This window comes from Schistocerca serialis, chromosome 5 (genome assembly GCF_023864345.2).
Source record: "Schistocerca serialis cubense isolate TAMUIC-IGC-003099 chromosome 5, iqSchSeri2.2, whole genome shotgun sequence".
Classification (NCBI taxonomy): Eukaryota; Metazoa; Arthropoda; class Insecta; order Orthoptera; family Acrididae; genus Schistocerca; species Schistocerca serialis.
Genome location: NC_064642.1, coordinates 240,323,088 through 240,395,176, shown reverse-complemented (window position 1 = coordinate 240,395,176; position 72,089 = coordinate 240,323,088). Strand labels below are relative to the sequence as shown.

General features: G+C 41.8%; 1 protein-coding gene across 1 annotated transcript; it reads right to left on the bottom strand.

Annotated features, from left to right (window-relative positions):
- Positions 1–13,862: 13,862 nt before the first annotated feature.
- Positions 13,863–51,726, bottom strand: LOC126481867 (synaptic vesicle membrane protein VAT-1 homolog). Its single transcript, XM_050105825.1, has 5 exons — positions 51,721–51,726; positions 45,265–45,320; positions 19,185–19,259; positions 14,181–14,372; positions 13,863–14,093 (listed from the first exon to the last, which is right to left on the bottom strand). Exons 2-5 carry the CDS (start codon positions 45,301–45,303, stop codon positions 13,863–13,865), a joined length of 537 nt encoding a protein of 178 aa, XP_049961782.1. The 5' UTR covers positions 45,304–45,320; positions 51,721–51,726.
- Positions 51,727–72,089: the final 20,363 nt, after the last annotated feature.

Sequence of the window (72,089 nt, the reverse complement as noted above, 5' to 3'; positions counted from 1 at the left end):
GGAGACCTCACGCCCCACGTGTTGAGCAATTCGGCGGTACGTCCACCCGGCCTCCCGCATGCCCACTATACGCCCTCGCTCAAAGTCCGTCAACTGCACATACGGTTCACGTCCACGGCGTCGCGGCATGCTACCAGTGTTAAAGACTGCGATGGAGCTCCGTATGCCACGGCAAACTGGTTGACACTGACGGCGGCGGTGCACAAATGCTGCGCAGCTAGCGCCATTCGACGGCCAACACCGCGGTTCCTGGTGTGTCCGCTGTGCCGTGCGTGTGATCATTGCTTGTACAGCCCTCTCGCAGTGTCCGGAGCAAGTATGGTGGGTCTGACACACCGGTGTCAATGTGTTCTTTTTTCCATTTCCAGGAGTGTATATAAAACATAAGTAGACGGGTTAGGAATAAAAATTAAGTCATTTCACGACAAATACTTATTAATTCTCAAGATAAATACGGCACCAGTGAAACCTAACTGCAAGCAAAAGCAGCGCACATAATGTAGGCCGTTACATCCAAATCTGGAGACATAACATGGGCGGCAATCTCGATATCCTAAAACAGGATGCTGAGCCAAAGCACGCAACTCGCTAAGCGCTAAGTTAAGTCACAGAGTAATCACTAAAATATATGTAGCTAGGAGAAGAACATCAAGAACACCAAACACTGAGACACGACCACCGCTCGGTTAAAGTTAAGCCCGAAAATATGAGTCCCCATACTTGCTCATTGCGAAGATCTTGTGAGATGTCAGGTGAAGGAAAAGTCCCAGTCTTGTCTGAAGCTCGGGTGGTGCAGCCAACAGTTTCCTCCCAATTGCTCCCCTTTGTGTGTGCCTGTGTCAAACAACTGAGTTACCTTGTCCAGGTCCTCCACGGGAACAGGCGCAGCGTGTTCAGGAGATAAATCGGCTACGATCCATAGGATCCGCAACACGGGGGCCCTCGGCCAGCGCACAAGCTGAGCTTGACACTGGCGCTTCTCGTGAGATTCATCGCGAGCTCTGTCCTCGCCACCGCTGAAGTCGGCCTCCCAGTACTGGGGCTAACGAGATTTACGGGCGATGCAACTAACTTGTGATGTCATACTACTTGGCTTGTCCGCCACACTTCGTGAAACTCGGCTCCGTGCAGTGCCAATGGGAAATCATTTAACTGGAAAGGTATCTACTACAGGTATTAATTATGTCTTGTGCTGATGAGAGGTTGCATGCATTTAAACACAAGCTCAAGATTCATTAAACTCGTCTGAAACACACTCATGTTCATAAATTAAGGATACATGGTGAAACATGGTGAAACAACGCTCTGGTGGGTGGTTTGTGGGTTTAAATCACTTCCGTGTATGACCATGCAGTGCATTTGACCTGCGGTATTCGCACTGTGGCGCTGGCACCAGTCCACATACGCAGAGGTGTGTTGGTGCATGTCAGTGTACGGTGCAGCGAGTAAGTTTTCACACGTGCTAACAGTGACTGTGTGTTGAAAATGGCTCAAAGAACACATATTGATGACGTTACGATGGGTAGAATACTAGGGCGACTGGAGGCTGGTCAAACACAGCAGGTTGTAGCACAGGCCCTCCGTGTGCCACTAAGTGTGATCTCAAGCTTGTGGCAACGATTCCAGCAGACAGGAAACGTGTCCAGGCGCTACAGTACGATACGTCCACAGTGTAAAACACCACAAGAAGACCGATTTCTCACCATCAGTGCCCGCAGACGGCCTCGGAGTACTGCAGGTAGCCTTGCTCTGGACCTTACCGCAGCCACTGGAACAGTTGTCTCCAGACACACAGTCTACAGACGACTGAAGAGACGTGGTTTATTCGTCCGGAGACCTGCAAGGTCCATTCCACAGACCCCTGGTGACAGGAGAGCCCATAAAGCCTGGCGTCAAGAACACAGTACATGGTCTTTGGAACAGTGGTCCCAGATTATGTTCACGGACGAGTCCAGGTATAGTCTGGACAGTGATTCTCGCCGGGTTTTCATCTGACGTGAACCAGGAACCAGATACCAGACTGGCAACACGAATGTGCATTTCGTGGAACTGTTTCAGCGTCACGATCGGCCTCATCTTAATACAGCCGTCAGGCGTAATAACATGAGACTTGGGGGTGCGCTGATAACAGAAGGCATGAGTCACATTTCAGTGGTGTCGGTGGAGTCTATCAGTAGGACGGGTTTCACTAGACATGGCCTGCACCTCAACAGGTATGGGAAGGGGAGGTTGGCAAAACTTATAGGTGACAGCATAGGTGGGGGTGGTGGGATCACTCATGGGAAAATTCCGGTAGTTGTGGGTGTTAGAGCTGTACCTTTTTTAGATTGAAGTCAGCTGATAAGTATTCCTGCTTAAGGGAAGTCTCTCTAACAAAGAAACCACTTTCTACAAAGCTTGGGTATCCGATTAATGATGGAATTAGTATATTTCATCAAAATATACAAGGTATTAGAGATAAAGTTAGTGAACTGCTTATAGATGTTGACTCTGAAATTATTGGTATATCTGAACACTTCTTAAATAAGGAGATAATTCAGAGGCTTCCTTTACCAGGATACAGGTTGGCTGGCAGCTTTTCTAGGAGCTCTTTGCGGTGTGGGGGAGTAGCCATGTATGTGAAAAACGGTATCCCATTTGAGTCAATTGATGTTTCAAAGTACTGCACTGAAAAGGTGTTTGAATGTTGTGCAGGTGTGGTTAAATTTAGTGGAGCTAAACTTCTTACTGTTGTTATTTATAGATCCCCAGACTCCGATTTCACAACTTTTTTGCTAAAGCTAGAGGAGGTTCTTGGTTCACTTTATAGGAAATACAAAAAGTTAGTTATATGTGGTGACTTCAATATTAATTGTATAAGTGATTGTGCAAGGAAAAGGATGCTGGTAGACCTCCTTAATTCATATAATCTTATGCAAACCGTATTCTTTCCAACGAGAGTGCAAGGGAACAGTAGAACAACCATAGACAATATTTTTGTTCATTCGTCATTATTAGAAGGGCATTCTGTTAGCAAAAAGGTGAATGGCCTTTCAGATCATGATGCACAAATTTTAAGTCTAAAAGATTTTTGTGCTGCAACACATGTTAAATATAGTTACCAACTTTTTAGGAAAGCTGATCCAGTTGCTGTACAGGCTTTTGTAAACCTTATCAAGGAACAAGAGTGGCAAGATGTTTATAGTGCTGATACAGTAGACGATAAATATAATGCTTTCCTCAAGACTTTTCTCGTGCTCTTTGAAAGTTGCTTTCCGTTAGAACGTTCAAAACAGGGTACTAGCACAAACAGGCAGCCTGGGTGGCTGACTAAAGGGATAAGAATATCTTGTAGAACAAAGTGGCAATTATATCAAAACGTTAGAAACAGTCAAAATCTAAATGCAGCAGCCCATTACAAACAGTATTGTAAGGTGCTTAAAAAAGTTATTAGGAAGGCAAAAAGTATGTGGTATGCAGATAGAATAGCTAAGTCTCAGGATAAAATTAAAACCATATGGTCAGTCGTAAAGGAAGTGGCTGGTCTGCAGAGACAGGTCGAGGATATAGAATCAGTGCGTAGTGGGGATGTCCGTGTTACTGATAAGTCGCATATATGTACAGTACTTAATAATCACTTTCTGAATATAGCAGGTGAACTAAATAGAAACCTAGTCCCAACAGGGAATCATATAGCGCTCTTAGAAAAAAGTGTTCCGAGACTGTTACCTGAAATGCTCCTCCATGATACTGACAAGAGGGAGATTGAGTTAATAATTAAATCACTAAAGACCAAGAGCTCTCATGGATATGACGGGGTATCTAGCAGAATACTGAAGTATTGTTCCACGTATGTTAGCTCAGTACTTAGCCATATCTGTAACTTTTCCTTTAGGAGTGGTCGGTTTCCTGACCGATTAAAGTACTCGTTAGTGAAGCCAATTTATAAAAAGGGAGACAGGGATAATGTTGACAATTATAGACCTATTTCTATGCCATCGGTGTTTGCTAAAGTTATCGAGAGGGTTGTATATACAAGGTTACTGCAGCATTTAAATTCACATAATTTGCTGTCAAATGTACAGTTTGGTTTTAGAAATGGCTTAACAACTGAAAATGCTATAGTCTCTTTTCTCTGTGAGGTTTTGGACGGATTAAATAAAAGGTTGCGAACGTTAGGTGTTTTCTTTGATTTAACGAAGGCTTTTGACTGTGTTGACCACAAAATATTACTGCAGAAGTTGGAACATTATGGAGTAAGGGGAGTAGCTTACAATTGGTTCGCATCCTACTTTAAGAACAGAAAGCAGAAGGTAATCCTCCGCAATATTGAGAGTGGTAATGATGTTCAGTCCCAATGGGGCACTGTTAAATGGGGCGTTCCCCAAGGGTCGGTGCTGGGGCCACTGCTGTTCCTTATTTATGTAAATGATATGCCTTCTAGTATTACAGGTGATTCAAAAATATTTCTGTTTGCTGATGACACCACCTTGGTAGTGAAGGATCTTGTGTGTAATATTGAAACATTATCAAATAATGTAGTTCATGATATAAGTTCGTGGCTTGTGGGAAATAATTTGATGCTAAATCACAGTAAGACTCAGTTTTTACAGTTTCTAACCCACAATTCAACAAGAACTGACATTTTAATCAGACAGAATGGGCATGTTATAAGCGAAACGGAACAGTTCAAGTTCCTAGGCGTACGGATAGATAGTAAGCTGTTGTGGAAAGCCCATGTTCAGGATCTTGTTCAGAAACTAAATGCCGCTTTATTTACCATTAGAACAGTATCTGAAATAAGTGACATTTCAACACGAAAAGTAGCATACTTCACATATTTTCATACGCTTATGTCATATGGTATTATTTTTTGGGGTAATTCTTCTGATTCAAAAAGGGTATTTTTGGCTCAAAAACGGGCTGTTCGAGCTATGTATGGTGTAAGTTCGAAAACCTCTTGTCGACCCCTATTCAATAGTCTGGGAATTTTGACATTGCCCTCACAGTATGTATTTTCTTTAATGTCGTTTGTTGTTAGCAATATTAGCTTATTCCCAAGAGTTAGCAGCTTTCACTCAGTTAATACTAGGCAGAAATCAAATCTGCATGTGGAATGCACTTCCTTGACTCTTGTGCAGAAAGGAGTGCAGTATTCTGCTGCATCCATTTTCAATAAGCTACCACAAGAACTAAAAAATCTTAGCAGTAGCCCAAACACTTTTAAGTCTAAACTGTAGAGTTTCCTCATGGCTCACTCCTTCTATTCTGTCGAGGAGCTCCTGGAAGAGATAAAAAATTAAGGAAATTCCAGTGTTACATTCTTGATTTTCTTTATTTAAACTAACGACTTGTCGCCTGAATATGTTTCTTATATTTCATTTTATCTGTTTCTACAATCGTGTTATAATTTCATGTATTGACTCGTTCCATGACCATGGAGACTTCTCCTAAATGTGGTCCCACGGAACAATAAATAAATAAATAAATAAATAAATAAATCCCTTAATGACCTTGAAAGGGACGTGTATGGAGGTCGTGGTTTGATGGTGTGGGGTGGGATTGTGATTGGTGAACGTACAGCCCTGCGTGTCTTTGACAGAGGAACTGTAACAGGTCAGGTGTATCCGGACGTCATTTTGCACCAGTATGTCCGCCTTTTCAGGGATCAGTGGGTCCCACTTTCCTCCTGATGGATGATAACGCACGGCCCCACAGAGCTGCATCGTGGAAGAGTACCTTGAAAGAGAAGATATCAGGCGAATGGAGTGGCCTGCCTGTTCTCCAGATCTAAACCCTATCGAACACGTCTGGGATGCTCTCGCTCGACGTATCGCTGCCGTCTTCAAATCCCTAGGACACCTCAGGAGCTCCGACAGGCACTGGTGCAAGAATGGGAGGCTATACCCCAGCAGCTGTTCGACTACCTGATCTAGTGTATGCCAACCCGTTGTGCGGCCTGTGTAGGTGTGCATGGTGATCATATCCCGTACTGATGTCGGGGTACATGCGCAGGAAACAGTAGCATTTTGTAGCACATGTGTTTCGAGGCGGTTTTCTCAACTTATCACCAATACCGTGGGCTTAAAGATTTGTGTCGTGTGTGTTCCCTATGTGCCTGTGCTATTAGAACCAGTTTTGTGTAGTGCCACACTGTGTGGCACCACATTCTGCAATTATCCTTAATTTATGAGTATGAGTGTAGTTAGTCGCTCCCCACCGGAGACTGCTGCAGGCACTCGTACGACCTGCGGTGTGACGTGTTGTGACGTACGCGCCGTAGCCCGTCTTTCTCATGGGCCTCGCCCAGTACCAAGTCGCCGCCTTCTCACTCCGCTAGCCACGCAGCCCGCTCTCCAAAAGTAGACCTGTATAGGGAGCGGCGCGACATATCGATTCGCGCAACATTTCACTACATAACATTCCTAAATAACAGTTCAAATGTAAGGACACATTCTGTTCTCCATTTCTCAAGAGTAAAAAAGTTATTGTTATTTTTTTTTATATTCTTCCTACCTCAGTGTCAAGTGCATAAATACAGTAGTGTCATATCTCAGTAATCAATTTTAAATGTTTAGCTCCTGACAGGAGCGCGTAGAAGAAACACGGCCCAAGTTTAGAACATTAGTTGACCACGCAATTGACAGACCTGTACCTACTAGAAAAGTTCATAATGGGATAGGCCTTCCTTGGTGTAGAGTCACTGTAAAGGAACTTCTAAAAAAACAGACTACTGCAAAATATGTGCAAAACAAAATATAGGGCTATAGATAATGAGATCCCAAAATAAACGCCATTGGCTGTCAAGAGGGCAATGTGTGAAGTCTTCGACGACCGTAGCAAAATATTATGGAAAGAAGAGTCACAAAACTTGAAGACATTTTGATCACACGCGAGGACTGTTAGTAGTAGCTAAGCTAGTGCTCAATCACTCATCGACTCCGTTTTCAAACGTTTCCTTACAAAGGAAAACTCGAGCGTATTGCCCCAATTTAATTCTTGCACCTCTGCAAATGCTAGTGATATAGATATTGGAGTTGTGATGAGAAACATCTGAATTCGCTGAAATTTGAACATATATATCCAAGGTTCCTCAGTGTCCGTATCAAATTCCCACACGACATCCTGAAAGTCATGGATCAAGGCATTCGGTTGGTTGCAGTATATGTTGACTTTCGAAAAGCATTTGACTCTTGCTACGTTTATTGTCAAAAGTACGGTCGTATGGGGTATCAAGTGATATTTGCGACTGGACAGGATTTTGTCGCGTAGAGAACGGAGCATGTTATCTTCGATGGAGAGTCATTAACAAATGTGAGAGTAACTTCAGATATAGTGCAGGGAATTGTTTGTTGGAACCCATGCTGTTCACGTTTCGAATTAATGACCTTGCAGACAGTAGTAATAGTAACCTCAGTCTTTCTTTAGATGGTGCAGTTGAAGGGTGACAATTATTGAACTATATTAAATAAAATCGTCATAACTTCTGAGCGGTTTGCGTTAGGACGTTCAAAATGCACGGTCGGCCGCGCGGTGTGACGGGAATTGGTATGGTTTGGTTTAGCGACGAAGCCACTTTCATTTGGATGGGTTGGTCAATAAACAAAATTGGCGGATTTGGGGGACTGAGAATCGCTTTCGCAATCGAGAAATCTCTTCGCCCTCAACTGTTTACTGTGTCGTGTCACGAAATAATCGGTGCGGTATTCCTTGAATGCAACGCTGACTACCGAACGGTACGTGATGGTGTTGGAAGATTATTTCATCCCCATTACCAAAAGTGACTCTTATTTTGACAAGACGTATTTAATTCAAGACGGAGCTCGACCCCATCTAAGTAGCAGAGTGTCTGATGACCTGGAGGAGCACTCTGGGGACCGCGTTCTTGCTGTTGGATACCCAGAGGCTACTGGCATGGGCCTCGATCGGCTGCCATGTACTCCGGATTTGAACAGACGCGACTCTTTTTTTGGGGCTGTATTTAACACAAAATGTACAACAATAATCCCAAAACCATTGCTGAGCTGAAAACAGCCATTCAGGGGGTCATCGATAGCATCGATGTTCCGGCACTTCAGCGGGTTATGTCGAGTTCCGCTATTCGTCTCCGTCACATCATCGACAAGGATGGCAGGCATATCGAATATGCTATAACCTAAATCCGAATATCTGTGGTGACGTTTACATGTTGAGTAAAGTGTGTGAATGTTGTAGTTCGTAACTAATTTACGTTTTTTTATACAGTTCAATAATTGTCACCCTGTGTCTGTAATAAAGTTTTGTGTGAAAAAATTGAGTTAGATCTTAATGAGATATCGAAGTGATGCAAAGCTTGGCAACTTGCTTTAAATATTCCGGAATAAAAAGCTGTGTATTTCACAAAACCAAAAAATGTAGTATCCTGTTGTGTTGTTGTGGTTGTCAATCCAGAGACTGGTTTGATGCAGCTCTCCATGCCCTCTATCCTGTGCAAGTTACTTCATCTCCGAATAACTACTGCAACCTACATCCTTCTGAATCTGTTTAGTTTAGTCATCTCTTGGTCTCTCTTCCAATACGATTTTTACTCTCCGAGATACCCTCCAATACTAAATTAATCATCCCTTCAAGCCTCAGAACGTGTCCTACCAACCGATCTCTTCTTGTAGTCAAGTTGTGGCACAAATTCCTCTTATCCCCAATTCTATTCAATACCTCCTCATTAGATACATGTTCTACCCATTTCATTTTCGGCATTGTTCTGTAGCAACACATTTCGTAAGTATCTATTCACTTCTTGTCTAAACTATTTATCGTCCTTGTTTCACTTCCATACATAGCTACATTCCATAAAAATACTTTCAGAAAAGACTTCCTGACATTAAAATCTGTACTCGATGTTAACAAATTTATCTTCTTCAGAAACCCTTACCTTGCCATTGCCAGTCTACATTTTATATCCTTTCTACTTCGACCATCATCAGTTATTTTGGTCCCAAATAGCAAAACTCATCTGCTACTTTAAGTGTCTCATTTCCTAATCTAATTCCTGCAGCATCACCTGATTTAATTCGACTACATTCCATTATCCTCGTTTTGCTTTTGTTGATGTTCATCTTATATCCTCGTTTCAAGACACTTTCCATTCCGTTCAACTGCTCTTCCAGGTCCTTTGCTGCTTCTGACAGAATTACAATGTCATCGGCGAACATCAAAGTTTTTATTTCTTCTCCATGGATTTTAATACCTACTCCGAATTTTTCTTTTGTTTCCTTTACTGCTTGCTCAATATATAGACTAAATAAAATCGGAGATAAGCTACAACCCTGTCTCACACTCTTCTCAACCACTGCTTCCCTTTCATGCCCCTCGACTCGCATGATTGCCATCTGGTGTCTGTACAAATTGTAAATAGCCTTTCGCTCCCTGTATTTAACCCCTGCCACCTTCAAAATTTGAAAGAGAGTATTCCAGTCAACATTGTGAAAAGCTTTCTCTAAGTCCACAAATTCTAAAACGTAAGTTTGCCTTTCTTTAATCTATCTTCTAAGATAATTATTGCCTCACGTGTTCCAACATTTCTACGGAATCCAAACTGATCTTCCCCGATGTCGGCTTCTACTCGTTTTTCCATTCGTCTGTAAAGAATTCGTGTTAGTATTTTGCAGCCTTTACCTTTTAAAATGATAGTTCGGTATTTTCACACCTGTAAACACTTGCTTTCTTTGGTAATGGAATGATTATATTCTTCTTCAAGTCTGACAGTATTTCGCCTGTCTCATACATCTTGCTCACCGGATGGTAGAGTTTTGTCAGGTCTGGCTCTCCCAAGGCTATCAGTAGTTCTAATGGAATGTTGTCTACTCCCGAGGCCTTGTTTCGACTTAGGTCTTTCATTGCTCTGTCAAAGTCTTCACGCAGTATCATATCTCCAATTTCAACTTCATCTACGTCCTCTTCAATTTCCATAATATTGCCCTCAACTACATCACCCTTGTGTAGACTCTCTATATACTCCTTCTACCTCTCTGCTTTCGTGGTTCTCTTCTCTCCAAAGGTCTCTTCAATTTTCCTGTAGTCAGTATCGATCTTACCCCTAGTGATATATGCCTCAACATCCTTACATTTGTCCACTACCCATTCCTGCTTAGCCACTTTTGCACTTCCTGTCGATCTCATTTTTGCCTCCTTCATTTATTGCATTTTTATATTTTCTCCTTTCATCAATGAAATTCAATATCTCTTCTGTTACCCAAGCATTTCTACTAGCTCTCGTCTTTTGACTTACTTGATCCTCTGCTGCCTTCACTATTTCATCCCTCAAAGCTACCCGTTCTTTTTCTACTGTATTTCTGTATTTCTTTCCCTCATTCTTGTCAATCGTTCCCTAATGCTCTCTCTGAAACTCTCTACAATCTCTGGTTCTTTGAGTTTATCCAGATCCCATTTCCATAAATTCCCAGTTTTTTGCAGCTTCTTCAGTTTTAATCTACAATTCATAACCAATAGATTGTGGTCAGACCTCACGTCTGCCTCTGGAAATGTCCGACAATTTAAAACCTGCTTCCTAAATCTCTGTCTTACCATTGTATAATCTGTCAGAATCCTTCCAGAATCTCCAGGCCTCTGCCAAGTACACAGCCTTCCTTCATGATTCTTAAAATAAGTGTTAGGTATTATTAAGTTATGCTCTGTGCAAAACTCTACCAGGCGGCTTCCTCTTTCATTTCTTCCTCCCAATTCATATTCACCTACTACGTTTCCTTCTCTCCTTTTTCCTACAATCGAATTCCAGTCACCCATGACTATTAAATTTCCGTCTTTCTTCACTATCTGAATAATTTCTTTTACCTCATCATACGTTTCTTCAATCTCTTTGTCATCTGCGGAGCTAGTTGGCACACAATCTTGTAATACTGTGGGAGGCGTGGGCTTCGTGTCTATCTTTGATACAATAATGGGTCCACTATGCTGTTCCTAGAAGCTTACCCGCGCTCTTTGTTTTTTATTCATTATTAAACCTACTCCTGCATTGCCTCTATTTGATTTTGTATTTATAACCATGTATTCACCTGACCGAAAGTCTTGTTCCTCCTACCACCAAACTCCACTAATTCCCACTATATCTAGTTTGAACCGATCCATTTCCCTTTTTAAATTTTCTAACCTACCTGTCCAATTAAGGGATCCGACATTCCACGCTCCGATCCGTAGAACGCCAGTTTTCTTTCGTCTGATAACGACGTCCTCCTGAGTAATCCCCGTCCGGAGATCCGAATGGGGGACTATTTTACCTCCAGAATATTTTACTCAAGAGGACGCCATCATCATTTAACCATACAGTAAAGCTGCATGCCCTCGGGAAAAATTACGGCTGTAGTTTCCCCTTACTTTCAGCCGCTCGCAGTACCAGCACAGCAAGGCCGTTTTGGTTAATGTTACAAGGCCAGATCAGTCAATCATCCAGACCGTGGCCCCTGCTACTACTGAAAAGGGTCCTGCCTTCTTCAGGAACCACACGTTTGTCTGGCCTCTCAACAGATACCCCTCCGTTGTGGTTGCACCTACGGTACGGCCATCTGTACCGCTGAGGGACACAAGCCTCCCCACCAGCGACAAGGTCCATGGTTCATGGGAGGATCCTCTGATCGTAATATCAGCCAGTTACAGTTGGAATCGGTCAGCGCATACTTTTACGGACAGGACATTTAACAATGACATAGGTTCAGTTGTAGGTAAGGCAGGCAGCAGATACAGTCAGTCAATAAAGGCGATTGCTTACAAATCACTTGCGCAACCCATGCTGGAATATTACGCAAATGTGTGGGACCATACCAAATAGAGCCGCCGGAAACCAAGTATATATTATGTAATTTGGTTTCTGTGGCCGGATATAAAATATCATGTGTGTAATTTTAGTGTAGAGAAGGAGGAAAACAGTTGAAGAACAATAATGTAAGTGGTTTTATGGAGTTGTTTTAGCACGCGGTGTTTGAGGTTTTCTGTGAAAGACGACGTGAAGGTGTCTTAGATCAGTTATTCTGTGTGTAAGAGTAGGGGTGTGGAGATCAGATGGTACCGTAAATAATCAAACAATAACAATTTTTGAAACTTCCACAGCCAAGTACAGAAGAGCTAAAGAAACTAGTACACCTGCCTAATATCGTGCATGACTCCAGTGAGCACGCAGAAGTGTGGCAACATGACGTGGCACGGACTCGACTAATGTTTGAAGTAGTGCTGGAGGAAACTGACATCATGAATCCTGCAGGGCTGGCCATAAATCCGAAAGAGTACGATGGGGTGGAAATCTCTTCTGAACAGCATGTTGCAAGGCGTCCCAAATATCCTCAATAACGCTCATGTATGGGGAGTCTGGTGGCCAGTGGAAGTGTTTAAACTCAGAAGAGTGCTCCTAGAGCCACCCCATGGCAATTCTGGACGTGTGGGGTGTCGCATTGTTCTGCTGGAATTGCTCAAGTCCGTCGGAATGCACAATGGAAATGAAAGGATGCAGATGATCAGACAAAATTTGTTATGTAAAATACATAGTGTTGAGATATGAGCATAATGCTATTCATTGGAAACAAAGAAAATGAAAATATGCACAGCTGAACAACACACGTTATATTACTTTCATGTCCAAACCGATCCCAAACCTTTGTTATTTTTTCAATATAAAAATACAGAATAAAACGCATTTCGGCACCGTAAACAAAAGCATCAAGTATATAGATCATGTGGTATATTCAACACTAACATTAGGCATATTATGAAGTGTGCCACAGTAATTTCTTTACAGTATAGGTGTTGTGTGGAATTCAACAACATATACATCGACCTGGAAACCACATGGTCCACAAGAAAACGAATCGCCGTCTACTGAAACTTTCTGTGGGAGCAAACGGCATACCGTCGGTAAAAAACAAATAAAAATATTAGCCCTCTGAACAGTTGAATGGTAGCTCGAAACCGGTTGTGGTACTAAAATAAAACGTTTAAAATGTAGTCGTGATTGGTTGCGTCATTCGCCAACATTTACATTGGCTTTTAAGTCAAAATGTGACAAAGTATTTGTTTAGTAACTATTATTACATGTTGCTTTTTCATGATTTTTGTAAAGTTACTTCCCTACTTTACACGTCACTATTATTGTGGAGATGGTGTGCGGTCAGGAAATTTTGCTCTTAACAGAGGTACCAAAGTGGGCGGGTGTATAAAGGGTTTACTACTTCTGTAGTGCTTTAGTGGCTGTGACAGGAGCGTAATTCACTTTCGGCATATGTTGCACAGGAATGTTGCAACCTGGGAAGCTGGATTTTTCCGCTAAGTATGTATGCTGCAGATCATAGGTCCTATTTTCGGCGTTTCCTTCCGTTGAACAATTCGCGCATTGGACCATGAATGTATGACGAACAATGAACATGTTACATTTTATCTACATCGGTACACTACATACTAGTTTAGTTTGGCGGGTGCATAGCACCCAACAACTAGGAATTTTTTACTCTCCCCCGACGTAGGTTTTTTTTTTTTTTTTAATCTAAGCTCAGTTCAAAGCTTGCGAAACAAGCAGTTGGCGAGGGTTGTATTAACTACAGATATATATTTTTTTTCTAAATATCGGCATCTGTCCTCCCACCTTCTATTATTGTAATCAAATCCAACCTTTTGAAAATACAAGAATTCTAGGTTGCGTTAAATAAGTAGGTACCTTTTGGGATTTTTGCGCTAAAATAGGAAGAATATGCGTTAACTTCGAAATAGGCTGTTTCAGGTGCTATAAAGTTGACGGTTTCGAATTTAAGTAGACACGGAACGCGTAATCACAAGTCTGTCTGCAAAAAGGAACCCAGGTAAAGGATAGAGTTTACCCTAAGGTCCACAATATAATTGTAAAATGTCTAATATTCCGCGTGCCCACCTCCTATGGACTGCATGAACAGGGTCTGATTCTCCCTGAGGCGGCCGGACCAGAAGAGGCAGAGGTACGCCAGCAGGGAGTTGAAGCCGAGACCCGCAGCGTTGACGAGGCTGACGGTGGACGGCAGCGGGAAGCAGTTCCTCGGCCGTACGTGCACCAGCCGCCGGAACAGGCCGCCCTGCATCCGCAGGCACAGCACCGGCTGTCCAATCTGAGCAAAAACACAATAATACCATGCACGTTCCAGCGTGCTGCGAGAAAAATTGACCACCAATGCTTCTGTCTACACCTGGCCTACCTCAAAATTGGTGACTGCACATCCCACACGCCTCACGACCCCAGTACATTCGCTACCCATTATGACTGGGAAATCTGTGCTTCTGACGATTCCCAGGCGCAAGTAGTTGTCTGTGAAATTCATGCCGCAGTAGAAGACCTCCACTTCGATAAGGTCCGCCTTCAGCCTCACTGGTAATGGTGCCTTCTCAAACTGCGAGAAAAAACAGACATAAATACTCTCACAAGAGAGGTTTTGCTCTCTTGCTAAGTTCATGGAAGAAGTGACAAATATTTTTTGAACTGGAATAAGCCTGATAGCGAAACAAAGGACATACTGTCGAATACTACTGGATAACCATCATTACCAAAATGAAGTCTATGCATTCTTGTTTAGTAAGCAGATTATGGACAATATACAGGGTGAATCACCTAAAATCACCACTAGTATTGAGGAAAGGGAAAGCACTATTGAAGTGCTGTTTTCGCAGAATGGATTGGCAGACAGGGGCTCATACTGCTAACCAACCAACACATTCGTTGGTTGGTTCATTTGGGGCACCGGAGCAATGGGAAGGAAGTCGGCCGTTCGCTTTCAAAGGAACCATCCCAACATTTGTCTGAAGTGATTTGGGGAAATCACAAGAGAGAATTAATATTTATGATTAGTGACAGTAATGTACAAATAAATAATATTTTTGATACTCTTTTCTGGTTTTAGAACAGGTTCCAGAGCAAAATCAACGTGCAGTTATAGTGATTAAGCAGTTCTAACGTTTTAGTTTTCTCTTATAGTTAACACATGCAACAAGAGCTCTTAGTTCATATAACGCTGGTAAAAGAAATTAGACGGGTGGAAAGGTAGGAACAGAAGTATGGAAGAAAAGACCGGCCTGAAGACTGCACATTAGCTTGATATCGCAAGTACTTACTAATCCTTCGTCAAAGTTTACTCAGCAAGTAATTGTTAATGAATAAGGTACATCGGAAAAGTCTCCTTCCATAGTACTGAGACGATACAATGGAGAACTGGCAAAAGAAACAACTGAAAAAAATTAAAATATGAAGAGCCAAAACAAACATTTATGTTGAGTAGACGCCACATTTCATCAACATAAATGGCAAATGGCACAATAAGTAACAATGAAGATGAAATTGTATAAACACCCCACCGTTTCGTTGAAGGTTCTGGCTTTCAAGAGATGAATCGCAAACTCAGATAATCATAGTGAAAATAAAATAATTCCGGAATCAGTTCCAGAGAGTTGTATTAAGTTATTCGAAGTGCTGAAAAGAAAGCCATCGAGAGACGATGGTATTCCAGGAAGAATGACTGAAGACAGAACAAAAGTTATACGAAATGAAATAACAAAGTTACTTACAGAACGTTGGCGTGAGAAGGCAGATCTCGAAAATTGATAGAACTTTGGAATTATGCTTCATCACAAGATAAGTAATAAGGCATAAATTACCTGCGAAATATATCTGCCCAGTATCCGCACGGTACAAGACAGACACTTAAAGTGTTGACAAGTCCATAGGAAAAAAAAAAAAAAATGTTAATCAGGAAAACAAGTAGGCTAGATTTAAGAAAGAGTATAGCATAACTGTCCACTTGCAAGTTCTAAATGACATTATAGAACGAGGAAATCTCGATTCTATATGAACCATACCATTAGTAACTGCTCTCAAGAAAGAAGTCATGGATTCAACCAGTACTGAAAGGTGCCGATGTCGTTCCATGAGAACAGTGTGAAATTAAGGACTAAAGGAGCTAGGCATGAGGATTTCATAATTCAAACAGTTCAAGGCGACCCTATAGGAAGTTTTCTAGTTATTAAAATGAGAAAAATGAAGACAGAATATGTGTTAGTGGACAACAAGTGAACCACCTACGGCTCTTTTGAAACTGCGTTGTCTGTTTCTAGCGCAGACAAACTTCAACAGTGTGTCCAAAGATTATATAGACCACATCTGGAAGTATTCATGAAATACATTCTAAAACAGTGTACACTGAGGTGACAAAAGTCAGGGGTAGCAATATGCACATAAGAAGATGGCGGTAGTATCGTGTACATAAGGTATAAAAGAGCAGTGCATTGTTGGAGCTGTCATATCTACTCTGGCGATTCATACGAAAATGGTTCCGACGTGATTATGGCCGCACGATGGCAATTAACAGACTTTGAACTCGGAAATGGAACGCAGTGGTCAACGGTCTTCACATAACTACCGTAGGCAGCGACGTTTGCGTAGAGTTGTCAGTGCTGACAGACAAGCAACACTGTGTGAAATAACCGCCGAAATCAAGGCGGGATCCTAACGTATCCGTTAGGACAGTACGGATAAATGTGGCGTTACCTGGAAATGGCAGCAGACGGCCGACTCGAGTGCCTTTGCTAACAGCACGATGTAGCCTGCATAGCCCTTCCTGGGATCGTGACCATATAGGTTGAACCAAAGACGACTGGAAAACCGTGACGTGTTTAGATGAGTCCTGATATCAGTTGGTGAGAGCTGGTGATGGGGTTCGATTGTGGCGCAGATTCCACGAAGCCATGGACCCAAATTATCAACAAGACATTGTGCACCACGTAGCTCCATAATGGTGTGGGAGGTGTTAACGTGAAGTGAACTGGGTCGTTTGATCCAACTGAACCGACCATTGCCTATGCTCGGCTACTTAGAGACCATTTGCACCCATTCATGGAGTTCATTTTTGTGGATGACAATCCGCCACACCAACAGCCCATAATTCTTCATCTACATCTACATCTACTAATATACTCCGCTAGCCACCAAGCGGTGTGTGGCGGAGGGCACCATTCGCACCAAAGTCATATCCTCCTCCCCCCTCTGTTCCACTCGCGGATCGCGCGAGGGAAAAACGACTGTCTGAACTCCCAGTACGAGCTCTAATTTCTCTTATCTCTGAATGGTGATCACTGCGCGATATGAAAGTTGGTGGTAATAATATATGCTCTACATTCTCGGCGAAGATTGCATTCTGGAATTTAGTGAACAGCCCCTTCCGTTTAGCGCGTCGTCTTTCTGCAAGCGTGTCCCACTTCATACTTTCTATGAGATTTGTAACGCTCTCGCGATGGCTAAATGTACCAGTCACGAATCTTGCCGCTCTTCTTTGGAGCTTCTCAATAACTTGAATCAGACCCAACTGTTAAGGATCCCATACAGACGAACAATACTATAAGACTGGACGAACTGAAGTATTGTAAGCTATTTCCTTTGTTGAAGGACTGCATCGCTTCAGGATTCTACCAACAAACCGCAATCTAGAGTCCGCCTTCCCCTTTACTTGTGTAATCTGATCGTTCCATTTGAGATCATTTCGAATAGTCACGCCCAGATACTTGACGGATGTAACCGCTTCCAAAGACTGGGCACTTTATTTTGTACTCGTACATTAATGGGAATTTACGCTTTGTTATACGCAAAAGGTTACACTTACTAACATCGAGAGATAACTGCCAGTCATTACACCACGCATTTATTTTCTGCAAATCCTCATTGATTTGTTCACAGCTCTCGTGTGATACTACTTTTCTGTAGACTACAGCAACATCGGCAAACAGTCTAATGACGCTGTCAATACCATCAACCATATCGTGTATGTATGAGTAAATACACAAATCACGTAAAAAGCAGCGGACCTATTACGCTGCCCTGGAGCACACCTGATGTTACGCTTGTTTTTGTTGAAGTCTCCTCATTCAGGACGACGTACTGCTCTCTGTGTGTTATAAAACCTTCTATCCAACCGCATATGTCATCGGATAGACCGTAAGCGCGAACTTTTTGGAGCAAGCGACTGTGCGGGACTAAGTTGAACGCCTTTCCAAAGTCGAGGAATATGGCATCAACCTGGGAGCCAGTATCTAGAGCCTGTTGTATGTCATGCACAAAGAGGGCCAGCTGTGTCTCGCATGACCGCTGTTTCCTAAAACCGTGCTGACTTCTGCAGATGAGCTCCTCAGGGTCTAGAAAGTTCATTACGTCCGAACCGAGAGGTCACTTCGTGCACAAAATCCTGCACCTGCAATAATTTCGCAATTGTGGACAGCTGTAAGGATAGCATGGCCCAAAATTTCTGGATGGTACTTCCAGCGACGTGTTGGGTCCTTGCCACATCGAGTTGCTGCAGTACGCCGAGCAAACGGAAGTCTGACACGATACTAGGAGGTAACCCATGACTTTTTTCACCTCAGCGTAAAACGAATATATTTGAAAAAAGTGGAGCAAATTAAATAGCAAATTACGGAACAAGCTGACGATTCACTATATTTAACGCGATTACTTGAAGAAATACAGCAACCAGTAAAAATAATGTGCCCTTCTTCCTATATTCCTTCAAGTAATTTAATCCACCCTGACGGAGCTGAACCACCATTAACACAGATCAATTAGTATTTGATGCTGTTGTAGACAATGGCTGGTTCTACAGGGAAGTAAATTAACAGAAGAGTGAAAATGGGCTGAAGTGCTTTCGGTGAATCAGAATGCCCCGCTGCGTTGAAAAGGTGAGTTAACCATCACTGCGTATAACAGTTTTGGCTTGTGGAAGTGAAGCATTGACTTTTTACGGCGAACAAACACTGTGGATTGCTAAGTGATTAACGGAGATAGCTAAGTTAGATATTGTTAGAACAGACAGGTAAGAAACAAATGCAGCAAGGGAAAGATTGGATAGGAGAAAGTACTTACGACCTCAGTAACAAAAAAAAAAAAAAAAAAAAAAAAAAAAAAAGGAGGGGGACAGTACATACAGGAAGGCGAATGAGTGACTGACAAGCCATAGCGTCTCTTTGGTGGCTCAATATTAGAAAATGTGCAAGAACGGCGAGGTTGCGGCAGGTTAAGACGCGATGAGTGAAAATGGAAAATCATCAAAATTAGTGTGAGGCATCTTTGAGTTAGATTACTTTTTAGTGAACTTGAACTCAGAAATCACGCTGAATTTATTTCGTACGGATCGGAAATGAATTCTGGAGGTGATGCAAGTACTTACCTTGACTTTGTCGAAGTCGCCATGTCCACTCAAGGTAACAGACAGTACCGAACGAGTAGCACTCGTAGCCCGTATCTGTGGATAAAAAAACTATCATCGGAAAACAAATTTACAAACACAAAACCCCCTCCCCAGACAACAAACACACACACACACACACACACACACACACACACACACATATACACACACACCACGCATACATGACCGATGATGATCTTTAACTCCAAAAGCAACAGGGTGAGCCACTAAAGCTGTTTTCATGCTGGAGCTCATTTAACCTGCCATTTCGTTAATTGTCTGAACTGTTTCAGTAGACTATATTGTAGTCTACTACTTTAAAAACGACCTTTGCTAGGTTTAGAGGGGCAGGTGTAGAGTTGTTGCTCAAATTATTGTACATTTATAATAAATTATGTTTTTATTTTTTTGGTATATGTGGCGCAGATGTTTTCTTTTATTCAGATTTTTAAATTTACAGAGTTGAGTGCGTATTTCGTTGAAGTGGATCAGGTGGAATACCCTGTCGGTATAAAACACTTTTGTCTGAGTATTTTATTGATAAAGAAAACTCACTGAAATCTGATGAACGTCTGTACAGATTTAGCGCACTCATTTTCAACAGTTTTGAAATGAGAAACTAAACTTTAATCCAATGGCAACGTTACCATCAATAACATGAAGTACGGAATACGAATCCTTCTTATTATTTACCTTGAAAAACGTAAAAGAATATTTATATGGCTAGTTGCTAGCCATTTACAGATTTTTTCTGGAAAAATTATTAATTACTCCTATTCAAGAATTCCTCTCTGTTATAGAAGTAACTGTTAAGGAGAAATGTCTTTCATCTAAATTTGGAAAAGTTTCCCCTATGAGTAAGATATTTTATTTTCATTGCTAGATTTTCAAAGTTGTATAGCTGCATATTTTACTCCGTTCTGCGCCAAAGTTAAAACGCAGATCAATTTTCTTCTAGTGCTGTACGTTTCAATATCTCTGTTACCATCAAACTCAAATGTTTTGTTGATAACAGATTTCATAAGTGATAAATGTACTGTAGTTAGTATTCCCAACTGTCTACAGAAATTGTTGTGTGAACCACAGTTATAATTCTAATTACTTTTCTTTTGTTTAATGGATACTTCTTGTCTAAATGTACTCATAGTTACTCCAGAATAATATCCCACAATATATCGTGAACGAAAACATGAAAAATGACTGACTTCTAATTTCCCAAATTTCGCAATTATTCTTCTATCAGAAATAGCTGAACCTAAACGTATTAGCATTCTACTACAGTAAATGGTTCTCCACTTCAAATTTAAACCAGTGTGCACATCTAAGGTCTTACTAGTTTCTATCATGTTTACTTTTCCTTTTAAGTGGAACATTTCCGACTGTTCAAAAATTAAATGAGCTTAGAGTCAGCCTATTTGTGCAAACCAGTCAGTAACCTACACAAATATGTGCACATCTAAGAACTTACTACTTTCTATCGTGTTTACTTTTCCTTTTAAGTATACTAGGTTAATAGGAAGTGGGACATTTCCGACTGTTCAAAAATTAGATGAGCTTAGAGTTAGCCTATTTGTGCAAACCAGTCAGTAACCTACACAAATATGTGCACATCTAAGAAGTTACTACTTTCTATCGTGTTTACTTTTCCTTTTAAGTATACTAGGTTAATAGGAAGTGGGACATTCCTGACTGTTCAAAAATTAGATGAGCTTAGAGTTAGCCTATTTGTGCAAACCAGTCAGTAACCTACACAAATACTTCATTTACTATTTTCTCTGTTGATGCTTCTTTGCTCGGCTTGGCAACAGTGTTTGATTCATCAGCAAATAGGGCTAATTCTGCCCACTCATTCAGATCATTAACATAAAGCAAGAATAGTAGTGTGCGAATGATGAAACTCTTTGGATCTCCCATTGTAATTTCTCCACATTCAGGTGAGGTAGCAACCCTATTTTGTGTTACTCAAACAGCCTACGGTAACTTTCCGCATTTTATTTTTAAGGAAGGCCTAAGCCAGTTATTTGCTAGGTCACATATTCCAGAAAAACTTAAATTCTCTAAAGAATATTATGATTAGAGCACTCAAATGCCTGTGATAAGTCACAGCAGGACTCAACTGGAGGTATTTGATGGTTTAAAGATTTTATTCTTTGCGCAATAAATGTGTAAATAGCGGATTTAGTAAATGGCACTTTTGAAATTCTTGTGTAGCGGGACCACCGAAAAGGTCAAGTTCGACACTGTTCCTGGGTGCATTACATGTTCCCACGTCTCGTCATGCGGGTGCATCCAACACTGTCGAACGTGATTATTGTTGTGATCAAGGTGTTATGGTGTGGAGAGGCATATGTTGCATGTATGTGTTGACCTCCTTGTGTTTGAACACGGTAGGCTTACCGGGCAACGTTATTGTGTCACTGTACTCCTCCACCTTGTGCGTCTTTTCAGGGGTGCATTCGGTCCCGACTTTATTTTTAAGGGGGAAATTGTGCAACCGGATTGAATAGCGCAAGTGGAGGAGCTTTTGGAACAAGAGGATAATCAGTGATTGGGCTGACCTGCCAGTTATCCCGATTGAGATCCGACTGGACACGTGTGGATTACGTTAGGGAGACGTATTTCAGCACACCCACGTGCATCAACGACCATCCAGCAACTGCCAACCGCATTGGTGGAGGAATTGAACACCCTAACCCAAGAACTTCTTACCAACCTTCTGACCAGGAAGGGAGCTCGCTGTGGAGCAAATACAGGGTGTCCGAAAAGACTTTCCCTGATTACACAAATTGATAACTCAGGCTAGAAGTAAGATACAAATATGAAACTAGTGTCGAATTTTTTACAACTATCAAAGTTCTTTTTTAGGTTCGCAGTACGTAAGTAGTGGATGAAGTGCAGTGCCCAAGAAGCCATGTTAACCAATCAAGAGATGGCACAGTGTGTCCTGTGGTACCGAGGGACATTATCACCAACCACAGTGCAGAGACACTTCCAGACAACATTTGGAAGGAATCCACCTGATGTCAAGAGCATTAAAGCCTGGTATTAGAAGTTCAAGAACACAGGATCGGTTGCTGACCTTCCGAGGTCTGGTCGACCAAGAACCTCAGCAGACAGGGTGGAAGCTGTAAGGCAGTCTTTTCTGCGAACTCCGAAGAAATCGGTGCGCAGGGCCTCACGTGAATTACAGATGCCAAAAAGCTCTCTCCATGACATTTTAGACAAGCGTTTATTGTTTCGTGTATACAAAGTGCAAATCGTTCAGGCCTTGTTGTCCAATGACTTTGCGGTCGAAATGTTATCACGTATTGAGGACAATGATGGTTATCTCAGACGAATTGCCTTTTCCGACGAAGCGACCTTCTTTGTCAGTGGAGTAGTGTATCGCCATAATGTGCGCATTTGGGGTTCACAACCCCCTGGCGAGGTCATGGAGTGCACCAGAGGCAGTCCAAGGGTGAATGTTTGGTGCGCGCTATTTCACGATCGAATTATCGGGCCATTCTTCTTCGCTGAGGCTACCATCACATCTTCAGTGTATCTGGTCATGTTGCAACTGCATGCTGTTCCTCAGCTGCTTCAGTATCACCCCGATGTCTTGTTTCAGCAAGGCGGTGCACCGCCTCATTGGGGTTTGGACGTCCGTGCCTATCTCGATATGACCTTTCCTGGGCGATGGATTGGTCGTGATGGGCCAACGGTTTGGCCTCCACGCTCTCCTGACATAACCCCATTAGACTTCTTTCTGTGTGGTTATGTCAAGGACTAGGTCTACCGAACACGTGTACCAGATCTTGAAACCCTGCGGCAACGGATAACCACAGTCGTTGAATCGATTCCTCCAGTGATGTTGGCTAATGTGTGGACGGAAATTGAATATCGCCTAGATGTGCTACGTGCTACCAAGGGTGCTCATGTGGAAGTTTACTGATGTGTGAAAAAAACTTTGATAGTTTGTAAACAATTAGACACCAGTTTCATATTTGTATCTTACTTCTAACCTGAGTTATCAATTTATGTAATCAGGGAAAGACTTTTCGGACACCCTGTATTTCCGTCTGTATTGATAAAAGGTCCAGCGGACCATCATGAATCACAGTGGCGTAAGTGTAATTTGTCACATTGAATAAAAGTGTCATTGCTGTTCGTCTCATTCCGTATTTTGTTAAGTTACCTTCTGTGCTGTAATGTAGCAGTTCTTTCTATGTATGGTCCAAGTGAGCCGTGGCGAGCTGGCACCAATGTTATTTTGTTCCTATATCGTTGAGATCCATTGTGGTTGAGCTAAACTATCTTTGCTTTTCGCCTGTCTTATGTTCCTGGTTGGCGGGCGAAGGGATTAGGTTGTTAGCCTTCGACGGGTAACCTTCGAGATTACGTGACATTTCGCTGGGAGACGAGTGTTAACGGCTGCCGAACGAACCTGATGACCGTTGTATGTTGTGGTGTGAAATCGGTCGGGCTTTTTGGCGACATAGGCAGCTTGGAGATACAAGTTCTGTGACTTCGCTGGGAACAAAATATGAAGTGAAGCGGTGAAGCTGTGGAACCCGCTCCTTCATATTGTGTACGTGATACGAAGTAAGTGGTCGTAATTGTGTTTTGTTGACCGACCCACTCAGAGGTACTTATATTTTATTATTATGGTGAGACTTCACAGTCGACATTTAAGATGGTGTGGAAGAGTCCAGTTAGACTAGTTAAATGGTGGTCGTTATTTGAAAGTTTTCTGAGAAGTTTTACCAGTGCTCTGTATTTCTTGTAATCAAATGATTTTATGTTGGCGTTTACAAAGTCTGCACTCTATTAATACAATTGTTAATGTGTAAAATTCTTAAGGTCAAAGTTGCGGATTTGTCAGTAGTGTAACGCCTTCCTTTATACGCTTACCCTTATATCGAGTCAGAGGTTCTGCCGAGTGTTTCTATTTTTCAGAGTTATTGGAATGTCTTTATGATTCGCGCAAAAACATTTGATTGCGCCAGCGCCTTGGCAAGGAGTGAAATGTCATCCGAGATCCGGGCCTGGCAGTGTTTAAGAACCTGGCCACTACCGGGAGTTGATCACATACCGCCTTCCAAAGTTCAGCATTTATCTTCCTTCCGCCAAGGCGGGTTAAACTAGTAGATATATAAATATATATTGTATGTAACTTGTTCTGATACGAACCTGTTTCCTTAAATATTAGGGACTGGCAACTGGCTAAACTTTAAATTCCATAGCATCTCCTGAGTTCCTTGCACAGCTCTTTCAAGTACTCTTTTATTAACACGCCTGAGCACGTTAACATTCATTTTTAAGGATCAGTGTTTCTGTTGTAGTTTTTTTATATAAGTGGTTGTATCATTTTATGTAATTGGATCTTAATTTGTCACTAATGTTGAAGTGTCATTAAGTCACCCTTTATTGGTAACTGTTTTCATTATATGTATTTTGAGGGAAATCCTATATGGGACTTTGAATTTCTGAACTTTGTCAGTAATTCTGTTTCCTTAATAAGGGAAAATAAAGCGAGGGGTGTTAGTGCCCGGCAACATTAAGTTTGTAACTGAGCTTTTAACAAGTGCTTCCTTAACGGAATGAAATAGTATGTTTATAAGGGTATTTTAGTAAAGCATGTTAAGTGTGGCCATCCTAATGTAGTAACTGATTTTAAGGAGTTTGATGAAGTGCCTATGTGAAGTAACTGATAATTGCTATGATGAAGGTTTCTATAAATGCCTGGCACATTAAGTTTGTTATAACTTTCTCTTAAGGGACTGTTTATTTGAGTACTGAGTACGTTGGATTTCTAACCCTATTTGCAAGGCTTTATCTAGTGGCTCGTCCACAATTTGAAATTGTCAAATTCCTTAAAAGTCGTAAATTCAATAAAATGTCTTAATTATTAATTGTGACTACCAACCATGATTCCATCCCGCTTCCCCTTTTATGGTATCTAAGATATGGTGGGTAAGTGTGGCACGAAAAGGGAACCACTTACCACCAAGGTTCATCCAGCTATGTTACTTGGCAGTGACACATCCTAGGGAAGTTATTCTCGTCCTTAGGTTTTGCACACCAGTGTTTTACTTTGTATTTAAGCGTTTCTTTTTCTGTTAGTACTTACACTGAAGAGCCAAAGAAATTCGTACTCCTGACCAATAGCCGGCCGAAGTGAACGAGCGGTTCTAGGCGCTTCAGTCTAGAGCCGCGCGACCGCTACGGTCGCAAGTTCGAATCCTGCCTCGGGCATGGATGTGTGTGATGTCCTTAGGTTAGTTAGGTTTAAGTAGTTCTAAGTTCTAGGGGACTGATGACCTTAGATGTTAAGTTCCATAGTGCTCTGAGTAATTTTTTGAACCAATATCGTGTAGAGCCCCCGCCAGCACGGAGAAGTGCCGCAACGTGACGTGGCATGGACTCGACAAAAGTCTGAAGTAGTGCTGGAGCAAACTGATACCATGAATCCTGCAGGGCTGTCCATAAATCCGTAGGTGCACGAGGGAGTGGAGACCTTTTATGAACAGCACGTTGCTTCCAGATTAACTCAAGAATAATCATGTCTAGGGAGTTTGGTGGCCATTGTAAGTGTTTAAGCTCAGATGAGTGTTCCTGGAGCTACTCTGTAGCAATTCTGGACCTGTGGGGTGTCGCATTGTCCTGCTGGAATTGCCCAAGTCCGTCGGAATGCACAAGGGACATGAATGGATGCAGGTGATCAGACAGGATCCTTACGTACGTGTCACCTGTCAGAGTCGTATCTAGACGTACCATCAGTCCCACATCATTCCAACTGAACACGCCCCCCACCATTGCAGATCCCCACCAGCTTGAACAGTCCCCTACTAACATGCAGGGTCCATGGATTAATGAGGTTGTCTCCATACCCGTACATGTCCATCCGCTCGATGCAATTTGAAACGAGACTCGTCCGACCAGGCAACGTGTTTCCAGTTGTAAGGTGTCAGGCAAATCCAACACCTTCCATAAAAACCCTGACATGATAAGCAAATCCAGTAGTATGTCACATAGCTCCGAATTAATCGTGACATTAAATTAACCAAAGTAATACGAGTAACGAGTGAGCAAATGGAATACCACAGACTAACACAAGAATGCCTAAATGCATGTCATACCTTCTCACCGTGAAACAGACGCAGCTGCCAGGGGAGAAACGAGAACAGAAGCCGAGAGCAGAACCACGTTAAACGAGAAGGCCCTACGATAAGGGACGGACGGACACCCACGTCGCCAGCTAACCGCTACGTCCACACCACCCGCACGTTTTAGCGTGAGACTTTTTCGCGTGTCTGTTACGTTAGGACCACCCCCCAGCCCATGTTAAAAGATAGAGCCCTCCAGAAGAACAGTATAGATCTTACGATAACGCTAAAAGCACCACACCAGCTGCAAGTTTTAGCGTGAGACTTTTTCGCGTCTCTGTTACGTTGCAAACTTTAAAAAACATTGCCCCACCACGAAAAGTATAACGTTTCTCATTGGATAGACAGAAGTTTTCTAGGCGGAGCTTAAGGTTAACATTGACACCCTGATTGGTCAGATGAAAACACAGCCAGATAGTTTTCTTTTTAAACCAACTTCGGTAAATTGTAGTAAGGAGAAGTTAGGGGAGTTGCTTCCGAGAGGGCGAGCTGGATGGAGCTGCGCCGGCCGCCACCCTCTGACGAACACCAACAAGGTAATGAACGCACATGATGCCGCATTTTTGAGCGCATAAGGCTTCCCTCAGAACTGCAGAAGTCTCATCTGTTACATCCCCTTATTACGTAATACTAGTGTCGAACATCAATTAAAGCTCATATTGTTCACATTTGCCACTTGAAGTAAAAATCTGAAACGAGAAGATTTTTCTGTTATATAGTTATTGAGAAGCCACATCAGCCACTGTAATTTATGACAAGTTAGATAAGTAATTAAAGATAATTGAGGGTCACTGTAGACCATTTTGATAGTTTTTTTTCTTTTGTGAAACTTAATTTAAACCTAGATTATAGATGTGATATGGCATAGGTCATCCTTCGATCCATTATAGAACTTGGAAACCCATTCAGGGAATATTCGTTCACATTTTTGTTGAACGCAGTCGGTTTTTACCATCCTGTATTAAAACATTTCCTTTTATCAATAGTGCAATTTATAAACGATGTTTTGTGAGTAGAATAAAATTTCCAATGGTAAACTTAACTGCTTTTTCGACGTTATTTTACCAGCTAACTAAAAATAGGAAAGCCTTGAGCCCCTTCCACTAAATTTAGTTAGTATTAAGATTCTTTTACAGGGAGTGCAGTGGAGCTGACGCTGAGATCATTAAGTATTTGGTTATATCATCGCTAGTGTCACTGAACTCTTCTGAATTCTACATGTCATGTGTGGTCTGACGTCTCCTTACCAGCAACAAGTCCCAGGTTCAAACTAGTCAATTCCCTAAAAAAACACGCTCAGAGCGTCATTGCGTGAAAGTGGTAGGGAGACACGATATAGAACAAACAGACACCATGCAGAATGTTTAGAAAATGGCGACCCGGCCAGGATGGTAAAATGCTATGATTGAAGGTCGACCACATGCCTAACTAGGTCAGAAAAATATCCTGTTGAAACATTTTCGTAGTAAATTTTTTTTCCTAAAGTTTTAAATAGTCGAAAACAGTAGCTGCAGCGATAGATAGTAAGAAACTGTCAGAGACAATAGTATTATTAAGTTAAGAATTTTAAAAATTGTTAGAATTATGTTTTCTCCTCAATGCAAGCGCACAGGTGGCGGATACATCGTTGACAAGTTGGTTCTGACCCAACAAGTAAGTGAATGGTTTGTCAAGTAGTGTGAACAAAAAGTTTATGAACCGCGTGAGATCGTATGAGCGCATGTTGACGCGAAGTAGGGCGCGTGAATTGCTTTTAAAACAGAAAATAAGGGATTCGGAAAGATTAGCAATGGCAGATCGAGACCTTGACTGAATTGAGGTAGAGACCCAGCATGAAAATGGACAGAGAATAGAGGACAGTACAACAGACGATGCAGTATCGCGAGAAATAGGACATATAACGCACCATAACGAGGATAATGTACGTCAAGGCATAGAAAACGTAAGTCAGCATTCGACAGAGGAGCAGGAAAGTAGAGAGACATTCGATGAGGATTATAAGTTGCGTCTTGAATACGTAGAACCCATAGTACAAGTAATCAGAGCTCCCTCACCACAGAGTACAAGGAATGCGAGCAGAAACGTGTCACAGCACAGTTCAATGCAATCGGTTGCAAGCCAACACTTGGGCGAAAACACAGAGTGTACGACATCGGAAGAAAACGCAATAGGACCCACCAATCTGGCAGAATTATTACAATTAATGACGGAAACCATGAGAAGACAAAATAAGGAAACCGCGAACCAAATTAAAATTCAGAATGCAGAAATGACGAAAAAAAATGCAGAAACCACGAGACAAATGCGTGCGATTAAAGAACAAAACAAAAAAATTCAGTTACACCCAAGTCATATTGGAGACGAGGCAAAAGAATCTCGAGAAGTGATAGGAAACTTAATAACAGGTTACAATCAATTGAGAACAGACATTGACAAGGTACAAGCGGACGTACAAACATTGCGCAATGACATTCAGGACGAGGTCAAAACATTACGTAACAACACCCAGGGAGAAGTCAAGAAACTAGAGAAACAGGTAGACGTAATTACTAGACAAGCAGCAGGTACAGTGCGTGAAATTGTTGAAAACAGTGTGTTACACAAACGTATCACAAAAGCAGCGCTGAAAAGATATAACCGCATAGTCAAAATAGAAGCGCAAACGAAGCGACAATTTCAGAAATTGCGAACAGAGTTGTTGCAAACCATTGAAGAGCGTAGTGAACAGGATCGAATAAGCACAGAGTCTGAAACCACATCCGTATCTGTAACAGCACCGGAAAAACAAGCAATTAACGAAGATATTACGCATTTGCGATTCCAATCACAGGCGGAAAGTAACATACGTGACAATGGAAAGCCAGGTCGCGAAGAGTACAGTGCAATGCATTCAGCTACACGTTCACAACCGATGGAAGAAAATTATTGCGTACCACTCCAACGATACTACGCAAGGGTAGGCGAAAGTTACAGTGGACAATATCCAATGGATCTACCACAACCGGAAAGAACGACGGGAGAAATGATCAGAAACAAAAGTGGCGAAGAATCGCGAATTTCATATGGAGCTATGACGAAGTACGACAGCGATCATTTCCTCACAGTCAGGAAATTTCAACACTTTCGAGAAGGAAACTCATTACATCCACGAACTTTCATTGATCAGTTTCGAGTAGGATTACCAGAACACTGGACGCTAGCACACAAATTAGACTTTATATGTGCACACATGTCAGGAACAGTCGCAGAAACCATGCAGAATGTTGCAGCGACATGCCGATCGTACGAAGATTTCAGAGAGAAGTTTGTCTCACGATATTGGTCCAGCGAAGCACAGAACAGAGTGAAGTACGAATTATTATAGAACCCATATTTTGAAAATTCAGGAGAGAAGAGTGCCGTGAAATTTTTCGAATTAATGACAAAGAAAAATCAATGCTTAGATGTGCCATACAGTGACGGAGAGTTGATTAAATTATGCGCGATGAAGGTACCATTGAAATACCAGCAATCATTAGTAGGTCGCGGAGGCAATGACGTCGAAGCATTTAAAGGTATTCTAAGGGAACTAGAGTTCATATTTTCGGAAGATGACGCAAGAAAAAGACGAAGCGCACGTGAAAACGAAAGCAAAAAGCAGTGGAATCCACAAGACACAGTACGAGGAAACTATAATTGCGAACCATGTGATCACTTCGCACCAAGAAATGACAATAGAATTTCTACAAAGAACCGGTTATGGATTTAGAAGAGAATATGGCAATAACTATAATTCACCCAGGAACGGCAACAACTATTACAGAGGAAATGACGACAACCGGAACGGGTACTGGAGAACCAATAGACCGACAAATTATCAACAAAGAAACCACTATCAACAAGCTGAACAAGAAAAGAGAATACAGAAAAGAGAATACAGATTGACCCAGGACAATTCCAGCACCTTGAACAGAGAAGTAAAAATCTTATCACGAGAAGAGAAGAAGGAAGAAAGAAATCCACAGGGACCAGATGAAAACGAAGACAAGAAAATAACAATCTCTTGTTGGGACGAAATTAACTGGGAGAATACTGACGAGGAAGATGAATTACCAGAAGCATGCACAACGAATGTAGGAGGAAAGGGCGAAGTAATGAGTATTGCAGAGCTATTTGAGATGGAAACCAGGGAAAGCGAATTCAATGAGGATAATGCGCAGTCGACAGAAGTTGAAAATAAGTTACGAGTGGGCACACAACCCAACGTATATAATGAAGGAAGTTGTGATGCGATAATTAGAGCATTTAGATGCGATTATGTGGAAGCAGCGACGAAGAAGGAGAAGATAGGCGAGGATGAGAAAAAAGTAGAGGATGTTGAAGAAAGCATAAATGAAGGAAGAAATAGAGAAGAGGAAATAAGAGAGAGATAAGTAGCAGTCGAAGCTTATCCTACAGAAAGTTTGAATTCACAAGGGAAATTCCTAAAAAGACTCATGTATGATTCAGTGGAGGATTCGTTGATGCAAGAAGAAGAAGAACAGAACCAACCCTTTCAAATTCAACCAATTGTGAAGGCCATGGTAAAGCATATCCCAGTCAATATTGTAATTGATAGCGGAAGTGAACTGACTGCGATCTCAGAAAATTTATTCATGCAGTGTGATGCCAATGAGGAATTACCAGTTCTGAAAACACGTAAGATTAAAGTAAGAGGTCCTATTAGAAACAATGCTGCGGAAGTTACGAGACAAACAAGGTTAACTCTTTCGTGTCAAGGTCACAAGATCGAAGCCAACTTTGTGATTATACCTGAACTAACTGTAGATTTGATATCAGGTTCAGATTTTTTAAATGAGAGACGAGCAATGATAGATATGGGGAAAGGTAGCTTAACATTAGGGAATTTCACACTTCTCTTTCAGCCAAAGCTAAAATGAGAAGAAATACCAGTTGTAAACAAACAATTAAGAATGATGTGAGATAAAGAGGACAAAGAATTAGAATTGTATGCACAAAAGGGGGAATCGCCTCAACTCATGTTAGAAGTTCATAAAGAAATCGACGAAAAATTGCAACAAGTTCATGGTATTTCGGAACACAGTAAAAGAGAATTAGAGGGTATTTTACGAGATAAAGCAGAGGTATTTTTACCTAAGACTGGCAGTATTAAACACTTTCAGTACAAGTTTGAAGATTAATTTTATTATTGGTAAATAATCAGCACAATATTTCAAGATTATGTTGCAGATAAGATCGTCAGGAGAAAGAAGAATGAAGAGAGAGGAAGGTGGGAAAAAGAAAGTAGTTTCAATAAAAACAAAAACAAAAATAACACCAATAGTACCATAGATTAAGGTGAAGGGGTAAAGCGTAGATAGTCTAACAGCATGAAATACTAAAATGCTATACACCATGACACTACACAAAAAAAATAAAAAAAACGAATTTGAGGATTTCTTGTAGAAGTTAAGACTCAAAATATCTTAGAATTGTAACATGGAAAGGGTGCCAAAATTTGTAAAGCTTTTTAAGAAGGCGTAAAACAATATAGGTACTAGACATATGTTAGATGATTATAAGTGAAACTTTTTGTAAGAATCATTGTAAAAACTCCAGCAAAGACCAGATGCAACGACCCACAAGTTGCAATGCGAGAAGTATCAAGAAAGAAAAGGACGTAATTAGCAAGACACGATTCCTACAAGGCAGAAGCGTCGAGAGAAGGGAAAGGAGAGCGAGACCAACAGAAGGCCTGTGTAACTGAAGTGGGCAATAAATTTAACCACTAGGCGGAACCCTGCTGCTGGGACAGAACACGGAGCCGCACAGTGACAGAACCCTGCAGAGACGCGACGGGACACTGAACGCCGAACGCCGGAATGGTCTCCGAGCGCCCCCACACAGCAGAGCGAGCAAAAAACGTCCTGACAAGAAGACCGCTTGGGCAAGCCACCACTGGCAAAAAAATAAGTGTAAAAGTCACACTACCGCTATTAAACAGCACGCTGATGCACGAAACTGAAGAAAACGTCCACAAAGTAAAAATGACACACCCAAACAATTTATCAAACCGTTACTAGGAGGAGAACTCAAAGCGACTAGTTATCAATAAATATTTCCATATCCTGCCCAGAGAAGAACCAAGAATCAAGTAGGAAGCAGAGAAAAAGCAGGAAGAACAGAAGTTGAAGATTGGCAAGATTGAGACCAAGAAAGAAGATGGGTGAAGAATAGACCACATACCTTCCCAAATCCTTATTCTATTGTAAACTAGTCGTCTGCGAAGTATTACAACGAAAAACGACCGCTTTCAGCGACACATCACGATGACTTTCACGCATACAAAGCCGGTAAACCACGAGATTCTGCACTCACAGCTCCATTCCATTATGGGACTTCTAAACAGCAACACACACTTGCAAAGCCAACAAGAAACGACAGACGAAGCTGTAAATCAAATACTTGCCCACATCCATTTCGCTCAAGTCCATGACCTTCGTGCAAAAACATTCGCCAACCTCATGCTTAAACACTCATAGGATTGTGTAAATGTGTGAAATCAAATTATATGATGTAGGAATTGCGCAGAAGAAACATGTGAAAAACTAAATAAGTTAAGCACACCAGACAGTTAATAAACTACAAAAAAACAGTCATTGACTATGGACTTAAATAAAAAATAGACATCGATAAAAATAAGTCCTTAGTTCTGAAATGGACAGTATATAAAGAACAAAAGTAAGGCATAATAAACACTAAAACGATATGCCACTTATTTTCTCCTCATAAAAATAAAAGAATAACTATATTTTACTTATTTTCTTCCTATAAAACCAAAGAATAATAAATTATCTTGTTGGATGTTTTCCCTTTTTTTTAAACATTTGTACCATTTGTAATGATAATATCTCAATACTTGTGAATGTATGTTTCTTTGTCAAAGCAATTCTTGGATATAATTCTTATTTGTTAGTGTAACAATGAAGAAATGAGTGTCTAGAAACAAAGACATTTTACTTGTACATGATATTTAGAAAATGTGTTAGGAATAGATTTTACTTAAGTACTACATTTATAAAAAAAATATATTTCTAAGAAAATCGATGTGAAAGACTCCTCACTTTCGATAACAAACTTCTTAAAAAACAAACTCGACACTTAAATAAAGAAAGAAAATAATTAAAAATTAATAATAGCATAAAAATATTCTTCTCTTGTCATTTTTAATTATAATGTGGAAGAATATAAAAATACAAATTAGTAATACAAACTAGCATAGAATAGAATAACGTGGCTGAACAGTAGGCAACAAAATTTAGACAACAGTATAATTTTTGACTGACTTACACAACAATTCAATCATTGCCTAACTTCAGTACAAAAATTAAGTTCGATGGGTGGTGATATGTAAGGTGTCAGGCAAATCCAACACCTTCTATGAAAACCCTAACATGATAAGCAAATCCAGTAGTATGTCACATAGCTCCAAATAAATCGTGACATTAAATTAACCAAAGTAATATGAGTAACGAGTGAGCAAATGGAATACCACAGACTAACACAAGAATGCCTAAATGCATGTCATACCTTTCCACCGTGAGACAGACGCAGCTCCCAGGGGAGAAACGAGAACAGAAGCCGAGAGCAGAATCATGTTAAGCGAGAAGGCCCTATGATAAGGGACGGATGGACACCCACATCGCCAGCTAACCGCTACGTCCACACCACCTGCAAGTTTTAGCGTGAGACTTTTGCGCGTCTCTGTTACGTTAGGACCACCCCCCAGCCCATGTTAAAAGCTAGAGCCCTCCAGAAGAACAGTATAGATCTTACGATAACGCTAAAAGCACCACACCAGCTGCAAGTTTTAGCGTGAGACTTTTTCGCGTCTCTGTTACGTTGCAAACTTTAAAAAACGTTGCCCCACCACGAAAAGTATAACGTTTCTCATTGGATAGACAGAAGTTTTCTAGGCGGTACTTAAGGTTAACATTGAGACCCTGATTGGTCAGATGAAAACATAGCCAGATGGTTTTTTTTTTTTAAACCAACTTCGGTAAATTGTAGTAAGGAGAAGTTAGGGGAGTTGCTTCCGAGAGGGCGAGCTGGATGGAGCTGCACCGGCCGCCACCCCCTGACGAACACCAACAAGGTAATGAACGCACATGATGCCGCATTTTTGAGCGCATAAGGCTTCCCTCAGAACTGCAGAAGTCTCATCTGTTACATCCCCTTTTTGCGTAATACTAGTGTCGATCGTCAATTAAAGCTCATGGTGTTCACATTTGCCACTTGAAGTAAAAATCTGAAACGCGATGATTTTTCTGTTATATAGTTATTGAGAAGCCACATCAGCCACTGTAATTTACGACAAGTTAGATGAATAATTAAAGATAATTGAGGGTCACTGTAGACCATTTTGATAGTTTTCTCTTTTGTGAAACTTAATTTAAACCTAGATTATAGATGTGATATGGCATAGGTCATCCTTCGATCCATTGTAGAACTTGGAAACCCATTCAGGGAATACTCGTTCACATTTTTTTTTAACACAGTCGGTTTTTACCATCCCGTATTAAAACATTTCCTTTTATCAATAGTGCAATTTATAAACGATGTTTTGTGAGTAGAATAAAATTTCCAATGGTAAACTTAACTGCTTTTTCGATGTTATTTTACCAGCTAACTAAAAATAGGAAAACCTTGAACCCCTTCCACTAAATTTAGTTAGTATTAAGATTCTTTTACAGGGAGTGCAGTGGAGCTGACGCTGAGATCATTAAGTATTTGGTTATATCATCGCTAGTGTCACTGAACTCTTCTGAATTCTACATGTCATGTGTGGTCTGACGTCTCCTTACGAGCAACAGGTCCCAGGTCCTAACTAGTCAATTCCCTAAAAAACACGCTCAGAGCGTTGTTGCGCGGAAGTGGTAGGGAGACACGATATAGAACAAACAGCCACCACGCAGAATGTTTAGACAGTCATCAACAGTCCTACGTCGGTGCTGGCGGGCCCAGGTGGGGTGTAAGGCTTTGTGTCGTGCAGTCATCGAGGGTACACGAGTGGGCCTTCGGCTCCGAAAGATGTTTCGTTGAATGGTTCGCACTCTGACACTAGCTGATGGCCCAGCACTGAAATCTGCAGCAATTTGTGTAAGGGTTGCAGTTCAGTCGTCGTTGGTCCCGTTCCTGTAGGATCTTTTTCCGGCCGCAGCGATATTGAAGATTTGAAGTTTAACCGGATTCCTGATATTCACGGTTCACCCGTGAATTGATCCTACCGGAAAATCCCCACTTCATAGCTACCACGGAGATGCTGCGTCCCTTCGTTCGTGCGCCGACTATAACACCACGTTCAAACACACTTAAATCCTAATAACCTGCCACTGTGGCAGTAGTAACCGATCTAACAACTGCGCCAGACACTTGTTGTCTTATGAAGGTGTTGCCGACCGCAGCGCCGAATTCTGCCTGTTTACATATCTCTGTACTTGAATACTCATGCCTGTACCAGTTTCTTTGGCGCTTCAGGGTATGTACGAAGTGTAACGTGGCTATACAAGCTTCAAGGGGTCTAGCGGATGTCTTGAGGAACAAACAGCGGCTATCGGCCCATGTGCGAAATTCTCATTTGACGACGCTACGCAGCGTCGGAGTTTGTGTGCAAAGGCTGCAGTTAGGACACCTCTGGAGCAGAAAACGTGAGTTGGTGGGTTGACCGTGTTTTGCTAATCGTGAAAGCGTTAGACGTTATCTGACGTCCGGAATGGTATCTGGCCCACTGCGTTGAGCTCCGCTACGGGTTCGTCAATATACAAACCCACCGTTGCTGTGAAATGAGCGGTAGGCACCGGCTCCTGTACTTCGATGCATCGTAGCACCGTTTGATGAAGTTTTCGGAACTAGGAGTCTATGCTCAGCTTGTTCCTCGACACAACCTCTACAGCTCCTGCAAATCTATTACTATCGATTTCCAGCACACTGTATATACAGTAAGGTGCAAAAAGTCATAGCTTAGCGAAATGCACATCCACTAATGGCGGTAGTATCGCAAACACAAGCTATGAAGCCGCCATTTGGATTGAGTGATTCATGTGAAAAGGTTTCCCACCTCATTATGGCCGCAAGTCGGAAATTAACAGACTTTGAACGCGGAATGGTAGTTGGAGCTAGACGCATGGGAAATTCCAATTGGGAATCCTTTAGGGAATTGAATGTTCCGGGATCCCCAATGTCAAGAGTGTACCAAGGATAGCAAATGTCAGGCAATACCTGTCGCCACGGACAACACTGTGGCCAACAGCCTTCACTTAACGACCCAGAAAGAGGAGATTGCTTGGAGTTGTCAGTTCTAACAGACAAGCAACACTGCGTGAAATAATCGCAGAAATAAGTGTGGGTGCTATGACGTACGTGTCCGTTAAGACAGTACAGTGAAATTTGGTGTTAATGGCCTATGGCGGCAGATGACTGATGCGAATGCCTTCGCTAACAGCGCGACATAGCCTGCATCTCTTCTCCTGGGCTCGTGACCGTATCGGTTGGACCCTTGACGACTGGAAAAGCTGGCGGGGTCAGATGAGTCCCGACTTCAGTTGGTCTTATGGTTCAAGTGTGGCGCAGACTCCACGAAGCCAAGGACTCAGTTTGTCAATAAGACTATGTGCAAGCTGGTGGTGGCTCCATATTGGTGTTTTTTACAGGGATCATTGACTGAAAGTCGTTAAGTCTGGCTAGCTGGAGATCATTTTCAGCCATTCATGGACTTCGTGTTCCCAATCTACGATCAAATTATTTTTATGGATAATAATGGGCCACAATTATTCATGATCGATTTGAAGAAGATTCTGTACAATTCGAGTGAATGATATGGCCACCCAGACCGCCCAACATGAATTCAATCGAACATTTATTAGACATAATCGAGAGGTCAATTCGTGCACAAAGTAGTGCACTGGCAACACTTTAGCAATGACAGACCGCTATAGAGGGAGCGTAGCTCAATATTTCTGCAGGGGACTTCCAACAACTTGTTGAATCGATGACACGTCGAGTTACTGCACAACACCAGACAATAGAATGTACTACAGGATACTAGGATGGGGCCCATAGCTTTTGTCACCTGAGTATACTGCCATTAATTAAACAGCGCGTCGTAGGCACGTTGCCCTTGCTGGTGCCGTATTCCCTGACTTCTGGAAGGAATTCGATACAGTTTTGCAATGTTGTTTAGTGAACAAAATATGAGATTATCGACCGTCTGACATACTTTGTGATAAGGTTCAGGACTTTGTTGCATATATAAATCAACACATGGCTGTTAACGGAACAAGAACAAATCATGTAACAGTACTGAATGTTGTCATTCCGCTTAGGCTGTTCCAAAAATCTATATATAACGACTGCAGTTTCGACTTATTGTCATAGTCAGGTGATTTAGGGCAATGGTACACACTCAACAGCATGAAGGTACGGCTACATGGCACCGAACATTAAAAAATCAAAAACATACCATTACCCCACGCCACGCGACAATAGCAAATTGTTGAAACTACAATTCTGATATGAGATATCCATTACTGTTCGATTACACCGTAGGCAAAAAATTGCTGGAAACGATAAAACATGTAGGAGTAAGAATCCGGAGTGCCCTGAATGGAGGTGGGTCTAAGTTCCTGTGGGACCAAACTGTTGAGGTCATCGGTCCCTAAGCTTACACACTACTGAAACTAACTTACTAACTTACGTTATGGACAAGACACACACCCAAGGGAGGACTCGAACCTCCTAAAGGGGAGCGGCGCGAACCGTGGCAAGGAGCCTGGGGTCGCACGCCTACCCAGGGCGGCGTCCTTAAGTGGATCAAAAGTGGTTCAAATGGCTCTGAGCACTATGGGACTTAACATCTGAGGTCATCAGTCCCCTAGAACTTACAACTACCTAAACCTAACTAACCTAAGGACATCACACACATCCATGCCCGAGGCAGGATTCGAACCTGCGACCGTAGCGGTCTCGCAGTTCCAGACTGAAGCGCCAAGGACTGCTCGGCCACAGCGGCCGGCCTTGAAGGGGATCGGCTACATAAAACAAATAGTAGAAAAAGCAGACTCCAGCGTGAGATTCATCGGAGAATCTTAAGGAAAGTTTATCATCCACGAAAGTAGTGACTTACATTACACTCTTTTGACCTATTCTTGAGTATTGTCCATAAGTTTAGATTCCTAACAAGTAGGATTAACACAAGAGACAGAGAAGATCCAATGAAGAACCGGGTGCTTCGTCACTGGATCGTTGACCTCGGTGAGAGTGCGTTACGGAGATGCTCAATAGCTTCTAGTGACAGGTGCATAAGGAAGGCGTTGTGCATCATGGAAAAGCTCACTGTTGAAATTTCGAGTGCGTCCGGCTCAAGAAGAGTCGGACAGCATGTTATTTCCTCCCACAAACTGCGAGATCGGCCGTGTTCGTGCCGATCTCACATGACGCTGCAAACGCGCTGCTCCAGAGGCAGTCCAGTATAATTCCAGACTGGCCTCCAGTGGGCACTCGCTCTTTAGTCTCCCTCATTCGCCGCAATGCTGAGGGGTGGGTCACAAAATTATGAAAATAGAGGTAACCACAAGTTGCCACGCCCTCAAAAAAATCAAATGGTATACTTCCGTGCCTCTATATGAGTAGGTGCCGGCAGATATCCGGCAGAAGACACGGAGAACGTACGACCAAATGAGTAAGCCTGTCACCGACGCAATCCCCATACTGCTCAGTTATTATAGTTCCTTCAAATTTTCTTTAGGGTTGACAGTTCGGCATGAACACGGGGAGCCATGGAACAGATCTGCACATACCGCATTGAGCTCGTACGTAATCTTACATATTATTAAAATTGCTGAGACGGCAAACTGTTCGACGTACAAAGATAGAGCTACCCTCAATTTGTTGTGGTAGAGTAATACTAGCCATGTATAAATGTATGTTTTGATTTAGTTTCATCGGTGGTAGCAGATTATGAGGGGCAGTCAAATGGAAATCGAACACCGGCCACTGTGGGACTATGGAATAGTTCCATTCAAAAGTTAACACCACACGCGTTAAGACACTAATCCAATTGATAGACGAGACGGTCAGTTCCCGTTTCGCAGAACGCGGTCGACCGCTGACGGATCCACAACCATATCCATTCTTGCACTTCCTCGTCCATCTCAAACCGACGTCCACGATTGTCTATCATCAGGTCACCCAACATGGTAAAAGATCAGTACTTCACGGAGGGTGTTGCAGTGTTTCCCAACGAAATCTCTGTAGCGTAGTCTTCATCTGAGTGGCAGTGTGGGCGCAAGTGTTCTTGTGCAAAAGGATGATTCCATCCGACAGCACTGCGACAGCTGAGGTCAAACGCCAAAGCCAACAGGGGAAACATCGCGCACATCTCCACCGCCACATATCTACATCTACATCTACATGACTACTCCGCAATTCACATTTAAGGGCTTGGCAGAGGGTTTATCGAACCACAATCATACTATCTCTCTACCATTCCACTCCTGAACAGCGCGCGGGAAAAACGAACACCTAAACCTTTCTGTTCGAGCTCTGATTTCTCTTATTTTATTTTGATGATCATTCCTACCTATGTAGGTTGGGCTCAACAAAATATTTTCGCATTCGGAAGAGAAAGTTGGTGACTGAAATTTCGTAAATAGATCTCGCCGGGACGAAGAACGTCTTTGCTTTAATGACTTCCATCCCAACTCGCGTATCATATCTGCCACACTCTCTCCCCTATTACGTGATAATACAAAACGAGCTGCCCTTTTTTGCACTCTTTCGATGTCCTCCGTCAATCCCACCTGGTAAGGATCCCACACCCCGCAGCAATATTGTAACAGAGGACGAACGAGTGTAGTGTAAGCTGTCTCTTTAGTGGACGTGTTGCATCTTCTAAGTGTACTGCCAATGAAACGCAACCTTTGGCTCGCCTTCCCCACAATATTATCTATGTGGTCTTTCCAACTGAAGTTGTTCGTAATTTCAACGCCCAGGTACTTAGTTGAATTGACAGCCTTGAGAATTGTACTATTTATCGAGTAATCGAATTCCAACGGATTTCTTTTGGAACTCATGTGGATCACGTCGCACTTTTCGTTATTTAGCGTCAACTGCCACCTGCCACACCATACAGCAATCTTTTCTAAATCACTTTGCAACTGATACTGGTCTTCGGATGACCTTACTAGACGGTAAATTACAGCATCATCTGCGAACAACCTAAGAGAACTGCTCAGATTGTCACCCAGGTCATTTACATAGATCAAGACCAGCAGAGGTGCCAGGACGCTTCCCTGGGGAACACCTGATGTCAGTTCAGTTTTACTCGATGATTTGCCGTCTATTACTACGAACTGCGACCTTCCTGACAGGAAATCACGAATCCAGTCGCACAACTGAGACGATACCCCATAGGCCCGCAGCTTGATTAGAAGTCGCTTGTGAGCAACGGTGTCAAAAGCTTTCCGGAAATCTAGAAATACGGAATCAACTTGAGATCACTGTCGATAGCGGCCATTACTTCGTGCGAATAAAGAGCTAGCTGCGTTGCACAAGAACGATGTTTTCTGAAACCATGCTGATTACGTATCAATAGATCGTTCCCTTCGAGGTGATTCATAATGTTTGAACACCGTAAATTCTCCAAAACCCTACTGCAAACCGACGTCAATGATATAGGTCTGTAGTTCGATGGATTACTCCTACTACCCATCTTAAACACTGGTGCTACCTGCGCAATTTTCCAATCTGTAGGTACAGATCTATCGGTGAACAAGCGGTTGTATATGTTTGCTAAGTAGGGAGCTATTGTATCAGCGTAATCTGAAAGGAACCTAATCGATATACAATATGGACCTGAAGACTTGCCCGCATCAAGCGATTTGAGTTGCTTCGCAACCCCTAAGGTATCTACTTCTAAGAAATATATTCACACAAGTTCTGGTAAGCTCATGGTGACCTCCTTCTTCGACTGCAGGAGCCCTCTGCTCGTCGAGTTCCTCGAACGTAGAACCACAGTCAACATCCAGCGCTATGAACACACTTTTCAGAACCTGCGCTTCGCCATAAAGTCAAACACCCAGGAATCCTGTCAAACGGAATCGTCCTACTACACGATAACGCCAGCCCCCACATTGCCAAACGGACGAAGGCTTCGCTTCAGCGGTTTGGTTGGGAAACACTGCAACATCCTCTGTATAACCTGGACTTTTCACTGTGTGGTTTTCAAATCTCTGGAAACCTGAAGAGAGACGTGCGTGGACGTCGGTTTCAGACGGACAAGGAACTACTTGAGTGGGCGGGGTTGTGGATGAGTCAGCGGCCGCTTGCGTTCTATGAAACAGGAATTGAACGCCTCGCCTCTCATTCGGATAAACTTCTTAACGCTTGCGGTGATTACTTTTGAATAAACCATTCCATGGTCCAGTTGCGGCCGATGTTCGGTTTGCATCTGTTGTCCCTTCTATTAAGACGATATATGGGCTGATTAAGAAACTTGCCTTTTCTGACGATGCTACCGAATTTTCTACATTTGCAAATCTTTTTTGTTACTGATATTACCTGAACACATTATGCAAAGGAAATCTGAATAGTAAATTATATATTCATCTTTTCCAAAACGGCAATCTGTCTGAGATCTCTAACGCGAGATAATTTGACGTACAATGGTCCTCTCGAGCGTCATGTAGTAATCGACCACCCGTACGGTTTCGTTACGACGGATGTACCGGCAGGTTTATTTTGAACCTGTTTTTTAAATTTTCTGTTCCACCTACTTATTCTTATCATAACAAAAAAGGATTATGCCTGCTTATCATGGTGGGAATACGCATCTTAAATAGGCTACTGTTGTGAGAAAGTACAATAGCAATACAAAAAAAAACAAGATATCTGTATTGTACAACTTATGTTGTAAGCAGTACAGTTGATTTTGTGTGATACAGACTGAATTCATGAGATAAGCTTCTTCTGGAATTAGCTGCTGATAAGTCCATTTTATTAAAATTTCATATCCTACAATTATATAATTCGTCGTTTTGCAGTACGCTTTTATTCATAACACCAAGTCTCGTCATCAACGACGACTTTTTCCATAAAGGAATTGCCCTCGTCTAGCATTTCAAAAGCAGCACTGTTCAATGCATCGTTGTTTTTGTTGAGCAGTAATGGCGTGCAGGATAAACTCTGAACACTGCTTTCTTTTCTTCAAAACATTCTGGACAATTTGCTGCAGACTTGATTAAGAAATGCTCCTTTTTGATTTGTTGATTTGTGACACAACAACGTTGACACCCTACTGTCGCATTTACACTATTTAACACTGCCTGCTCAAAATGATCGGTCAGATACACATTTTACAGTTGTTATTTCAAACGGTCACCGTAATTATTCAAACTGCCACCGTAATTACTGCGTTGTCGTCGCTGATACGCTAGGAATAAAATCCGTCAGAACTTTTTGGACGGCCGGTGTAGAATTATTTTAATCAGGCAAGACCGTTTTTGTCGTGTAATACTAATTTTAGTGTTCTATATCTAATTTGTGGTTTTGTTGTAAAAGAGATTGCTAATTATCCAGGCCTGAAGTAATTCTTTGTTACATGTTTTATCACTGTTATGAGGTAATTAATTCTGTTGATATTCTCTGTTCCTACAACTACACACATATTTCTTCTTTTCTGACTGAACTGCCAGTTCCCACAGCAATTCGAACAAAAATTTTTAAAAATGTAGGCTTCATAGGATTACAGGCTGAAAAAAGAAATGAAATTGATCAATATTAAAGCATAAATACAGTGAGAAGCTGAACAGTACTAGAAAGTCAACGTAATTAGAAGAAGGGCAATTTTAAAAGCTGATGATACTCGGAAGTTGGACAAATTTAGGAAGTGGACAAAATTTTCATTGGACTCGATTAAATTCGAAAAAAAAATTAAATCCAAAAGTCTAAAAAGAATATTAACACAGATATTATTGAAATTACGTTGTAGTTATTTACAGGTCTTGAAGAGGCAAATGTGACAAAACTATTCTGCTCTTGTTTAATCGTGTGATCAATTTGAGGGTTGTCATATACATATACAGACAAAATGACGTAAGTCGTTGGTTTAGTTAGTTAGCAATCATCTAGTTGTCGATGGGGTGTGGGGTACAGACGTCTGAAGCCGGTTTCTTGAATTCGTCGGCCAGGTGTTTACACGATGTACACATCCATTGTGTTGTGTGCTATTGTCATGGAAGGGTGTTTTTCTCCGGATTACAGCAATAACTCGTCCAAACCGTGGGCAGATTTCGCCCACGCATCCACGCATCTGTGTCAATCATCACTTTGGAGCTTAGATGATAGTAGCGTTGTACATTTCCTGTCTGTGCGAAGTACTGTTTTCCTCCCTGTCTGGACGTTACATCTCGAAGAGGTGCGACTGCGTATATGAAGATGAGCGTGAAGAAGATAACGTAAGTATTAACTACTGTCACCTCTCTACAGCCGTGCACTCCTCCAGACATTTGTAGTAGTAGACTATGTGTGTTCGTTGGGATTTACCGTAATTTATTCTGATATGTCTATTGAAATCTTTAAGTGACATCTGAGTTCTGTGGCCTTGTCTGTCAGCTTAGAATTTACTTTTAAGAGTTCCACCTTTATATTTTTAAGTACAGATACACCACATCCGTCCTTCGAAATTCACCATGCGAAACGTAGTGGAAAGTCTTGCAATATCGCTCCCCCCACCTCCCTCTCTCTCACCAAACCTGCCCTACTTTTTCTACACCATTCTCGGCTGGTAGACGGGAAAAACGACTTTAGGTACCCATCTGTATGGGCTGTATTATCTCTGATTTTACTGTCGTCATCATCACGTGAGCTATGAGCTGAAGGAAGCAATATATTCCTTGAACTAGTTTTGAACATCGGTTCTTGAAATTTTCCAAGTACTGCTTTCTTCAAAACGCAATCTCTCTCTTTTAATGTCGCCCTATGCAATTAGTTCAGCTTCTCTGTTTCACTCTCACAATGACTAGATAAACTTTGAATACGAGGTTATTCATAAACGCCTTCAGGGTTTCAGAAAACGGCTGGACAAAAACTACAAGATATACAGAAGAATGACGCCCGCGAATTACTGTTGATATTTCATACACAAAATTAACAGCTAGGAGTAATCTGTGGCTAAGGGCCTTGTGTAAATTGTTGCATCCAACACTCTATCGTACACAGTCCTAAAAGGACACCTTCGGTGAAATATAACACACCGCTACAAAAGACACTTTTTAATTCTTTTGTTCAGTTAGGTGTTAACAATGACAGTGGAAACGTTGCACTGCCTTGATTCCGTCTGAAGGTTGTTGTTTTACGAAATTTGTGTTTTGTTGGCTTATTGCTTAGCATGTTTACAATTTTACATCTACTAGTAGTTGAACCACGAAAAGTTACGGAATCTCAGTGAACAGGTGAATACGTGTGTGCAGGCCTAAATGCTGTGAAGAAAGTTTTCTAATCATATCCAAACGAACAGTGACCGTCAACACAGATTAAGGCTGACCTTCGGAACCAAACGCTGCGGGCACACTGGAAATTTCTACTCTGGAGATATGTCATGTTAGAAGAGTGTTCAATGCATAGAACTGGAACATCCACTGAGACATTATAGTTATGCTGGGGCTTTGTGGTATGAGCAATAAACACATGTTAAAGGGGAGGCGTTGCGTAAACAGCGTAAAAAATGCCTACGAAGTACCTTTCTTGTGTTTGTGTTGCACTGGTGATTAATATAATACAAAAATAATTTGCTTGGACATTGTGCACGTCACCGTCCAGTGTCGGTAGTATTTTACAAGTAATGGTAGAACAGATTAGAGATAAAGTTTGTGACGTCTTACCACAGAGGGTGCGGTAAACTGCAGGGGTGAAGAATCCATCGCCAGTAACGCAGACGCTGTAATAGAAAAATATAAACACAAAATTGTGTACATGGCTGCACGTTCAGAGACCGTGAATAGTTAAAATTGAAAGAAAACAGCCCTCGGTCATTGTTTTTAAGGAATTAACCGAGTTTCAACACTGCTGGAAGTGTCTTCCTCAGAATTTAAATCAAAGAATGGTCTATGACATGGTCACAAAATTATGACTAAAAATGTATGATACAGTGCACAAGTACGGAATCATCGTGAAAGACTGGCAGTACTTATATGTCATTTATGCAATATTATTTTGTATAGGACATATAAGTACTGCCAATCTTTCACGATGTTTCCCTACTTATACTTTGTATCATACGTTTTTAGACATAATTCTGTGACCATGTTATAGACCATTCTTTGATTTAAATTCTGAGGAAGACACTCCTAGCAGTGTTGAAATCCGGTTAATTCATTAAAAATAGTGACCGAGGTCTGTTTCTTACAATTGAAAATATAAACATTTATCTCAAAATGGGAGTTAGTATCTGACGCACAGTGTTCAGTTCGTGTTTACACGCAGCAAACAGATATTCACAGGACAGTTTTATTTAGAAACAAATAATAACTCTACAAGAAAGAAAAAATTTCCAGTACTTGTGTCAACCAATTTCCCAAAAGTTTTCTTTCTTGTGTCTGAGTTCACAGCTGCTGTTGTTTTCCAGCGTAGAGCGCTTCACATTTAGTTGAAAATAAACACTTTATTTCATTATTTAGGAATTAGGTATTATCAAACTAAATCCAACAAAAATTGCTATGCTTCAAGCATGCTATGATTCGCACATCAGTGTGAAGAAGAAGAACGTTATGAAGGTGTAAAAATGATCGAACTATCAGTTTAATCATTCAGGGTTGCAAAATATTGACACCAATTCCTTACAGAATACTGAAAAAACTGGTAGAAGCCGACCTCGGGAAAGGTCAGTTTGGATTTCAAAGCAAGTAGGTACACGCGAGGCAGCATACTGACCCTACGACTTACCTTAGAAGATAGATTAAGGAAAGGCAAACCTCCGTTTACAGCGTTTGTAGACTTAGAGAAAGCTTTTGACAATGTTGACTGTGATACTCTCTGAAATTTTGAAGGTAACGGGGGTAAAGTACAGGGGGCGAAAGGCTATTTACAACTTGCACAGAAACCAGGCGGCAGTTATAATAGTCGAGGAGCATGAAAGGAGCAGGTGGTGAGAAGGAAGTGAGATAGTGTTGTAGCGTATCCCCGATGTTATTCAATCTGTACACTGAGCAAGCAGTAAAGGAAACAAAAGAGAACTTTGGAGTGGAAATTAATGTTCAGGGAGAAAATACGATGCGATACAAATTTTGATTGTAGTCATTCCATTCTACAGCTCCAGGTACGGCAGAAATTTTCACTGTCGTCATTCCATTTTGCAGCTGATGGTCGTAAATATTCGCAACTGCGAATACGTGTAATGTAAAAATTTTGATGCTTGCTGATAACGTTGTAATGCTATCAGAAACAGCAAACGACTTGAAAGAGCACTTGAACGGAATGGATATTGTCTTGAAAGGATATAAGATGAACATCAATAAATGGAAGACAAGGATAATGGAGTGTAGTCGAATTAAATCAGGTGATACTGAGGGCATTAGCATAGGAAACGAGACACTGAAAGTAGTAAATGAGTTCTGTTATTTGGGCAGCAAAATAACTGATGATGGCCGAAGTACAGAGGATATAAAACGTAGACTGGCAATGGAAAGAAAAGCATTTCTGATGATGGAAGTTTGTTAACGTCGAATATAGACTTCAGTTTTGGGAAACCCTTTCTGAAGGTGTTTGTCTGTAGTGTAGCCATCTATGGAAGTGAAACATGGACTATAAACTGTTTAGGCACAATAAAATTAGAAGCTTATCAAACGTTGCGCCACAGATAAAAGCTGAAGAGTAGATGGGTAGATCATGTAACCAATGAGAACATACTGAATAGAACTGGGAAGACAATAAATTTGTGGCACAACTTGACTAAAAGAATGGGTCGGTTGGTAGGACATATTCTGAGATATCAAGGAAGCACGAGTTTAGTACTGGAGAGAAATGTGAGATGTAAACGTACATGAATACCAAGAGTGGATCACAGTAAGCAGGTTCAGAAGGATGTAGGTTGCAGTAGCTATTCGGAGATGAAGATGTTTGCACGGGACAGAGTATCATGAAGAGCTGTATCAAACTAGTCTTCAGAGCGAAGACCACAACAACAACATTCTGTAAGCACAACACATATAATTGTGATGTAGCTTGACAATGCCCCTCTTGGCGAAATTAGTTATTTGATAAATAATGAAATACAGCGTGTATTTCAAAATAAAACAACTGTCCACGCAAAAAATGACTTCTTTTACCCAAGTACCCAAAATGTTAGTTTTTGGGCGGATTTATTTTTCAGTTCCACGTGACGCAAAATTACCCTGGGCAAGTAATTGCTACAATGCACTTTACGTAACAATCAGGGGCAAGACTACCATAACGCTCGGGTGACACTCTTTTGAGTTTCGTTTTACATCTGAATATGGTTCACGCGTCCGAAAGTCAAACTTAGGAGCGCACAGATCGTCCGGGCAGTAAGAGTGTTTTTTTTTTTTTTTTTTTCTAATTATCTGTTTAAACGTTCACCCAATTTATAAGCAAAATATTTCCCGGTCACTTTGAAGCAAGCAGCCATTAAGCTGATGAGCAAATCCGAGGCGATCGTTCACGTTCCACCTTCTACGGAGACGAGTTACATCAAGAACTTCTGCAGTTCTTGATTCGGAAAATGAATTAGAAAGATTGTTCAGTTTTCTGCAATGCAATGATTTCACAGCGAGTACAATATGCCTGTTTGAGCCTCTGTTTTTATGAGAGGACTGCTTATTATGAATTATCTGTATTAGACACTTAGCAACCATAAGATCTACGCTAGTTCCCTGTTCCCCCATACCAGAAGATAGGCTCCACCGTGCTGTTGTGAAGTCCAATCTCAAAAAAATTGTAATACTGTTATACATTAGACTGCAGACTGAAAATCCGTCTCTAATGACCCCGTCACCGACGGGATGTTATTTGCACTTGTGACTTAATCCGGCAGAATCAACCTACGTATTGTTACTATATGCGAAAACAGGTTTCTTGGTGAATTTCATTCATGAAATCTTTTCTGCTAATCAGACGAGTCATGGCATCGTGTTGTCGCAACGTTTCGATGACTTTCCCAGTTATCATCTTCAGGGGCAACTCACCGAAACCTCTCGACAATATGAAGTTACGACTCGGCAGATTAAACGAGTAGATTTAATCTATGTATTACTGCAATGTACATGTATTTACAATCAATAACAGTCGTACAACAGTATGGGATTTGCTTTAGAAATATTTTTTTCTTTTTCGTTAGATTTATAGTGTTCCAGGATGTTTGGTCTTATAATATGTTTATTGAAGTATAGCTTGTATATATACTTCTAACACAACATTGCATTTAAGAGTGAAAAATAATGGAGACAAAAATGTGTTTCGTGTGCAGCCTTTTACATTTACGACACTGGACCAATTCCTGATTTGATTTTGATGGATTGTATCGTTCCAAGTTGTAAATACAAAGACAGTTTTGGTCGTCTTCATCAGACAGCTGAAGGTTATAACAGAGAGGAAGAGAAATTGGATGGGACATTCTTTGAAACAGGAGCCCTGGCTAACAGACACTTCGGAAGGACTAGTTCGTGAGAGTAGATTGAAAGTAACGAGGATATATAAGATGATAGACGACATAAAGGGAAGCGAAAATTACATGTACCTGAAGAGGGTGGCAAAAGAGAGGAGAAGATAGAGAGTTACCATGTGAAAACCTGCCTTCGGGCAGAACACTAATGATGACATCAAAATTAGGCCTATTCACATTTTTCCTTGTTCTTGCTTTTAGCGGCTTTTTGCCCTTACCTTGCTCTCATAGAATTAATTCTTTCTAACTGAGACTCATTAGGTTCAATTAGTCGTTTTTAGCAATTTCTACATTTTATTTTTCTGTAAATTTATTTCTTTAGATTCCTTTACCAACTGCTGTTGTCCTATAGTTTTCTTGACTCGGGTAATGAAAAACAGTGCGTAAACGTTCCCCAACAGAACTGCATAAACCTGACCCGTCGCCATGTTTGAATTAGTTTCGAAACTACAGTAGCGGCTTTTAGACTTTCAGATTATACAAATGTATCCCTTTAAGCAGGATAATCTCCTTAAATGAACATAATATTTTTCTTTTCCGAAAAATGAAATGAATTCTCCCTAGGAGTTTCAATAATTGAGTAACAAAATTTGCTCAACTTGCACAGATCCACAAATACGTTGTTCACGCTAAGACGTTCACACAGCTGGCGACATGACGTTTGTTAGAACCCTCAGAAGATGGCGGTACTAATCTTCCATTGTCGGTAAAGCTCAAGGAAGAATGGTTCCCGAGAAAAACAGGATGCAGAAAAATAACTTGATAATAGGGTGAGAGCAGAACAGGTGGTGTCAGAATGAGCAAAATTTTTCAGATAACAATAGGTCTGAAATAACGCTGTGGAGCTAGGACAACAGAACGGCCACCAAACAACGAGGAATCCTCAAAAGTCAACACCTGTGAAGAACTGGTGGCAAGAATATTTGACGTCAACGACAATCATTTGCAAAACGCTAGGAATTTTCCAGCTCATGCGCCAAAAATTTCTTCGATGAATTCAACTTTGTAACGTCGTTGAAGGCTGAAATTTCGAGCATTTGGAGTAAAAATATTGTATCTGGGAAAACAGTTTTTAAAATATGATTTCTGTCTCCTTTTTCCTCGGTGCCTTAGCTTACAAGTATTGATTTACTTGATAAATTAGAAGTTTATTCATGCTCTCCGTACATTATCAGAAATTAAAACACTTGGGTTTTTGATATCAATACCACAGACATTGATGGCAACTGTAGTGCTGCTAGTGTAGTGAAGCTAATTGTCTTCACAAACTAGTGGTATTATGGTGCTTTTAGTGTAGTTAATTGAATAATCAGGCTTTACTCAGTGAACATTACAGAAAAATCGCGTGGCGAATTCAGCCGACTGTAGGAATAGAAAGGTTCCCCACACTTGACAGTCCAACGTAAGCAATACAATTCAGTTAAATTTACCAATAACTGTGGAAATAATCAGGATTTATCCAGTAAAGATCACAGAAAAACCGCGTCTCATGAAACCAGCCATGGATAGTAACATAAAGTTTGCCTATCTTGATTGCTCATCCTAAGCAGTTGCCTTGACATAATTTGACCAGTAACCATTTCACCACAACAGGTATTAGCTGAGCCGAGGTAGGTTAACTGCACAGTGTCTTGACTGGGTGCCGTTTAATAGCCAAAGCTCCACAGCGACACATTTCCGTCTGCGACTTGCGACTTCAGGTAACCCCAAATCCAATAATCGCGCGGACTGAGGTCTGGGGACCTGGGAGGCCAAGCATGACGAAAGTGGCGGCTGAGCGCACGATCATCACCAAACGACGCGCGCAAGAGATATTTCACGCGCCATCTCTCGGACATTCTGTGAACTTTGTATATTTTTTTTTATCTAGTGAAACCCCATGTCATTTCAAGCATGCGTGTCGATTTGTACCTCTCTATCTACATTATTTCGTGGTTTACTAAGTTTTCAAATTTATACTGACTTTTTGATCACCCTGTATATAACACAGCTTAGATATAAGTGCATACATTATTCTGAACACTGATCAAGAGTTAGAAATGGTGATCGATGCTGTAGCTGCAAAAAGATATAACTTTAACACTCACTGTTTCACATTTTGTATTATCCATAAAATATATTCGGAAAATTCTTCTTCTGTAGCGTCAACGATAAACAAAATTCGACTTCGATCGCAGTCACTCTGCTCAAAATAAGATAAGCTGAAGTGTAAAGTTACTTAGAATTCAAATATACATCGGACAATCCTCGACCTCTCCGTTTCGTAAGCGAGACAATGACGAAAGGTAATGGAAATGTCGTGTGGCTAGGGCCTCCCGTCGGGTAGACCGTTCGCCTGGTGCAGGTCTTTCGATTTGACGCCACTTCGGCGATCTGCGCGTCGATGGGGGTGAAATGATGATGATTAGGACAACACAACACCCAGTCCCTGGGCGGAGAAAATTTCCGACCCAGCCGGGAATCGAACCCGGACCCTTAGGATTGACAGTCTGTCACGCTGACCACTCAGCTACCGGAGCGGACGGTATCTCCAAATATGAAACGTCAATTCATGTATCAGCTCTTGGGCCGCTGTTTACTCCACGCTACCACTGGTGATGCAAGATGATAGCTCTCTACACGTAAGCTACTGATAGTGCGACAAGGAATAACGCAACAGTACCTCGGTTAGCTGCACCAGCCGGACATACACGGCACCTCTGCAGCACTGTGCAAGAGCTGGGCGCCAGCTAACGTGACGTGCGGGAGTGGGAGGGAGCGGATCCGTGGTCGCCCAGGCGGAACGACGCGGATTGGTGGTCGGTGCGTCACGTGACGCAGGGCTGCAGACGTTCTGTTGCATCAGAGGGGCTGCTGAAGGCGAAGACGTCGCAGAGCAGTCGCTCGAATGTAGCACACAATCATGAGCCGAACGTCAGGCTCTTGCAAAATTCTGGAACACGTTTAATTCTCGTATATTATGAAGCATCCAGAGTAATAAACTTTCCTTTATAGGAATCAACGTGGATTCCGCAAACAAAAATCTTCGTGAATGAGATCATACCCACATCTGCAGCTACACCTACGTAATTACTCAGCAGTTCATACATAAATGTTCGGCAGATGAATAAAAGAACCACTTTCAGACAGTTTCTTTACAGTTCCCTCTCTTGAATAGCAACCTGTAACTTTCCGTGAGACCTCTATCACGATGGTAATTTCTCATGAAACATTCCCTTAGAAAAATTAATGAAGTACTATGCTCGCATACCCCTTACGTTATTTGATTTTCAAACAGCTGAGCAGAACCGAACGTACTCAGACATTTCTCTCTTTACTTATTCTGATCAAACACTAAACTGACTCACAATATTTTTAGCGCAACGCAATCTGACTTTCAATAATCTCTACAGAAGAATGGCCCTCACTAACAATAACCTATACCTTTCATGAATCACTTACCTAACAAAAATCTTCGTTCCTCAACCTACTGCAATACAGCGAGCGGCAGTACTGCCAGCTCAATAAAAGATTCTAACTACTGAACGTACTAACTACTGATCGGCATAGTTAGCAAATGAAATATTTTGATAGAGAACAAATAATGTATTCACCTTAATAATATTCAAAAGTCATCATATATATATATATATATATATATATATATATATATATATATATATATATATATATCAGTTCATGATATCTAGTATTACAAATTTACTCTTTCTGATGGACACACGTCCAGATCGTCCGCTCTCAAAATTCTGCCATCTCTCTCCCCATCATTGCTGGCGGCTCACCTCCAACTGCCCAACGCTACGCGCTGTTCACATCCAACAGCCAAACACTACAATAGCAAATATTCCAACAGTGCAAACCAGCCACAGACTGCGCACAGCCACCACCACCTAGCACAGTCAGTGATTTTCATACAGAGCGCTGCGTGGCGTTGCCAACATAAAAACCTAAACAGCCTACTTACACTCATACTGCATTTGGGGGTCAACAAACTGTATTGTCATTCGGATGAGAAAGTTGGTGATTGTAATTTCATGCAAGGTCTCGCCGCAGCTGAAACTGTTTGGCACCTCTACTCGCTTATCATACCCATGACATCCTCTCCCTTATTAGCTATAATACAAAACGAACTGCTGTTCTCTGAAATTTTTGGACGTCCTCCGACAATCTTATCTAGTAAGTATCTCACACCACACAACAGTACTCCATAAGAGGACCGAAATGCGTTGTGCAGTAGTCTTTTCAGTAGATCTGTTACATCTTGTATATGTGATGTCGCAACAAAACATAATCTTTGATTCATCTTCCACATAAGATTTATTTTTGTACTCCTAGATGTTTAGTTGAATCGAGAACCGTAAAGTTTGTGTGGCTTATCGTGTAGTCAAAATTTAACATATTCCTTTTGGTGTTCACGCTTTTCACAGCTTGCAGAAATCTTCTCCGAATCATACCGTAATTCGTTTTGAGCTTCTGCTGGCTTTACTGGACTGTAAACGACAGCATCATGTGCAAACAATGTAAGATGGCTGCTCCAATTGTCTCCGAAATCGTTTGCACAGACTAATAATTGCAGATGGCGTGTAACACCTCCTTGGGGAACGCCAGATATTAACCTCTTCCGTTTTACTTCATGCCTTTCCTTCAGTTAGGAGGAACTGCGATCTTTCTGAAATGAAATCTACATCTACATTTATACTCCACAATCCACCCAACGGTGTGTGGCGGAGGGCACTTTACGTGCCACTGTCATTACCTCCCTTTCCCATTCCAGTCGCGTATGGCTCGCGGGAAAAACGACTGCCGGAAAGCCTCCGTGCGCGCTCGAATCTCTCTAATTTTACATTCGTGATCTCCTCGGGGGGTATAAGTAGGGGGAAGCAATGTATTCGATACCTCATCCAAAAAGGCACCCTCTCGAAACCTGGACAGCAAGCTATACCGCGATGCAGAGGGCCTCTCATGCAGAGTCTGCCACTAGAGTTTCCTAAACATCTCCGTAACGTTATCACGCTTACCAAATAACCCTGTGACGAAGCACGCCGCTCTTCTTTGGATCTTCTCTATCTCCTCTGTCAACCCGACCTCGTACGGATCCTACACTGATGAGCAATACTCAAGTATAGGTCGAACGAGTGTTTTGTATGCCACCTCCTTTGTTGCTGGACTACATTTTCTAAGGACTCTCCCAATGAATCTCAACCTGGCACCCGCCTTACCAACAATTAATTTTATATGATCATTCCACATCAAATCGTTCCGTACGCATACTCCTAGATATTTTACAGAAGTAACTGCTACCAGTGTCTGTTCCGCTAACATATAATCATACAATAAAGTATCCTTCTTTCTATGTATTCAAAATAAATTACATTTGTCTATATTAAGGGGCAGTTGCCACTCCCTGCACCAAGTGCCTATCCGCTGCAGATCTTCCTGCATTTCGCTGCAATTTTCTGATGCTGCAACTTCTCTGTATACTACAGCATCATCTGCGAAAAGCCGCATGGAACTTCCGACGCTATCTACTAGGTCATTTATATATATTGTGAAAAGCAATGGTCCCATAACACTCCCCTGTGGCACACCAGAGGTTACTTTAACGTCTGTAGACGTATCTTCATTGAGAACAAGATGCTGTGTTCTGTTTGCTAAAAAATCTTCAATCCAGCTACACAGCTGGTCTGATATTCCGTAAGCTCTTACTTTGTTTATCAGGCGACAGCGCGGAAATCTATCAAACGCCTTCCGGAAGTCAAGGAAAAAGGCAGCTATCTGGGAGCCCGTATCTAATATTTTCTGGGTCTCATGAACAAAGCAAGCGAGTTGGGTCTCCGACGATCGCTGTTTCCGGAATCCATGTTGATTCCTACAGAGTAGATTCTGGGTTTCCAGAAATGACATGATACGCGAGCAAAAAACATGTTCTAAAATTCTACAACAGATCGATGTCAGAGATATAGGCCTATGATTTTGCGCATCTGCTCGACGACCCTTCTTGAAAACTGGAACTACCTGTGCTCTTTTCCAATCATTTGGAACCTTCCATTCCGCTAGAGAGTTGCTGTATACGGCTGTTAGAAGGGGGGCGAGTTCTTTCGCGTACTCTGTGAAGAAACGAATTGGTACCCCGTCAGGTCCAGTGAACTTTCCTGTGTTGAGTGATTTCAGTTGCTTTTCTATTCCTTGGATACTTATTTCGATGTCAGCCATTTTTTCGTTCGTGCGAGGATTTAGAGAAGGAACTGCAGTGCGGTCTTCCTCTGTGAAACAGCTTTGGAAAAAGGTGTTTAGTATTTCAGCTTTACGCGTCTCATCCACTGTATCAATGCCATTATCATCCCAGAGTGTCTGGATATGTTGTTTCGATCCACTTACTGATTTAACGTAAGACCAGAACTTCCTAGGATTTTCTGTCAAGTCGGTACATAGAATTTTACTTTCGAATTCACTGAACGCTTCATGCACAGCCCTCCTTACGTTAACTTTGACAACGTTTAGCTTCCTTTTGTCTGAGAGGTTTTGGCTGCGTTTAAATTTGCAGTGAAGCTCTCTTTGTTTTCGCAGTAGTTTCTTAACTTTGTTGTCGAACAACGGTGGGTTTTTCCCGTCCCCCACAGTTTTACTCGGCACGTACCTGCCTAAAAAGCATTTTACGATTGCCTTGAACTTTTTCCATAAACACTCAACATTGTCAGTGTCGGAACAGAAATTTTCGTTTTGATCTGTTAGGTAGTCTGAAGTCTGCCTTCTATTACTCTTGCTAAACAGATGAACCTTCCTTTTTTTATATTCCTATTTACTTCCATATTCATGGATGCTGCAACGGCCTTATGATCACTGATTCCCTGTTCTGCGCTTACGGAGTCGAAAAGTTCGGATCTGTTTGTTATCAGTAGGTACAAGATGTTATCTCCACGAGACGGTTCTCTGTTCAATTGCTCGAGGTAATTTTCGGATCTGCTTGTCATCAGCAGGTCCAAGATGTTATCTCCACGAGTCGGTTCTCTGTTTAATTGCTCGAGGTAATTTTCGGATAGGGCACTCAGTATAATGTTACTCGATGCTCTGTCCCTACCACCTGTCCTAAACATGTGAGTGTCCCAGTCTACATCTGGTAAATTGAAATCTCCACCTAAGACTATAACATGCTGGGGAAATTTATGTGAAATGTATTCCAAATTTTCTCTCAGTTGTTCTGGCACTAATGCTGCTGAGTCGGAAGGTCGGTAAAAGGAGCCAATTATTAACCAAGCTCGGTTGTTGAGTATAACCTCCACCCATAATAATTCACAGGAAGTATCCACTTCTATTTCGCTACACGATAAACTACTACTAACATCGACAAACACACCACCATCGGTTGCATGCAATCTATCCTTTCTAAACACCATCTGTGCCTTTGTAAAAATTTCGGCACAATTTATCAGCCAGCTTTCCGTACCTATAACGATTTCAGCTTCGGTGCTTTCTATCAGTGCTTGAAGTTCCGATACTTTACCAATGCAGCTTCGACAGTTTACAATTACAATACCGATTGCTACTTGATCCCCGCATGTCCTAACTTTGCCCCGCACCCTTTGAGACTGTTGCCCTTTCTGTACTTGCCCGAGGCCATCTAACCTAAAAAAAACCGCCCAGTCCATGCCACACAACCCCTGCTACGCGTTTAGCCGCCTGCTGTGTGTAGTGGACTCCTGACCTATCCAGCGGAACCCGAAACCCCACCACCCTATGGCGCAAGTCGAGGAATCTGCAGCCCACACGGTCGCAGAACCGTCTCAGCCTCTGATTCAGACCCTCCACTCGGCTCTGTACCAAAGGTCCGCAGTCAGTCCTGTCGACGATGCTGCAGATGATGAGCTCTGCTTTCATCCCGCTAGCGAGACTGGCAGTCTTCACCAAATCAGATAGCCGCCGGAAGCCAGAGAGGATTTCCTCCGATCCATAGCGACACACATCATTGGTGCCGACATGAGCGACCACCTGCAGATGGGTGCACCCTGTACCCTTCATGGCATGCCGAAGGACCATTTTCACATCTGGAATGACTCCCCCCGGTATGCACACGGAGTGCACATTGGTTTCCTTCCCCATACTTGCAGCCATATCCCTAAGGGGCCCCATTACGCGCCTGACGTTGGAGCTCCCAACTACCAGTAAGCCCACCCTCTGCGACTGCCCAGATTTTGCAGACTGAGGGGCCTGGAACAGGACAAGCAGCCATGTCCGACCAAAGATCAGTATCATCCGGAAACAGAGCCTGAAACCTGTTCATCAGACAAATTGGAGAGGCCTTCCATTCAGCCCTCCGGAATGTCTTTCGCCCCCTGCCACACCTTGAGACGACCTCCCACTCTACCATGCGTGAAGGGTCAGCCTCAGTGTGGGTAGTATCCCGGGCAGCCACAGCCGTAGTCCGATCGGGGGATGTGTGGGACAAGCTGGCCGTCCCAGACAAACCCCCGTCCGAACCCCCACATTGATGCCCATTGGCAACAGCTTCAAGCTGTGTGACCGAAGCCAGCACAGCCTGAAGCTGGGAGTGAAGGGATGCCAACTCTGCCCGCATCCGAATGCTGCAGTCGCAGTCCCTGACCATGCTAAATACTGTTGTGCAAAGAACGTCTGAACTATTCTACAGAGAGCACAAACAAAATTTAAACGGTTAGTAAAATACAAGACTGCCTAGTAAATACAGTAATGCTGCTACTTGCGCACTGCTGACACACTGCTCGGCGTTAGAAGGCTAACTGTATTGTCAGTATCGTACAAAGACTATCTGAAAGAAATAAACAAATGACAGACGACTATGCGACTTTACTCGTCACAGATATTAAAATGCAAATCTGCCCCTGCTAAATACGAAACTACATAATTATTTGACAGATTTAACTAAACAAGTGCGCTAAGACACTCAAACAAATTTTCAACTTTACTACTATACTTATATGAACGCTAAATAAGCCACTTCCTGCTACTTGCGCACTGCTGACACACTGCTTGGCGGCAGAAGGCGAATGCAGTCGCACCACTCAGGCAATGATTCGTTGGCACGCAATTTGATTAGAATCCTCTTATGAGGAACGAAGTCAGAAACCTTCCTGTACCCTAGAAATTTAGACCCCCAGCAGACAGTACTCACTACTCAGTGCGAATGGAGCCAGTTGCGTTTCCAGAAGAAGGATATTTTCCGAATCTGTGATAGTTACGTATCAACAGATGGTTTTCTTCGAGGTAACACCTGATAACAGAACACAATATAAGCTCCAAAGTCCTACTACAAATCGGCGTCAGTGATACTGGTCTGAAATTCAGTGGATTAATACCGTTTCCAGGATTTTGCATTGGTTTGAGCTGTACATCTTTCTAGTGTTTAGCAATGGATCTTTCGTCAAACAAGTGGTTTCTAAAAACTGACTTATTTTATGGGCATAATTAGAAAGGAATCTAATTGTCATGCAGTCTTTCCTTTAATAATTGGTTTAAGTTTCTTTTATCTGGTTCCTAGCAGGCAGAACTCAATACTACCTGTTTCTGGGGTGAGACCGCCAGATGTAAAAGAAACTCGTGAAAATTATGAAACTAGTCTATTTTGCAATTTTTGCAATAATTTCTGAACAGAGAAGCAAGTTAAAAGAATTATATCTGATATAATTCTATAATATGCTGCAGATACCTATTCTAAACACTGAAAACTTTGAGAAACTGTTTTACATAACATATAGATCTATTCATTGTGTACTTTCTTGTAAACTCTACTCCTCTTTCATCAAAGAGTAGTGCTATGTATGACCATAATACCAAGATCAAAGTCAACACTTGCAAATGCATCGAAGGATGTACATTAGTTGAGAAAAGAATGAGTTTATAGTTCCAGTGGACAATAAAATTCTTCTAGGTCTGCGGCTGCATTATCAATGCGTAAAATGTCGACAGCTCCGTCGCTATGGCAAGAAGCCTTCCTGAGGATGTCGGAAGTTCTACACATTGACAGTGTGGTCACAGACCGAGAAGAATAATATTGATTGTGACAGTGGCCGCGAAACCCTACGTGTACATGTTACAGCGGAGTTGAAGAATGAATTACACAACTTTTTCCTTCTACTACATTGAAGAGCGTATCCATTCAGGAATACTGTTGTCCATAAAACCATTTCGTCACAGAAGCTGCTTAATGACAGGGTGCGTTGCTATGCTCATACACACAGTCTTCGTCTTGAAACTATTCCTCTACCGTATGCAGTGCACAATGCTGAAAATGTGTTCATATCCTTCTGTATCTATCGTTTACTTAAGAACAAAGAGGGGACCACATCTTACTGGGGAAGGACGTCAGACGGGTCGACATGGAGCAGGAGAGCCAACACAGGAACTTTTAATTTCTACTGTCTATGCTTTTACAAATAAATTCATAAAACGTTGTCAGCATGACCAGGAATGACTCAGGATTCACACTCATAGCAGTGGAAGTTCAAAAACACAACAAAATAATTTTTTTTACATTTGAAATTTCATCATTTTTTCATTTACTATTGGCTGCATTTGTTGCTGTAGGTACGCTTTCCTTCATAAGGAAGAGAGATTCTTCGATGAAGTTTGCACAGCATACAAACCATACTTACAGGTGTACGAAACTCTAGAATTTATTTACTTTATCAACAAATGAATGAGCTGTTCCATTTTAAACTTCATGTTTATAAAAAAAATCCAATTTTATAGTTAACTATATCGATTTTTACCGCAGTTTTTAATAATTTGGAAAATTCTGGAGAGAGCTTTTATTATGATAAGATGACGGGAAACGACGTATTGGTTGGTTAAGGCTTCCTGTATACCAAGATTTTTGCATCCTAACTTGGGTTCTATTAAAAGTACATTGCTTCAAGGCATCGATGCACTGATGGTTTATCAAAACATTCCTTTTTGGTATGATTCGGTATAATTAAAAGCCTTTTTAAAACATATACACCATGAATTTTAATGATCTTGATCATTATATATACAGTAAATAGTAATAATAATTAGACAACGACTGGTATTAGTTGACAACCAACCACCCTCAGATCTAAAAAACAAACATAAATACTACCTTTCAGTTAAAATAAAAACATCCCAACAATATTTTTAAAAACAACTTTCTTAATGAAAATCAAAAACCATTTAAACAGTAAAAAACCTATCATGCTTACTCTACATTGGTACTGAAGTACAATATTAACATCGTTACTAAGCATGACTTGTCAATATCCGAAGACTGGTCACAGCATGACTATCTGCATATAAACCCACTAGGGGACTAATTGCTGCATGCACTTTCCTATGACAAGCATCGTTTGCGAATTATAACTGACAAGTCGACAAGGATGCACAGCTACAATTTTGAAAACCAAAAGGAAAAATTAACTAATATTACGAAGCACTTTCAAAATTATAGAGATAAGTACAAAAACATGCACAAAATTCGTAATCCCAGTACAAATATAAAACTGACTAAATCTGTGTCAGCATTAACATGTACAGAAGTAATTATCAAATGGTAGGAATTTCAAACAAAATATAATTCAAGACATACCTGTATAATTTCTGTATTTTCAATAAATGACAACTTTTAAAGTCTGTGTTTGAATCTAATATTGCAGTCAATTAGTTGTTATTTCATTATATTGAGATCAAGACATTTATAATTTGTAGTAAATGAAACATATATCTCTGTTCCCCACATCAAACAGTGTCAGGTCCTTGCAAATAACATATCGGAGGTTAAAGCTTCCAGAACATTATGGCATCAAAAGCATATATGTATAGAACTTGTGTGAATTGTTGTGTAGTGGATAGGGAGCATATTGTGGTCTAAAAGGTTACCAATTCGCTTCCTGTACATGTTTTTTATCGTTTAGGCGTAACATCAAGCGCCGGCGTGTCGACCTGGAAAGTTACAGCAGAGAGTGCTCTGACATGACGTCAGCCATAGTACGCTGACTAGGACGACACCACAACAAGAGCGGCCCTTATATGAATAGAGTACAAGTGCCGCTCTGCCTAACCATGGGCGCACTAGAAAACGAACAGTCATCCAAATGCTTTAGCCGTGACTTATGTACTGTTGTGTTTTTCTTGCATTGAAGTTGTATACACCAAAGGACATTGATTATTTGCATGTAGCCAATTGCTTGCGACGCCTCTTAGTGAAAACGAAAAGTTAAGTGTTATCAATTTAACTTACTGTAATAAACTCCATTAATAAAATTTGCTTGAATTGTTGTCTAGCTATCCGGTAAAACAGCTTCCTAGACGCCCTATATTAGACGAGTGGGCAGGATGCATTTGGCGACAAGGATTCACAAACAAATCCCGTGCCTCACGGCCTTGGAATTTTCTTTTCTGTTTTGCTAATGCCTTAATTCTCTCTTGCCTTTACTTTGCGGGCGTGTTTACTTGCTTTAACAATCTCTTATCGTGTTTTAGTTAAGCAGTGTTTTCTAGAGGGCGCTGCAGAAATTTTCTTTGCTTTTGTACTTATTTTTTTTTTCTTGCCTTGTCTATTTCTTGTAACAGTCTCTTCCAACACGCCCACGCCATCTATCCCACCCCCTGCACGGGCGCCACAGCCGCTAGCGTTAGATGCAACACGGCTAATGCAGATGTTTTGAGTTCCAGGCTCAGAAAATATCTACACTGCTCAACACGGTAAAGCAGCTACTGGCCAACAATGTGCGCCCGCTGGAACAAGCAACACTTACAGCGGCTTTACCGCCTTTTCGCCAGTTTCGTGAACAAGAAGACGAATGGCTCGAGTGATTGCAACAGTTTTAAGCCCACATAATTGCTCACAACGTCCCAGGTACTTTGAAATTACCCTATTACTTGTCCACAGTAGGAAGTGCAATCTTCAGACCTATCCAGAAGATACATACTAACGCCACTCTGACTGAACTTTCGTATGATCAGGTTGTAGATTCGCTAACTAACTATTATGACCTGCCATTCTATATTCACGAAGATACAAAGCTGGTAAATTTTGCCGATGATACAGGTATAGCTATCACACCCAACAGACAAGAATTAACTGATGAAATTGTAAACGATGTTTTTCAGAAAATCATTAAGTGGTTCTGTCCAAATGGGCTTTCAATAAACTTTGACAAAACACAGTATCATGTCCATTATAATTATCCGGGCTGTTATGCCGTGGTCGGTTGATGAATTCTGAGGTGATTCCCAACGTTTCGTCTCCGACTGCGGGAGACATCTTCAAGGGGGTCCGTAGCTTGATGGAAGGTCAAACACACACACTGGCTCGCTACTGACTGCCGCTAAATTCCGTGTCCGCGCGCCCCCGCGCCGCGGCGTGACGTCACGTGTTTTGAAAACGTCAGTGCAATTGGCCGCTGTCCGTCGCCGTCGATCGCCGTTGCCATCACCCAGTAGTGGACGAGTGGTACACTGAATAGTGCACGGTACATCCAAACCGTCATCGAACCCATCGTTCTACCATTCCTAGACCGGCAAGGGAACTTGCTGTTCGAACAGGACAATGCACGTCCGCATGTATCCCGTGCCACCCAACGTGCTCTAGAAGGTGTAAGTCAACTACCCTGGCCAGCAAGATCTCCGGATCTGTCCCCCATTGAGCATGTTTGGGACTGGATGAAGCGTCGTCTCACGCGGTCTGCACGTCCAGCACGAACGCTGGTCCAACTGAGGCGCCAGGTGGAAATGGCATGGCAAGCCGTTCCACAGGACTACATCCAGCGCCTCTACGATCGTCTCCATGCGAGAATAGCAGCCTGCATTGCTGCGAAAGGTGGATATACACTGTACTAGTGCCGACATTGTGCATGCTCTGTTGCCTGTGTCTATGTGCCTGTGGTTCTGTCAGTGTGATCATGTGATGTATCTGACCCCAGGAATGTGTCAATAAAGTTTCCCCTTCCTGGGACAATGAATTCACGGTGTTCTTATTTCAATTTCCAGGAGTGTAGTTCTAAGTTCTAGGGGACTGATGACCATAGCTGTTAAGTCACATAGTGCTCAGAGCCATTTGAACAGTATATACAGTTCCACACAGTAAATGGAATGACACCATTAATCAATATAGACTTCGATCAGAAATAGGTAGCTAAAGTAGAATATTAAAAATTTCTAGGTGTATATTTTGATGAGGGGTTGAACTGGAAAAAAAACACTGAAGATCTGGTGAAACGTTTGAGTTCAGCTACTTATGCTATTAGGGTCATTGCAAATTTTGGAGATATACATCTCAGTAAATTAGATTAACAAGCTTATTTTCATTCTCTGCTTTCGTGTGGCACCATATTCTGGGGTAACTCATCGCCGAGTAAAAGAGTGTTCATTGCACAAAAGCGTGTAATCAGAATAATTGCTGGAGCTCATCCACCCTTTTTAAAGAGCTAGGGATCTTCACTGTAGCCTCACAGTGTATATATTCACTTATGAAAATTGTTAGTAACAATACGAACGAATTCAAAAGTAATAGCAGTGTACACGGCTACAACACTAGGAGAAAGGATGATCTTCACTACTCAAGGTTAATAAATCTAACTTTGGCTCACAAGGGGGTCAATTATTCTGCCACAAAAGTGTTTGGTCACTTACCTAATAGCATCAAAAGTCTGATAGATAGCCATATAGCATTTAAAAGGAAATTAAAAGATTTTCAGAATGGCAAATCCTTCTACTCATTAGATGAATTTTTGGATATAGTAAATGGGTAATTTCCGCACCCGCCACCCAAAAAAGAAATATATATATATATATATATATATATATATATACAGTAGAGCGTCCATTATCCAAACGTCGATCAACCGAACAACCGCTTAACCGAACTGTGTACTCGCTCGCACCTGTTACTCTCCCACCCTACCGTCCATCATCCCCCTCACTCCCAAACCAAGTTTCCCAGCCTCGTGATGACTGGGTGTTGTGTGATGTCCTTAGGTTAGTTAGGTTTAAGTAGTTCTAATTTCTAGGGGACTGATGACCATAGATGTTAAGTCCCATAGTGCTCAGAGGCATTTCAACCAAGTTTCCCACAGTAGCCGCCGCAATGGGCCACCGCTGGCTGAACATTGCTTCTAATGGGGCCTTCACAAGGCACTGCTGACCGGCCAAGCATCCAGTCGCTGTGTTTCAACAATCAGCACACTTTTGTCGGCTTGGCACTGGCAGTAGAAGTAGCGGTAGCATCAAAGCTGTTCACAGCAACAGCTGCGCCAGCTTAGAGTTGCGGCGTGCCGCTCCGCGCATTTAAATGCGCATTTAAATGCCCCCAAGAAGAGCTGCTCACGGTGCAAACAGTCACCTTCTTTTCTCTGTTACGACCACTTGTGTGCTGCTCCGTGAAGAAGTGAACTTGACGATCCAAAATGCTTAAACGTAAACGTGTTGTCCTTTCTATGAGGGACAAGTACGAGATTATTAAAAGGTTAGAAGAAGGTGAAATTGCAACCACTTTATCCAATGAGTACAAGGTGGGGAAGTCGACAGTTACGGATAGAAAAAAAAACAAAAGACGAGCATAGCAAATTTTATGGCTATGCTTGATTCTACTGATGAATCAACAACTTTGAAGCTCGCCACTAACACAGATCTAGATGATGCTGTTTACAAGTGGATTACACAAAAGAGATCAGAAGGAGAACCTATCTCAGGTCCCATTCTGCGTGAGAAGGCAATGCAGTTCAACGAAAAACTTGGAGGGCCTTCGAACTTTAAAGCGAGCACGGGCTGGTTAATTTTGTATACTGTGCGTATTGTTCATGCAAAATACGTATGTAATATGTATATATCTTTGTTTAATAAACTGTGCAACATACCATACATTCCTACTGAAGTTGCCTTTGTATGTTACTTTGTAATACTAAAAGAGATGCCTGTTTTTATGAATAAATTTACTGTACAGACCTTCTTTTTGGCAAATAAACATGTACAGCTCGATTATCCGAACAAATCAGTTTTCCGAACACCTGTGTCCCCAAATTGCTTCGGATAATCGACGCTCTACTGTATATATAAAGAATTAAAACTATTAAGTGTCATGTAATATTTTGTATAATGTAATATCGTGTGCCCGCATCTCGTGGTCGTGCGGTAGCGTTCTCGCTTCCCACGCCCGGGTTTCCGGGTTCGATTCCCGGCGGGGTCAGGGATTTTCTCTGCCTCGTGATGGCTGGGTGTTGTGTGCTGTCCTTAGGTTAGTTAGGTTTAAGTAGTTCTAAGTTCTAGGGGACTGATGACCATAGATGTTAAGTCCCATAGTGCTCAGAGCCATTTGAACCATTTTTTAATATCTTGTATAGACAATTTTTATTAATCTGACACGTTCCACATCATTACGAAGTGTCGTATCCATTATCTATGGAATAAGTACTAATCTAATCTAATCTCTAATATAAACTGACCAACAAGTGAATGTGTAGCAGCTAGGTATCAATTCTTTAACTGTAAAAAACGGTCAGAACAAACTTATCGCGAGTGGGTAACAGATCTACAGGATATGATGAGGAAATGCAAATTCAAATGTGCTTGTGATGCTTTATATTCGAATGTTATGTTGCGCGATGTGATGATGTACAATGTACCTGATGTCAAACTCAGAGAACAGATTCCGAAACAGTCTGATCCATCATTTCAGCAGGTAGTGCAAATACTAGATCAGTATGATTCAGGTGCCCTATTGGCCTATAAAACTGAGCAGTCAGCAATTTGTCAGATTGAGTCCCTCGTTTGCGAGCGGCCCATTAGATTGCGGCAGCTTGAGCTTGCCACGCCGAGTAAACAATGCTCTACGCCGCATAAGCAGCTCGTTACACAGGCATACAGAATTAAGTCTTGCCCTCGGTGTTATTCACAGCATAAACATCAAAACTGCACTCCCGACAAGCTTAGTGTTATCCTTGTGGCAAGAAAGGACATGTGCGATCTGTTTGTTTGCAAAGGAACAAACGTAAGAATTCGGCCCACTCCCAAAAATCTAGTCACAAGGCTCATGTTATTAATGTTGTATTTCAATGTCTGCAACAGGCATTAGCAAGGCTGGCATGCGAGCGTTTCTTCAGTGATGTGCCAGTCCAAAAAACTTTTTGTTCAATTGCTTCATTATAGGAATCAGTTTCAGTTAGACACAGGTGCCTCTGTCACATTGCTAGATCGTCACACTTAAGAACTGTTAGGCTCCCCATGCCTGACTAAATCTAACATGCAACTGACGGCTTATAATGGAGAAGACATTCTCCTTCTCGGAAAAGGTACTTTGCCTGCCATGTATCGCTCGCATGCGCGAACAGTGACTTTTACGGTACTACAATCACATTATTGTGAGAACGTATTTAGCCTTGATTCATTTGATTTGTTTGGCTTTAACATTTAGGACAATGTGTTGTCAGTGTCTGCATTCCATTCAAAAGACAGAGTAGCTAGCTTGCAAAAAGAATTGCTGGAAATCTTTTCTGGAGGTTTGGGCAAGGCTGACAATTTTGTTACACATATTACTCTGAAAGCCAATGCTCAGTCGAAAGTGTGATGGGCCAGAACTGTTCCCATTGCGTTACGGGACGAAGTCGCTGCAGAACTTAAAGAATTGCAAGATAGCAGAGCTATTGCGCCCATACAAGCTACTCAATGGGCAAGGCCACTGGTTTTGCTCCCCAAACCTTCAGTTCGCATTCGCCTCTGTGTTGACTTTTCGTCTGCAGTCAACCCACAAACTGTGATTGATACTTATCCATTCTCATGGACAGATTAGGTGCTGGTAATCACTTTTCTAAAATTGATTTGCGCGACGTGTATCTTAAAATACCGCTCTATGAAGAACCTCAAAAAGTGTGTGTAGTAAATACTCATTTGGATTTGTTTAAATATTTGCCTCTGCCTTTTGAGAGTGCTTCCGTACCCGCCATTTTCCAACGGCATTTGGAACAGCTCACTGCGCAAATGCCAAACTGTTCAAATAATTTGGACGATATTGTCGTAGCAAGTCGTACACCTGAACAACATATTGCAAATTTGCTGACACTGCGGGACGACGCCATGGAGCCTTCTCCTCCCTAGCCTCCTGTCGTCCTACCGATGGAGCTGAACCCACCCACACTGCAGCAGCCCACAACTTCCACATCTTGTTATTGGCTTCCAGAGGTGGACACGTACCCTTCTGATCGTCTTCCGGGGGACGTTTTTGGCAGAGCGAAGGCCGGATGGCGCGGTACGACTCGGAGCTTGACGACCCCTACAGCCACAGCTTCCGATCCAGCGTAGCGTCCACCTTCCGACATTTTGGGGAGGGGGGAGAGGGTGGGAGAAATGTTTCGGCGTAACATCAACCACCGGCACGTGGGCCTGGATCGTTAAAGCAGAGAGGGCTGTGAGACGACGTCGGCCAATAGTACGCTGACTAGGACGACACCATGACGGGAGCGGCTCCTGTATGAAGAGAATATAAGTGCCGCTCCGCCTATCCGCGGGCGCACTAGAAGACGAGCCGTCATCGAAACGTTTTAGCCGTGACTTTTGTACTCTTGTATTTTGCTTGCATTGAAATTGTATATACCAAAGGACATTGATTATTTGCATGTCGCCAATTGCTTGCGACACCTCTTTGTGAAAACAGATTTAATTATTGTCATTTTAACTTAGTGTAATAAACTCCATTAATAAGATACACTTGAATTGTCTAGCTATCCAAGAAAACAGCTACCTAGGCACACTATTTTAGACGAGTGGGCAGGATACGACATTTACATTCACCTCCATATATCCTAAAAGCTTCTCATTCTTTAAATTTCGTAGATGTATGTCTTGTACTGTTTGATGTTAAGGACAATTCAGGAATGACTTTGTTTGGTTTTGTGAACATGCCAGGGAAAGTGGACTAATAAACCGTAAGACTATTGTCTATGGCACGTTCTGATCCGCAGTCAGTCCCTGTTTATTTATTTATTCACCCTAGAAAATGTGTGATTCTGGAATACATAATTCCTTTATAAATATTGTGCATTGAGCACAAACACAGATGCACACACATGCTCACATTCACAAACACCACTACTTGTACAAAAAGTACAGAAAATTTAACAGTAATTATGCAGTAAATAAATGACTTCGGCTACAGGAGTGCTTTCACTACTTGAAATAGCATGTTTTACACATCCTTGTTTCAGGATCTCGCATTTCACAAGTAGTGGGGCAATGGAGGTACTGGTGCATTTTTTATATCAATTGATATCAAATTAATTACACAAATTAATTAAATTGATCATTTAACTACCCCCACCCCCTGATGACGTCAAACATTCTCCTCAGCCAGCACATGGATCCTCACACCCTACCTTTCCCCTCCGCTACATCTGATCAGCCTTCCCTATTGTTGGGAATTTCGAATTTTTCGGGGAATTCTGAATCTTGGCGGTAAAATCCAATTGTCAAATCAGATTAAGTAATATTAACGGAAATTGTTGATGGAGATTGTTTATAAAATGGAAATTGTTGATGGAAATTGTTTACAAAGTGGGAATAGATGGTTAAAATCAAAAAATTAAGAGGGCAGGAAATCGGAGAATTACGTACAGCAGAGGACATAATTTTCATTTCATAGGGTAGTCTTGTTTACCTTCCAATGGCAATGAATATTGCAATCAAACTGCCATTATGACACTCCATGGTGCACTGCCATGTGCTAGCACAGTGGCACTTGAAATTGCTGCTACACATTGTGCTTATCTGGGACTGAATGAGCAGCCACACTATCTGCATCATGTGCACCAGTTGTCACGGTATCTGTCAGCCTGCGTCAGAACCACGGGACCCACCCAGGCCATGTCTCAGATGCCTTGTGTGAGGCTGAGGGCTCAGCCCACATGAACCTGGCCGCATCTCCTGCCCTCTGCGTCCACGCTGAGTTACCCACCTTGCATGTGACTGCAATCGTCCTGCACCGAGCCAGGGATCAAAGGGAAGTGGCAGACGATTGCAATGTGAGCCACAGTTCTCAAAGCGTGTGGCGGTGGGTGCCTCCTACAGCCTCTTGAACGAACAATAGATTTTTTTTAGTGTCTTCCTTCCACAGCTGTGTCATGATAAACAACAACATGTATTTCAAAGGATGCAGCTGACGACAAAGCCTGATTTCGAACAAATCAAACTTCCTACAAACAAAAGACAATGCCTACAGCCACCTGTAGCAGAATCAAAGGAAAAATGAACAAAGGGTGTTTTTCGAAAGATAGAAATTGTGTCCTATTTTCTAGCAACATGCTGTCACTTGCCAGCAAACAAAGGATGTTTTTGAAGGTTCCATCTGTCTGCCTGTCACAGAATTTTTTTTTGGAACATAGCTCTCCCCTCACAGCAGCGTTCTGTTTCCTCAGCCACCTGCACCAAACCTGCACCAGCCCACTTGAACAAGTAGAAAGTGCGCTCTAACTTGCTGGCATGGCATTCTGAATTCCAATTAGTCTTAAGGAAAATGGAGAGTAGAGCTTGAAGGTATATAAAACTCAACCCCCCCCACCCCCCCCCCCCCCCACGACACACACACACACACAACCATCATCATCAGCCTGTCTGTGGCAGTGCCTAGTTGAGTTCATGTGCTTGTCACAAGATGAAACGTTCAGCCAGTAGCAGCGCCAGCGGCACTGGTGATAGAAAATGGCTAAACTTGAAGCAATTGCCATGTAAGTGTTTATAAAAAAAATTATGAGTTCACATTGCGACAGTTATAAAATTTCATAGCAAACTATTCAAATTTTCGAGATTGTGATACATTGCAATGATCGCTATAGTTCTCATTCTTGCTGTTGCAGCATTCATTCCCAAAATACTGGCTGACCTAGAGAATCAGCTGGAAGCTGAGAAACAGCCATGTAAGCAGATTTCCAAATTGTGTGTGTGATAGTTTACATGTTCAGAAAACAGCTCATGTTGTTTTCAAATAATAAAAAGTGTTTAAAAAAAAATTTATCTCTCTTTTGCAGCATAGAGCGCCAGCTGACCGAACTTGATCAGCTGCTGGAGCCCAAAAGGTTGCAGTGATAAGAACGTAAGTATATTTGTAACACATTCCTGTTAGACAATTTATTTTTTCGTCATGTACACTTGTGTGAGACATATATTCTTTATTGTTGTAGATGTTGCTATGGAGCAAGAGAAGAATCTAACAGGGGTATGTGTCGAGGATGATGACTAGCAGTCATCATTTCCACCTTGTATGACGTTTTTATAGTTATGTACAATCAATATCTTGAAATTTCATTACCGATTTCTATTGTTGTCGCTTCTTATAATCAATATCTTGTTGTAGACGACTTCAGTGAGATCGATTGATGGCTCCATTGCAGTTCTGGTAAGGGTGACACACTGATGTGGGCAGCTGTTGAGGAAGCTGAAGAGCAGCACTATCTCGCCCTTTTGGATGAGGAAGAGGAAGTACTGGACTGAGTGGGAGAACTACCAGAGAGCCTGATTGATCTACTCAGTCCTTCGACCCCGAATATGAAAGGTGATTACAAAGCAACTGTCGTCGCTAGAGCATATAATTATTATTAATGTGGAATTTTGATGTACTTGACTTACTTATTTACAGCAGTTAAAATCTCCTAGTACAACTTTCATGTTTTTTGAAGGGAAATTTCCAGGCTCCGTAAATTTGAACCTCGCACCGGGTGGTTTGTACACGGATGTTACAGTACATGAATGTAGCTCAATAGTTAAGATTTCTATGTTTTCTTCGCAGGTCAGAGCACAGGAGCGTACGTCTAAGTTCGGTTTCACAAATATAGCACTTCCGTACATTTCGTGTGGTCTCTCAAGAACTAATTTCATGCCCTGTATTTTTGGTCTATGGCTAGTTGGTGCTCTGTGTGTTTCTTGTAACACTAAAACATCACAGTTGTTTCGTTTGCACATGTCAGATAATAAAATTTCTCTATTTACAGATAAGCCTTCAATATTGCAGGAAGTTGTCACTAGTGATGGTCTTGATAAAGGCCTTTTTTGAGTCTCTTCGGAGAGTTGTTTTGTCATCTTTGGTTTTGGTGCTCCGGTGTTTGCAGGATTGGCCGACTAGGTCGTTTCCAGGGGACGCTCGATTGCTTGTTGTTCGAGTGAACGCAATCTTCGTTATAAAGAAACAAATGACGATGGCGAAATGCTGGAGGCCTGGGCAGACCAGACTAAACTGAAATTGATACATGACCCAAAGTTGCCTGCATCATTTAACAGCGGAAGATGGAAACGAGGATATAATCCAGATAACATCTTTGTCTCCGAAAAGGTATCCCTGCAAACTGTAAAGCAAATCGAGGACCCAATTCCAAGATCGCAACACAGAGCAATAACTTGCTGCATTACTGCAGTAATCAAATCAGATGTAATGCCCTTCAAGAGACGCTTCAATTTCAAAAAAGCTCATTGGGAACTTTTCACAGAGAACCTTGATAAGGAGATCCTGGAAATTAAACCAGAGATACAAACATATGAAACTTTTATAGACCTTGTCAAGAAAATCTCTCGTCGGCGCGTACCTAGAGGGTGCCGCACCCAGTATATCGCTGGACTCAATGGTAGCAGCAAGGAAGCTCTGAAAAAGTATGAAGAACTGTACAATAAGGACCCCTTCTCAGAGAAAACGATCCAGGCAGGTGAGGCACTGATGTCTGGTATCTCCGAAGCGAGAAAGGAAAAGTGGTGCAACCTCCTACAAGAGACGGACATGAAGCACAGCAGTAGGAAGGCATGGAAACTGGTCAAAAGTCTCAACAACGACCCAACAGAACCACAACCAAATTACAGTGAAGTTACACCTGATCAGATAGCTCACCAACTACTCATGAACGGAAAAACTAAAAGGAAGATCAGGAATGGCAAAATTAAAAGAAAATTGAACGAGGAGATTAGCTTCCTAGCTCACCCGTTCTCCATTCAGGAGCTACAAGATGCCATCAAAGACTTGAAAAACAATAAGGCCGCTGGCCTCGACGATCTGAGATCTGAGCAAATAAAACATTTTGG

What these genes read in the sequence shown, in the direction of transcription:
- LOC126481867 (XM_050105825.1), bottom strand. Translation starts at nt 45,303, where the DNA reads ATGGATTCTTCACCCCTGCAGTTTACCGCACCCTCTGTG. An exon ending in AGTTTACCGCACCCTCTGTG is followed by an intron (nt 19,260 to 45,264) that starts GTAAGACGTCAC and finishes TTTTATCCACAG; the next exon opens with ATACGGGCTACGAGTGCTAC. An exon ending in GCGACTTCGACAAAGTCAAG is followed by an intron (nt 14,373 to 19,184) that starts GTAAGTACTTGC and finishes TTTTTCTCGCAG; the next exon opens with TTTGAGAAGGCACCATTACC.